At 38.5% G+C, this 69,804-nt stretch overlaps 1 protein-coding gene across 1 annotated transcript; it reads right to left on the bottom strand.

Moving 5' to 3' along the window:
• Positions 1-26,269: 26,269 nt before the first annotated feature.
• Positions 26,270-57,699, bottom strand: pecam1a (platelet and endothelial cell adhesion molecule 1a). The gene is made up of 15 exons (XM_056452831.1): positions 57,573-57,699; positions 57,466-57,489; positions 50,640-50,933; positions 49,824-50,105; positions 48,220-48,480; positions 46,052-46,321; positions 41,919-42,200; positions 40,865-41,140; positions 38,308-38,446; positions 38,137-38,216; positions 34,614-34,667; positions 34,463-34,528; positions 29,508-29,579; positions 28,952-28,974; positions 26,270-26,450 (listed from the first exon to the last, which is right to left on the bottom strand). Exons 1-15 carry the CDS (start codon positions 57,697-57,699, stop codon positions 26,394-26,396), a joined length of 2,307 nt encoding a protein of 768 aa, XP_056308806.1. The 3' UTR covers positions 26,270-26,393.
• Between the last annotated feature and the right edge of the window lie 12,105 nt (positions 57,700-69,804).

Here is a 69,804-nt window from a genome sequence, read left to right as displayed (position 1 = left end):
TTCTTCAAGACACTTTTATACAGCTTAAAGTGACATTTAAAGGCTTAACTAGGTTAATTTGGATAACTACGAAATATAGGGTATATAGGCAAGTTACTGTTCTGTAGACTATCAAAAAAAAAAGTTGAAGTTTAGGTTAAAGGGGCCAATAATTTTGACCTTAAAATGGTTTTAAAAAAATTACAAACTGCTTTTGTTCTAGCCGAAATAAAGCAAATAAGACTTTCTCCAGAAGAGAAAATATTATCAGACATACTGTGAAAATTTCCTTGCTCTGTTAAACATCATTTGGGAAATATTTAATAAATAAAAAAATATGGGTTGAATAATTTTGATATATATATATATATATATATATATATATATATATATATATATATATATATATATATATATATATATATATATATATATATATATATATATTTACTTTGGTATCAATCAGTACGTAAATTCTAAAAATATCCATTTCCCGTTAACATTTGAGCGCTATTTTGCACGTTCTTAACCCTTGTGTGCTGTTGGGGGTGTTTTCATCCACTCTCTGCTTATTTTGAGGCTTGATTTGGCCACAATTTTCTCTGTGTTTCAGCAAATGGAATGATTTTTGGTGACTAATCTTATCTTTACACTTATTTTGGGAAATGTTTTGGAATTTTACCAAAAAGTCAACAATACACACTCTCTGAGCAAATTTACTACCCTTTTGTTATGTTCGGGGCTGATTTGACCCCATTGACTTCCATTATAATGACATTTTGTGATTGGTTCAATAAGGTTTAAACATGTTAAAGTTGACATGAAACATCACTCGCATTTTATTCCTGCATGATATTCATTTAGAAACAAACCAGAGGTGAAAGCAGAGATATTCATAAGATTAGAAAAGATGCAACACTTTACTTGAAGGGGTGTCATGAATGTGAATGAGATTCTATATATATTTCTAACAAGTGTTTCATTCGCTGCGTTATGACATTTCAAATGCAAATATGACATTGTTTGTTATGACAACTTGACATAAATAAATACACAGCCTGTTTTTGGTCTTTGTCATGGCAACTTGACATTACCAAGGCAACAAAACTTGTCATAAATCTGTCATAAACATGAAGCCATAATAAATGTGTCACAAATTTTACAACAGCGTCACTACTGTTTATTGAATATTCCAACAAGCAATATAATCTGCCAATGGGATGAGTAAAATATTCTTATTTTAAAGCGGAATAATAATAATAATAATAATAATAATAATAATAATAATAATAATAATAATAATAATAATAATTATTATTATTTATTTATTTTTTTTAACAGAAAACTCACTTAATTTAGATTTTTTTCTGAAAACAAGACATATTTGGACTAGAAAATGAATAAATAATTAAATAAAAAAGACTAGAAAAGCATTTTTTGCAGTGTAAATATAGAGCTGCTAATTTATTGTCAATAAAACAACTAATAAAATACCAGCTTATAGCATTTGCTGCAGTAAACGGTTGTTTATGTGTTATTTACCATGTGTGTAATCTACGGTGGGCTCTCGCTGCGTGTTTATGAGAGGTCTGTTATGTGACCTGCGGTGTCAGTCCCGGCAGTAACTCTTCTAGGTTTGCAACAGGCTCAATGCTTTACCCTAGAAGGCCTGATGATGCAGTGGTCAGGTAATGAAGTATTAGGTGTACTGCTGCTGCTGACCGACAGACCAATCCAGGGTTCAAGCACAGATTACAGGCATTCGGTCTGCATGCAACATGTCAAATCAGCTCATCTGCATTCAGGAGTTCAACCCTTGTTTATCATTCAAATTGACTACCTTTTCGTTATGTTGGGGGCTCTTTTTGCCCCATTGACTTCCATTATAACCACATTTTGGGATTGCAAATCCATAGCAGCATATGATCATGCGTTGATTGTTGGTGGTTTTCCCTGTAGGGAAGAGGTCAAAGGTGTCATTTTTAATGTTGGTCAACTCTTTGAATAGGACTGTGCAATAAAGTTTCTGGCTTTTATATAGAGTTCAGTGGAGTAAAACTGAAGATAATAGTGTGTGTGCAGAAATACACTTACTATGTTTACTATGTTCTGAAAGCTGAGGGGCTTACACTTTCTCTCTCACACTTTAACACACTCACACACAAATACGCACACACACATACACATACACACTATACTCCTTATAGAAGCCAGAAGCTTTGTTGATTATATGCTGTCATTATAATGGAAGTCAATGGGGCAAAAACAGCCCCAAACATAATGAAAGGGTAGTCAATTTGCTAAAAGTGTATTGTTGATTTTTTTTGGCAAATTTCATAGCATTTTCGCAAAATATGTGTCAAAATCAGATTTGTGACCAAAAATCATCCCATTTGCTGAAACACAGAGAAAGCTGTGGCCAGATTAAGACTCAAAATCAGCCCAGAGTGGATGAAAACACCCCCAACAGCACACACGGGTTAATAGTGCAAATGTTCTGATGTTTCACAGAGAGCCGAGCCTTGCTGCTGGCTCCCTCTGGTTTTTCTCCACCGGTGGGTTTTTATAATGGGCTTTTTTAAAAATAAATTAAAGTCTGTGTTAAAGCTAACTTAATCATGCTTGGATGCTGTAGGACATAAATTACACACACTCACTCTGAAAATGTGAGCAGTTATTTCATTTGATTAAACAAGTATCTAGTAATTACATTAGACTGGTGTGGGTGTGTACAAAATGTACAATTATTATCAAGTATGTGTAACTTATTTTACTACTGTAAAAAAAAAAAATAAAAAAAAAAATAAAAAAATAAAAAAATTAAAAAAATAAATAAATAAATAATAAAAATAAACAAATAAATAAAATAATAATAAAAAATAATAATAAATAAATAAATAAAATAAAATAGAATAAAAATAATAATAATAATAAAATAAATAAATAAATAAATAAATAAATAAATAATAATAATAATAATTAAAAAAAAATAATAAATAAAAAAAATAAAAAAAAAATAAATAAAAATAAAAATAAAATAAAATAAATAAATAAATAAATTAAAAATAATAAAAAAATAAATAAAATAAATAAATAAAATAAACTAAAATAAACTAAAAAATAAAAATAAAAAAATAAAATAAATAAATAAATAAAAAAAATAAATAAAATAAAATAAAAAAAATAATAAAAAAATAAATAAACTAAAATAAAATAAAAAATAAATATTATTAATGTTAAATATATATATATATATATATATATATATATATATATATATATATATATATATATATATATATATATATATATATATATATATATATATATATACATATATACCATCAGACTAACTATCTACCTATCCAATAAATTCTAACTTTTAAAGAAAACCTATTATGCAAAAATCACTTTTATAAGTAATAAAAGTGACTAAATTATATTTATTTACATTGCAATATATTATGTGGGTAATATTGTCATAATTGTTGCTTTAACGATATGCCAAATTGAATTTGTCACTCATTTTTTGAAACACTCTGCATTTTAAGATATATATGCATACCTCTTCTAGCTCAAGAGCGTATAGAATTGCTCTAGGTGTTGAGTTGCAGTCTAATTTAGCTGCGGCACACTAAATACTGTGGCTACTATAGAAACCGTCATAATCAAAACATGGTACACTTTGTCTAAAAGAAGTATTTTGAAATACCCAACAAAATGTCCTGATATTAATTTAATTTTCAAACTAATGAATGCTTAACTTTGAAATCAGCATCATAAACTTTTTATGCCTTTTACAACGAAAACTTAGACTCAAAATACAACAAATCACAATTTTAAATATCATTAATAATTGAACTGTTGAATTGAATTGTTACTGATTTATGAAAAAAGAACATATATTCATAAGGTAGATGTAAACAAAATCTTAATAGGTCAATATAATTCTTACTTAATTATATATTGTGGAGTCTCGATAGTGTCAGTTTTGAAGTGAAGAAATGCATTTCAAAACTCACTGAAGACACAATATAAGAATTAATTGCATACTTAGAAACGTGTATACTGAATGCTATTCTTTACCGCCTTTAATTGAGAAGAGATATGCGTATAGACTTTACAATGCAGACTGTTTCGGAATATTAGACGACATACTCAATAAAAGAAATGATCAGATGTGCTCCAACAGTAGGCACATTCAAATCAAGACTGGAAACACATCTGTTTAGCTGTGCCTTTATTGAATATGCACTGTGCTACGTCCGACAGATCGCACTATTATGCCTTTCTCTTCATTTTCATTCTTTTATAACCTGTTTTAACACATTTGATCTGTTTTTTATTCATTTTTTATTAATTTTTTTCTTTTTCTATTACTTGTCTCTTTTATTCCTGTTTATGTAAAGCACTTTGAATTGCCACTGTGTATGAAATGTGCTATATAAATAAACTTGCCTTGCCATATTCGGTTATTTGATTTGGCATATCAATGAAAAAAACTAATATCATAATAGTTCTCACAATATATATCACATAACACCCCTAGACCCCTCCATATAAAGGATTAAGTGTGCACTTTTGTCCACTACCGAAGCAATTATGCCATCACCACACGTTTTGTTGTGATGGTTTCGGTAGTCACAATTTGTAGACGTTTGAGGCTACACCTAATCAGCACATGGTTAGCAAGCATTTAAACAAATAAACACAAATAAAAACAAAAAACCTTGTAATAACACACAAAACTAATTTCTTATTTCCTGAAAAATGTGTTAATTAAACAATTAATTCCTGTCTGTGTTTTGATATATATTAAAGATTTACAAGCTTTACATGTCTGTCTCTTTTGTCGGGTTTAAATATAATTTTATATATATATATATATATATATATATATATATATATATATATATATATATATATATATATATATATATATATATATATATATATATATATATATATATAAGCAATATCACTGGTGGGAGGCGTGCATTGGCTTAGTGTCCCACCAGTGACGATATACAGCCATATCGCACTGCTACTCGTGTGATATTGTGTTTATACAACAGTTCGACGGCACAATCATGTATATAAAAAAGAAAATCAAACACGAGAGTCTAAAAACCCTTTTGTAAGAGGAACTACTTTCTTCCGCCATTCGTTCACATCTGCAGCTGACGTCAGAACAGCAGCGCTACTTCACTAACGTCACTTTAGAGCTAGTGTTTCAATGATTCTCTAGCGTAATGTCTAAAGTAACATTAAAAACTGACATTTTTAGATTATAAGGCGAAACAGCATGAAATGCCATCAGTCTACAGAGATTTCCCAGTATTTCTCTGTTGCAATCAGGAGATCACAATAATTAACCCTGAAAAAGCCAAAGTAGCGCAATCACTACCAGATTACTTGTGTCTGCGATAAGAAAAGTGCTACACACATTCGGGCATTTCTTCTTTCATTCTTTTTACTGAACTAGTCCACAGTAACGAAAACCGGAGACTCATTAGAAACAAACAGATAGAACAACCAAAAAGTAACTCAGGGTTACAAAAAGAGTGACCAACACAAAATACACACATTCCTGATATGCGAGTCCCATCTCACACTCAACACACTACAGTTATATGGTGTAAATACAGCACTACAACATACAAATGAGAATGATCGACTTAGAAAGTAACTTACAAGTTTAATAATGTTTTGATCAGCTGTAGTTAGAAATAACGCTATTTTTCCTCCTCTAAAAGGCTTATTATGTAGTCTCTGTCACCAGCTTGTGGTATAACAACAGCAGCCATCTTTGCTCCACTCAATTAAAGGCTAATGGCAGCCGATGCGCTGTCTCTCAGAAGTTATAAATATTTAAAATAGGCACTATCCTTATAAATAAACTGCAGAATTGCAATCTAAACAACTACAAAAAAGCCCTAAAAGTACATTATGTTGTCCAACTGCTGCAATATTTGTCAAACTGTAGAGTGTCCTCTGCTTGTTGCTGTATGTGAGCAGAGTAATACACAAGGGTGAAGGGTTAAGAGGCTGGACGAGTGCTGTTATATGCAGAATATCACACGGCTATCAGCCAATCAGATTTAAGAACCATATATATATATATATATATATATATATATATATATATATATATATATATATATATATATATATATATATATACATATATATATTTGTATATATATATCGATTGTGTGAAACCCAGCATGTTTTTACAGTGTATATTGCACTATATTGTAATGACGCTGTTGAGTTTAATTTAGCTTAGCACCATACTGACACCAAAATGGCTGGTCTGCATGCGTGTGAAGAGCTTTACTTCTGTCACGCTGTCTATGAAGAGCACTTCACTCGTGCCCTCATTCCAGATAGGATGATGCCTTTAAATACAGCTTTTGGAACGGATCCGTTTCACTTTGATCCTGCACCGTAAACACTACCGAGAACTGAAGAGGGCTTTAGATCATGACCTCTCGAAACAGAACCAACAATATAAAACAGTATATAGCTCCAAGTCTATATCTGTATTTAGTAATCCGCTGCCTAAAAGGAGCGGCTAATCGCTATGCTGCTAGCGCTGAATGCTGTAAAGACACTGGAGACACACTGCTAGCATGTGGTCTTTAGCGAAATCTTTGTCTACTTTGCCAACATTCAGCACACGACACGTGATGGGTATTATTTTTATGGCTGTTTATAGCAGCTGCTTTATGAATGCACACTGCTCGTGATGCTAGCATCAGGGGCTGCCAAGTTTAGCAACAAAACCAGCCCAAATCAATCTCAAAATAGCAAACAATTCTAAATATGTGACCCTGGGTCACAAAACCATTCATATACGGGTTTTGATTTCTGCATCAAAAGCTGAAAGCTGCATAAATAGGCTTTTTATTGATGCTTTGTTAGGATGCGCTCTCAGAAATTAAGGTACAAAACCTGTCACTTGGGCAGTACCTTTTAAAAGTACATTTTCAACACAGGCTCACTCTGAAAACGTAACCCTATATACATTTCTGAAGATCGCGAATTATGTAGCCAGAGGACTGTATGGCTGCTATTCGTCTTGAAACATTTCAATAATTTTCTCATGTATCTGTTGGCAAACTGGCAATCCTCAGCCCATCTTTGCTCCTAAAGGACTGGACCTTTCTTAGATGTTGCTTTTGTACCATAATTACAATCACCTGTTGACATCACCTCATTATTTAACCAATTTACCCGATTACTAGCCCTAAACTGCTCCTGTCTCCTGATTTTTTTTTGGAATATGTTGCAGGTCTGAATGACCTGGATGTATATTTACAAATGAAATGAAGTTGACCAGACAAAACATTAAATATTTGGAGTTCATATTGTCTGCAATTAAATACAAGTCAAAGTAAATTCAGAATTCAAGACTTTCTTTTTTTATTTCCATACTGTCCCAATCAGAGGTGTAGTCCTTGCTATTCGCAAGTTTACTCAGTATGCTTACCACCAGCTTTGGATATTACTACTTCTGAGGATCAATAATTGCATATACCCTCGGTATACTCACTTATTTTTCTGATTAAACTTCCCTAATTTTAGTGTATTTTATATATATATATATATATATATATTCATAAAACACATTTTTCTTTGTTTACCCCCCAAAAGTATCTGTTCCTGATCTGCCCTAAAATGAAAATCCTAAAATCGCCCCTGTAAAACATTTGTCTTAATCGTGTCTACTGCTACAGGGAATGAATGACACTATATAAAACACTAAAAACCATGAGGCAAAGACTACTCATAAATCGCGTAACAATATGCGATTTAAAAGGGTAACTACTAGTATAAAATTGCGACAACAGAAGACAGACTCCTAATAGTTTGGTTTAAAACAAGCATGCATGAATGTGATAATCAAAATGGCTTTAAACTATTGATGTTGAAAGCTATTAGCATAACATAATTCATTAAATAGGATTAGACTATTGGCATCTCCCTTTAAAACGAATAAATTTGTTTAATCTTTTTTCTTTTTAAATGGGTAGTTTTCCCAAAAAATTGTAATTATCATTTACTCAACCTTTACTTGTTCCAAACCGGTTTGTTGAACCCGGTCTGTTGAACCAGCCTGATCTCACAAGAAAACATAAGTATTTTACGTTTTGTCGGTTTAGTGGCTAATTCGTACGAGTTCAGTTGTACAAAATTGTACGATTTTACAAATGAGGCGTGGCACCTAACCCCACCCCTAAACCCAACCGTCATTGGTTGAGTAAATTGTACGAATTAGATCGTACGAATTCGTACAAATTAGCCACTAAATCAAAAAGTTTTGCTGAAACGAATTCGAAACGAAAACGAATTGCCGTGAGATTGTGTTGGTTGAACACAAAAGAAAATATTTTGAAGAAAGCTGGAAACCTGTAATCACTGACTTACATTGACAACATTGACATATGTTTTTTTCCTTTCGTCATGGAAGTTAATAGTTACCGGTAACTGATGAAAAAAAAATATAGCTAATGAATTAAAGAAACGTTGACTTTCGTCATTTCTTTGCTTTCTTTCATTTAAAAATTTGGTCGGGTGTAATAGTACACCACCTTTTTTTTTAGGGCTACACCACTGGTCCCAACTTATTATGATTTAGGTTTGTACTATTACCATAGATAATCTTTACTCAGCTGGTGTGCTGAATGTAAGACTATAAAGCCTTTAGCAGGTTGGACAGCTGACAGATTTGAATGGCCTGGCGCTGCCCGCTGTGGCCTGTTATCTGTGAGAAGTTTCCAGGCTTTGCGCTCAGCGAAACAAGCCTTTTCCACACCTAACTTTGCTTTGCAGGGCGTAGACTGGCAGATGCCATTCCACACGCCGAATAAAGCCACAAGCACGTGTTTTCCATTGAGTTTGCTGATGCATGTCAGAGCATAGGTTTTTTGATTATTAATATATTTGAAACAAAACGCTTTGATCGCATGTGGTTAAGGCGATAGTTCACCGGAAATTAATATTCCGTCATTAATAACTCACCCTTCACCTGAGTTTCTTTCTTCTGTTGAACACAAATGAAGATATACTGAAGAACGCTGGAAACAGAATTTTTTTTGTTCCTATATGAAAGTCAATGTCTGCTTTTTCCCCAACATTCTTCAGAATATCTTGTTTACCGTTCCACTGATGAAAGAAACTCCTAAAAGTTTTAAACCACTTGAGCGCAAGTAAATGGTAAGGAAATGTACAATTTTTTGGATCAACTATCCATTTAATTACTTGTTTTTTCCCCGGAAGACCCACATTTAAACATCAAAATCATTAACAACTCTTAAGACAGGCCAGTCAAGTATCTCTATCCCTTTTCCTCCGCAGCCAGGGCTTTGTAATGTGTGCAGAATGTGGTTTTGCATTGTCTTGTTGAAATATGAATGGGAGTCCTTGGAAAAGAAGGCAGCATGTTGTGCTCCAAAATCTCGATGTACTTTTCAGCATAATGGTGTCATCACAGAAGTGCAAGTTACCTTCACTGACAGAACCCCATACCATGACGGACCCTGGCTTTTAGACTTGTTGCTGGTAACTGTCTGGATGATCCTTTTCTTCTTTGGTCCTGAGCACACGGTGTCCATTTTTCCCAAAAAATACCAGAAATAGATTAATCTGACCACAGTACATGTTTCCACTGTGTGATAGTCCATCCTTAGAGTCTAGAGAAGTCAATGGCAATTCTGGACACTGTTAACATAGGGCTTCCACACTGCAAAAAATGCTTTTCCTACTTAGAGGTCTTGTTTCTAGTCCAAATATCTACAAATTCTTAAATCAAGAAGCATTTTCTAGATAAATAATAAACATTGTCTTTAAAAACTTAATTGTTAATTGATTTGTAATTGTTTTGGTAATCGGGTAAAGATTAATATAATGACATTAACAATGATGGGCGGATTTAAAATGAGCAAAAAAGTTGGTTCGTTCTACTTCCCACCCTGATGTCAAAAGGACATCCAAAACGCAAAGTGATTTTAAGTTAAAACCTGGACATCTGTTTGACATCCACACATTGATGGTTTTTTGACCATCAAAATAAAGACTGAAAACATTTTAATATGAGAAAAGTTTTAATTATCTGAATACTTTGATTATAAATGACCAACTTACACTGGATTCTGTATTCTTACAACGTAAGTAAGCAACCTTGATGTCAAAACGACATCAAATTGACATCTAACATTGGCATCAAATGACATTAAAAATCGATGATGGGACTGTCCTGTAATACATTATCATATGTTTTTTGATACCAAGGTATCAAGGTAGACAACTGACAGCAAATCAATTAGCATTTTGACATTTTTATGTCATTTTGACACCAAGGTGCCCGCTGGCTAATATTTACTATGTTGAAAAGACATTTTTTATAATCAACAATTTTTCATTTTTCATTTCTTTTATGTATAGCCTGTCTCATGTGTATTGTTTTGTATCTATATATTAGTTATATATAGTATATATATGTAAATATATATATATATATATATATATATGTATTCATTAATTTTCCTTTGGCTCAATCCCTTTATACATCAGGGGTCGCCACAGCGGAATGAACCGCTAACTATTCCAGCATATGTTTTACACAGCGGATGCCCTTGCAGCTGCAACCCAGTACTGGGAAACACCCATACACAATCACATTCACACACATACACTACGGTCAATTCAGTTTATTCATTTCCCATATACCGCATGTGTTTGGACTGTGGGGGAAACCGGAGCACCTGGTGGAACACCAACATGAAGAGAACATGCAAACTGCACACAGAAATGCCAACATGCTGCCCGTTCTGATTTTATATTCATATTTAAGTATAATAATATTTTGAATTTGTGTCTGAAGATGAACGAAGGTCTAGGGGGATTGAAACGACATGAGGAGGAGTAATTAATGACAGAAGTTGAATTTTTGGGTGAACTAATATTTTAAATCATACTGTTAGCAGTTGCACTAATGATTGAACAAAGGTTAATTAAAGGGGACCTATTATGCAAAATTAATTTTTTTTAAGGGGTTTAAACACAGTTGAGTGTCAACAGTGCATGAATATAAGCAGCTTCTAATGGGAAAAATTGACTAATTTAATGTTTTATAATCACACTTGATAAAAACACTTTGATTGACATTCTCCCTATGTATGATGTCATCAGAGGGGAAAAACCCCGCCCACTAGTGACAATCTCTCCATCATTAGCATAGGACGTCAGTTTTGCTTTTGAATCTGCCACTATGCTGACACATCTGTAGCTCCGCCCAGTTTCTGAAAAGAGCACAATCTCATTTGAATTTAAAGCGACAGTCACCAAAACGCCACCATTAGGATCAAAGCCTAAAAGGCTCAGTTTCAGAGATCTATAAAACGTTATTTGTGTGATATTTTGAGCTGAAACACTCTAGGGACGTCAGAGACTTATTTTACATCTTGTAAAAAGACATTCTGCAACTTTCTCTGCCTTGATATTAAGATAATTTTAGGTCCAGCTCTCTCTTTTAAAACAGCACAGGTCATACTCAAAGCATGCGGCGTGTAACTCATCAGGCATTTAAAGCAGTGTTAACAGATGATCCCCTGGAAACAAAACTCAAGGTTCTCAAGGGGATATCTCAATAATGGAGAGCAGTTTTGGTCGGATGGCAAGTGTGAAGCTTAATTGTGGAGTGTAGCAAAAAATAGACCTCAAGATTTACCCACGATCCTCTCTGCCTCCTTGCTCTGTGTCTGACAAGACATTTTAGGCTATTTGTTGTACTGCTTAAACACACATATTCTGGGTTTCTCAGTACCAACTAGGGCAGCACGGTGGCTCAGTGGTTAGCACTGTCGCCTCACAGCAAGAAGGTCACTGGTTCGAGTACCAGCTGGGTCAGTTGGCATTTCTGTGTGGAGTTTGAATGTTCTCCTCATGTTGGTGTGGGCTTCCTCCAGGTGCTCCGGTTTCCCCTACAGTCCAAACACATGCGCTATAGGGCAATTGAATAAACTAAATTGGCCGTAGTGTATGTGTGTGAATGTGAGAGCGTATGGGTATTTCCCAGTTCTGGGTTGCAGCTGGAAGGGCATCCGCTGTGTAAAACATATGCTGGATGAGTTGGCGGTACATTCTGCAGTGGTGACCCCTGATTAATAAAGGGACTAGGCCGGAGTTAAAGTCATCCATATATAACATGTTCAGTGACCTGTGCTCGGAAATGAGACCTCACAGCAAATATAAACAATCTCTAGCATTCATCTGGCCATAAAATAACTTCATAATAAAACCAGCAAAAAAAGTTTGTACATTTCCCTGCGTTGGTTCGACGTTGTTGCACTGATTGGTGCTGATTAAGCAGCTCCTAAACCTCCAGCTGTTGCCACGATTTCAAAGTGCAGATGTGGTGTAAACATCACTTTAATATCATTCAGTTCAGTTTAATTTAAACAATTAAAAGAATATTAGGCATCAAACAACATCACAATCACTTTAAGAGTAGTCCGCTTAAGTCTTCTCGTAGGCTTCAGTTCTTGGCACCAGGTAAATAGGGACGCTTCCCTGCTTCAGCCTATGTAACCCGGTGAGCGATAAAACAATGCAGTCCTCTGTAGCACACCCTCATGTTGTCTGTAATAGTGTTGTCCCGGTACTGACTTTTAAACAACGTCCATTTCCTGCTAACATTTAAGCGCCATTGAGTGTGTTCTTAAACACCGCTGATTTGCTGGTATTCACCAGTGCATAACAGAAATGACCATGAAGGTCATCAGTTCACCACTCTGCACCAAGTGCAAACACAAATACAGAGACACTGGAGCGTTTTAAAGCCGTGAAGATCAGTCGATTGTTCGTCTGTGTTTGCACTCGGATAACAGTGTTGAAGTACGGTGAACTGATTACCTTCATAGCTCATCACAGTTATTTCTGTTGTGCACTGGTGAATACCAGCAAATCAGCGGTGTCTAAGAATGCACTCAACAGTGCCTAAATATTAGTCTATATATTAGTAAATATTAATAGCATCGTGACAACTCTAATATAGTGAAAGAATCAGTTCATTAACATGGGTTTGATAAATGGCATCTAAAACGTGTGTTTGGGAAAGATAACATTAGCTAACTAGAGCCATTTCCCTTAGCTTAAAATGAGCTCTGATATCCCTTTTTATTTTCACTGTGTAATGTTTTATAAACAAATTTCAGGAGGAGCACGAGCAGTCTTTGATGAGGCTAATTCATCACAGACAACCATTCTATTATCCAATCAGCTCAAGACCAAACCCCTATAAATAGTCAAACACGTCATACCTCCGTTTTCTCTTGACTTCAGCGTCCCTCCACCACCCCAACTACACACTATTAAACCAGGCATCTATTTAAATCTGATGGGGGAGCATTCTGGAGCCGGGCTAGACACTGCGCTCAGATCCTATCTCTGTCTATCCTAATAAGGTGAATGACACGAGTTAGGGTGTCTTTCCGAGCTCAGAGCCCTCTCCCCGGACAGCACGCCAAATACGCATATTCTATTCAGTCAAATATCTGTGAGTGTGAACTCGTGAACTCCTCAGAACGGACCCTCGGGTCACTCGGAAGGTGATGAAATGATAAATTTGTGTGCCGCTCTCTTCGCTGATAAGCCAGGTACACAACATTCCAGTGTGACTCAGGCGATACATCTGGGTTTCTTCCCACCGCAGCCTCAATTTTGCTTTTAAAATGGCAGCCGTGTGAAATCTGCAATTGCAATGGCCATTAATAAGCTGTGAACATGTCAAACCAATGATCAAACACCAAAGAGATTTTAGCTTAGTGTAACCCCTGCCGGTCCTACACCACCCAACCCGCTCCGAGCTGGGATCGAACCGTCGACCTTCCGCATGGGAGTCAGTTGCCCTAACAAGGAGGCTAAAGTCCATGGCCTCAAGCGCCTGTCTCTAAAGCACCTTTTAGAGGTCAGAGGAGTGAAGTGTACCTGCACAGCACTTACTAGCTGGCCTCCATTACACTAGCAATATAGCAATAATTTAAGACAGGGGTCACCAAACTTGTTCCTGGAGGGCCGGTGTCCTGCAGATTTTAGCTCCAACCCTAATCAAACACACCTGAATGAGCTAATCAAGGTCTTACTAGGTATACTTGAAACACCCAGCCAGGTGTGTTGAGGCAAGTTGGAGCTAAACCCTGCAGGGACACCGGCCCTCCAGGACCGAGATTGGTGACCCCTGATTTAAGATTTCAAAAGCTTGTCATAGGTGACCCAATCATGGCTGAAATTGCACAGAGAGAGTTGGTCTTAAAACATAGTTAAGATGATCTGCTGAAGTGCAAACTTATCCTCAGAATGGGGGAAAGTGCTCAAAATTTTAAGATCATTAGCGATTAGATTTCACATCGGGAAAAGAGGCATACACATACTATACAGGCATATACGTTAAAACTGATTATTTTTTCTGGATTTCAACATTCTTCGAAACATCACAGAAAATGTGAGTAGATAAAGTAAGCAAAAGGCAAGCTTCTGAAGGTAAAAGCGGACTTGGTACTGTGACAGAACTTAGCTTTGGTAAACTACATGGCTATGATAGAAGTGGAAATTCAGGGTGGTCTTGTAACAGGGTTAACGCTCTTAGCTCAGGCTAATATTTTGAATGAAAGAACATCCCTGATTCTTTCCCTTAGATCCAAACAAAACCAACCACAAATACATGACATGCACCTTACAGATCTTCAGCCTATGATTCCTTCAAATCCTTTTATGATGTGTTTAATGATTCGACTCTTTGTCCCTCGCCAGGCTCTTGTGCTTTATTTTGTGCAAATGTGAGCTCGCTGACATTGAGCAGGCATGAAGAACGCTAGCTTGCGATAGAGCTGCACAGCTGTTTAGAGGTTTGCAGGGCCATATGTGCGTGGCTGACTTCATAGATGGGCTTCGGAGAGCTTTCATGGTATGATTGTTTGTGTGGGGATTGGGTTCCCAGCTCTAAAAAAAAGTTGGAGATTTGAAGGGTCACTGTGTTGCTTACACAATGGGGGCGTGAGGTTTACCGTTTGCCATCGGCAGCCAATGAGCTCGTGCCTTGCAAGGAAACGGGAAGTGGAAAGGACACTAGACAAGGTAAGCTAATTTAGCCCTGGGGAAAATACATCAGAGTAACACTCAGCAAAACAGGTGCCATGTTTCAGTATACACATGTTAGTGCTTTACACCACACCACAGGGATAAAGGGGCATCTGAAACAGTGATCAGCACTGTATCCCTCACACGCAATATTCACACACTCAATCTATTCAGGTTTTATAATGACTGACTCTTATATTTTTAGGATTTGTGCCCCAGATTTGAAGTATTGAGATGAAGAGTTTAAAATACACTCACCAGCCACTTTAGGTTCAACTTTTTGACTTCATTTTTCAGGCATCAATGCAACAAGGTGCTGGAAACCTCCTATAGAGCAGTTTGTTCATATTGAAATGACTGCTTCATGGACTTGCTGCACATCCATAATGGGAAGCTCCTGTTCCAGTATATTGCAAAGGTGGTCTTCTGCAGTGGTTCCCAACCCCGTTCCTGGAGGACCACCAGTTCTACACATTTTTTCTTTTTCTTTTTATAATTTTTGGCTCAAGGGTTAGCACTGTGGCCTCACAGCAAGAAGGTTGCTGGATCAGTTGGCATTTCTGAGTTTCCATGTTCTTCCTGTGTTTGTGCGGGTTTTCTCCGTGTGCTCCAGTTTCCCCCACAGTCCAAAGACATGAACAAAATTGGCCTTAGCGAATGAGTGTGTGTGAATATGAGAGTGTATGGGTGTTTCCCAGTACTGGGTTGCAGCTAGAAGGGCATCCACTGCATATGCTGGAATAGTTGGCAGTGTATTCTGCTGTGGAAACTCCTTATAAAAAGGGACTAAGCCGAAGGAAATTAATTAATTTTATTGGGGGGATTCATCTTAAATTGATAGGACTGTAGAGAGTATGGACAAGGGGAGAAGAAAGAGGGGAAGGATTGGCATAGGACATTGAGGTGGGAATTGAACTGTGGTCACAGTGAGCCCCGGAGTGTGATGTGTTGACGCACTAACCACTAGAAAATTGGCACCAAAAGCTCTGCACATTTTGCACGTCTCCTTAACCAAGTGGTTCTCAATTTCAGGCTTCACCAATTGCGGACCAGAATTGAGATCCACTGCCTTAAACAATCACAAATGGTTCAGATCCTCAGCCTATTAGCAGAGGCTGCAAGACTTCAAAAAGGTGTGGCACATAAAGAAGACATGCAAAAGGTGCAGTGCTGGTGGTCCTTCAGGAATGTGTTTGAGAACTACTGTTCTACTGGATTGACATCTGGGGACTGTGAAAGACATTTGAGTTTAGTGAAGTCACTGACATGTTTAAGAAGTAACATCACAACATGGCTTTATAAAGGGCAGAAAGAATTCACAGGCATACTATTGCATTTAAGGAATGCTCTGTTGGCTCTAAAGGATGTAATAGATGGGGCAACCTTTAGGGCAATGTTCCTGAGCAACTTTGGCAATCAATCCAATGGGGAACCATGTTAGGTACAGAGTAACTTATTAAGGCAACTGGATCCACAAACAATTTTGTCATTCTCTATAAGAAAGTAGCTGTGCAATGTTGCAAGAAGAAAGGCTTTCTACATGTATCATCGCATCTTAAGATCCATCTTAAGAACAACCTATCAGTTGGAGAATAGGAATTGTGATCCAAAAAAGTTCAAGTTCGAGACCAGACACCGGCGGGGAATGTAGGTAGGGGAGTGAATAGCTAGCACTCCCTTCCACCCTTAATACCATTGGCTGAGGTGAGTCGATTGAGCAATGCTCCAAACCTCCAACTGCTACCTCCAACTGTGAGTGTTTGCTAAATGTAAATGTAAGGGTGCACTCAAACCCAGGCTCATTCTGAGAACGTAGTCCCGGGGACGTTTCTGGAGACCGCGAAATATGTCCCGGGAGGTACGTATTTTTGCAGTTTTTGTTTTCGCGAGTCCGTGAGAGGCCGCTGTGCGCGCTTTTTCCCGCGCCATTCTCGCGTAAACCCGCTAGAGGCCGCTGTCGAACGACCTTCCGGCTGTCTGCCTGGATGACAGAATGATTGACCGTGCGACCGGCCAATCGGCTAACCCACCCTCCTCCGTCCCTAAACCCAACCAACGACGATTCACAAAAGCCGTCCAGAAAAAGAAAAGCCCTCGTCTGATTTTTACCACGTTTTCGGATTTTGACCACATTCTCACCCTGTGATGAACTTGTTCACTTCATTTTTTGGATTTTGTTTTTGTTTTCTTACCTGATTTCTGGAACCGCTCTTCCCCGGACTCGAACCCGGTCGTCGTCGTCGTCAGCCCCTCTCTGCGCCTCGAGTCCGCCAGAGTACACGAAGAGATAACTGGACAAACTGCTTGCAGCGGGAAAGCCCTCCACACGGAGGCGAGCAGCTGGCTGGCCGGCCGGCAAGCGCTGAAGGGAACGGCGTCACACCACCCCGCAGCGTTCGCTTAAAAAAAATGAAATGCAGCCGTACGTACCCCCGGCTACGTATTTCGCAGTCTCCAGAAACGTCCCCGGGACTACGTTCTCAGAATCGACATTTCCCGGATCGTTTGAGCAGAGTGAGTGCTCTGAATCTGGCTCAGGCATGGTTCACCTGGCTGGCCCTGGCCTGGTTGGAGGAGGTTTCACTTGGATGCGGTGCGCTTGCAGTGTGAGTGCAAATCGCACCTGAGCCCTGAAACTGAAGACGAGATGTGACTTTTAAGGGACTGTTTCATATGTTTGTTAATCATTCTTACTGTTCAATGAACGCAAACTTTCGTAGATTATTAAAGACGCAAACCCATCTCTGCACGACAGCTGCACCTTTACCAAACCTCAATTCCTCCAGCACGAGGACTTTATGGTTGTTTATGAATATCAAAAGTGGCTGATCTGTTCTGCGAAATATTTGACCGCGTGTCACCGCATCCCAAACGACTAAAATGATATAACTAAAGAAATCTCCACTGTGCTGAGCGAGAGCGCTTCTTAAACTGAGCAGCGCATCATCGATGATGTAAGTGTACCCAGGCCTGAATGTAATGTGAGTGCGGGCCGTCGGGGGAGATAGGAGGGGGAACAAGCGCGGTTCTGCCAGGTTCAAGGCAACTGTACATAGTGTGAGTACGCACTAAGAGGCCTTAAGCCCAAATTACACTTCTGCATCAGTTGATTTCTGTATCTCTCAGCAAATCACCTGTATGTAGCTTGTGCCGTTGTGAGAATTTATACTTCCGTGCTATGCGTTCTGTCAATGTTGACTTGCAAAAACCTTCCGAAACACTAGCAGGCAGTGGGATTTCTATGTTCCACTGTGTCAGGTTTCTTTGCCGTCCTTTGAGTTAATGCCAGATATGTGTGCAACCGTACTGTAACAGTGGTTCAAACTCAGTTATTTCAGAGAACAACTTTAATCATGAAACAAAAAATATCCATCTGGAGCTCCTTTGTGTGACTCAGGACTTACTAAATACTCTCTCCACCGGCCTCTCTTCCCTCCCACATACTCAGCTCCGCCTACACTTGTCCACTACCAAGCCGACCAGTCAGAGATTTTGGTTATGTGTAGTTAAACTGTTTGAGAGGTACATGTCAGGGTACGACAAGGGGCATGCTACTCCGCAAAAGCTATGCAGGACCTACCGCTTGCACTTGATGCAGAAGTATAAACTGACCTTAAAGTGTGCCAAGAAAATGTTCCAGACACCATTACACCAAAAATAGCTTGAACCATTAATACAAGGCAGGATGTTCAGGTTGTTAGCACCAAATTCTGACCCTACCATTGAATGTTGCAGCCAAAATGAAGACTCATCAGACCAAGCAACAACCTTTCCCGATCTTATGATTTGTTGAGATTGTGTAGCCTCAACTTTCAGTTTTTAATTGAGAGAAGTGTCACCAATTGCTCTTCTTCCTTTTCTTCTGTTTTTGTAGCTCACCTGCTTCAAGGTTTCTTGCATTGATGTTTTTCTGCAGACATTTGTTTATCGAGTGTTCTGTTTGTATTCTGGTCATTCTTGGCCTCTTGGAACTCAGACATCAGCAAGGTATTTTCACCCATAGAAACTGTCTCTCACTGAATATTTATTACATTTCTGACCATTCTCTGGGATCCTAGACATGCTTGCATGCGAAAATCCTAGTACATCAGCAGCTTTTAAAATACTCAGACAGAACTGACAAACCTTGTGAGTAATGGGTATGACCTGTTACTCTTCACACATACAAAATGTCCTTCAGAATGAATATTATGCACACATAATGATATATTGTCAGGTATTACAACCCTAATCAACAACTGGACTGAAAATCTGGGTATGTAATATGAGTTTTACATTCATCTACAACTATACATGTCATCCATTTGGAAGACGAATTTGATATTCAGCCTGGGTGAAGGTTAGACGAGTCAACTACCCACATGAGCTCATTGCGTAACACAGATATCATCTTCAGATGGATGATCGCCTGTTCCAGACGCCTCCCTCTCTCACCGGGTTGTCCCATCCAGGGTTTTTCGAGGAACATGGAAGGTTATTAAAGAAGAGAGAATGGTAGAAACCGGTCAGGTCTCTTGGTCTCTTGCTTAGAAGACAATTGACCAAATTTGAAAATGACCTTTTTTTAAAGTGAGAATTATGTCATATCCCTGAACCAATCTTAAATATACAACAGTTCACACAAAATTAATTTTTATAATTAAATAAGTCAGATATGTTAAAGTCAAATTGAACTAATTAGCCCCCTTGTATAACAGTGGTTTATGCTGTAGACAATCAAAAACAAATATTGTTTAAGGGGGCTAATAATATTGACCTTAAATGGTTTAAAAAAAATTAAAAACTGCTTTCATTCTAGCCAAAATAAATTAAATAATTCTTTCTTCAGAAGAAAAAATATTATAGGAAATACTGTGAAAAATTCCTGAATCTGTTAAACACCATTTGGGAAATATTTAGAAAAAGAAAGAACAAGAAGGCAAATAATTGTGTCTTAAACTTTATAAGTCCTACATTTTCTGTTAATATATTGAACGTATAATACTATCTGAGAGAAATTTCCATTAGCGTCTGCAATATGTAGCTAGGATAAAATAATACAGATCACCAAGCTGCAGCCCTGATTTGCACGACAGTAAATCTAAGTCATCTGAGAGAAACATTTGGCAAGGTTGTTGCACAGCTGTTGCATAAGTGTATTAGTCTGCTTACCATATAAATTACATGCTAACTAGATTACACATCTATGATGTAATATAAAAAGTACATAATTAGTAATTATAATAAAAATAAAAAATGAATAAAACATGTTGGATGACGCAGTGGCGCAGTAGGTAGTGCTGTCGCCTCATAGCATGAAGGTCGCTGGTTTGAGCCTCGGCTGGGTCAGTTTTGTGGCGTTTCTGTGTGGAGTTTGCATGTTCTCCCTGCGTTCGCGTGGATTTGCGGGTGCTCCGATTTCCCCCACAGTCCAAAGACATGCAGTACAGGTCAATTTGGGTAAGCTAAATTGTCCTGTAGTGTGTGAATGAGTGTGTGGATGTTTCCCAGAGATGGGTTGTGGCTGGAAGGGCATCCACTGTGTAAAACGTGCTGGAGAAGTTAGTGGTTCATTTCGCTGTTTAATAAAGGGACTAAGCTGAAAAGAAAATTAATAAATAAATGAATAAAACATATCTACAGTCAAAATTGTTGTCAATTTTTTGTTGTTCTTCAAATATTTCCCAAACGATGTTTCAAGAGTTCACATTTAGCTGATGATTGAAAATAAAGCTTGTTTGGCATGCTGTTCCGGGAGAGAGCCCTGAGCTTATGAGATCCTCGAGCCCGGGGCTCCCTCCCGAGAGGGGAGTTTGAGCTCAGGTAGATCTCAACTTATTTCTGGCTAATGACAGGTAAAGGATAGGAGAGCTGTACGCTCGCTAAGAGCTTGGCATTGGTCTCAATTTGGTACGATCAATTTACTTAGGTTGCGTGTTTTTGGACTGTGGGATAAAACTGGAGAACCTGGGGAAAACACACAGAATTGTCAACTGGATTAGACAGGACTTTAACCAGAGACATTCTTGCTGTGAGGCAACAGGGCTAATTACTGGGCCACCGTGTCGCCCATCTAGAAAGGAAGGGGTGTAGGGGGGGTAGCGAAGTATTCTTCAAGACGAAGATACTGAAATAAGAAACTCTGGTTATTTATAGTGAGTTAGGAACCCTCTGATTGGTGAATTGATCATGAGCTGATGCAGCACCAGCTGTGGTCAATCATAATCACGTGCACCTCCTAAAATTAGTTTATAAAAAACTTCAATTAATAGAGCAAGGAATTTTTCACAGTATGTCTGATAATATTTTTTCTTCTGGAGAAATTCTTATGTGTTTTATTTCAGCTAAATTAAAAGCAGTTTTACATTTTTTTTTTAATTTTAAGGTCAATATTATTACGCCTGATTCACACAGGGTTTTAGAGTCAAAGCTTGATGGAGAGCGTGTCTGAAGTTGGGGTTGATGCGATCATCACAGCAGTATCAGCCAATCAAATTGGTCCGCAATCAGCTACTGTCTGAGCTGGGGTATTTGCATCGGCTGATGCTTGAAAAGTTGAGAAATTTCCAACTTCTACAGCAAGCAACACCACTGAAGCGGCGCTGACGGATCCACAATTCAGTTTGGCAACGCTTCAAAGTGAATGGGAAGCGTTGACGCCCCCTTAAACAATATTTTGATTTGGATTGTCTACAGAACAAACCACTGTTATACAATCACTTGCCTAATTATCAACATAGGCTCATTCTGAAAACAGCCCTATATACATTTCTGGAGATGGCAAATTATGTAGCCAGAGGAACGTATGGCTGCATTTCGTCTTTAAAACGAATGCTATGGCATGACACCGTTCCTTTTTACGCTTACCAGCTGACCACTTAACTCCATGTGGATGGCTTTTCCGCTGTTACCAGTTTGTCCACTGGCTCATTGCATACATTGGAGGATTTGAGACGCGGAGAGGAGTTGACTGTGATGACGAGATTTGAGTCCGGCAGAGAACGGTTCCATAAAGCAGGTAAGAAAAACAACAGCAGAAGAATAAAAATAAACAAGTAAATAACAGGGTGAGAATGTATTAAAATCTGAAAACGTGGTAAAAATGACACTGGTGCATTAGAAGACACTGTCGTTTAGCTTTAGTGAAGGAGGAGGGTGCGTCAGTCAATCAGTTGACAGCAGCCTCTGGTGGATTTATGTGAGTACTGCAGGCATGGACGCCACTCACGAGAGAAATTTGAGGTCTCAAAAAGCATACACAGCGACCTCTGGTGGATTCGCGAAAACAAAAACGGCAAAAAACATAGCTCCTGGGACGTATTTGGTGCTCTCCAGAAATGTATATAGGGGTACGTAATCAGAATGAGCCGGGGTTGCTAATTACCCTACCTTTAACCTAATCAACCTAGTTTAAATGGCATTTTAAGCTAAATGCTAGTGCGGTGAAAAATATCTAGTAAAATACTATGTCCTGTCATTATGGCACAGATAAAAGAATCTTAATTCACTTTTAATTGTTTTTAAAGTACCTAAACGTGTTTCTTTTTAAGCAAAGTAATGATAAAGTATGTGTAAAATAGACTCAAGTTCGTAATATCTAATGTCTTTACCCAACATCAGCTATTATTTGAGCTTCAGATTGAATGTATTAGAGAGCTCAACGTTGCGTATGACAGAAAGAGGAGCTTCTTGTCACAAGTGTAAGATATTCATAAAGTAGTGTTCTGCGCTTGCCCCATAAGGCAAAGTGAAAGACAACATATTCCCAGAATACATTTCACAGGGGTCAGCGTGCCAATTTTAGCATCGCAGCTAACGGAAGGCCTGGAATTCAGTGCTACGTCGAGTCGGGGCTCATGTTATGACCGGGTGAGAGCATGAGAGGGACGCTTAAAGGCAGTAAAACTGAGGTACATGACGTTCCCCCTCCCTAAAATAAGCTCATGTCTGAAGCATGCTGAAAAACCCAGTGTCCACACCTTCACCATGCCCTTCGACATTCACTTTTGAAGATCTGCTCAGCTAAAATGGCTCCTCATTCCCCCGGATTGCTCTATGGCGCTCACTGTGGGTGGCATTGCTAGTGAAAGCACACAATGTCATATGATTGATGGGGAGTCGTACTGAAAAGGTTGAGCGTCACATTGAATCCCTCAAGCAACCTGGCACCATGCAAGGACACCAGAAGTGTCATCATTTTATGAGATGACCTGCAAAGCAACCTTATATTGATCTACGGTCAATTAAATGAAAAAAATTAAATATTATAATCCAAAATATGTTAAAGTCTACCCCCAAAAATCCAGAGAAGCACCCCAGGGACAAAGTATATGCAATGTTTTTGGAAAATTAAATATTAAATACATTAAATATTAAAATATCGCCGAATTAAACAGAACTAAAACAAATAGAGAAGTAAAATATTAATGACAAAACTAACATTTATCAGGCAAACTGAGCTTAAGTCTTAAAAAAAAAAGATATTTAAGCAAAAATAGCTGAGGTCCTAAATCAGAACCATGGTGTATACCAAGTAGGAAACAAAATCACGATCTATTATTCTGACACAGAAAGGAGTGGATTTGGTATCATGGTGGCGCAGTGGGTAGCACGATCGCCTCACAGCAAGAAGGTCGCTGCTTCGAGCGCTGGCTGGGTCAAGTTTCTGTTTGGAGTTTGCATGTTCTCCTTGTGTTCGCGTGGGTTTCCTCCGGGTGCTCCGGTTTCCCCCACAGTCAAAACACTTGCTCTATAAACCATTGTCATCGGCCCATGAACATTTCCTGCTCGTTGTCAAACTATTTCACAACTGTAACAAGAGTTAATACAATCATAACTTAATGTTAAAACAGCTATCATAACATTATCTGTCAATATGTGTCTCTTTTTGGATTCTCGGAAGCTCTAGAAATTAAAAATGTAAAGTAGGAAATACGCTGGGACTGTTGTTTTCCTTTACATCCCTCAAAATTGTGTATAGGTGAATTGAATAAGCTAAATACGCCGTAGTGTATGTGTGTGAGAGTTTGGGTGTTTCCCAGAGTTGGGTTGCAGTCGGAAGGACATCCGCTGCGTACACCATATACTTGATAAGTTGGCGGTTCATTCCACTGTGGCTGATTAATAAACAGGATTGAGAAGAAGCCTGAAACTGAAAAGATTTGTTATTCATTCATTCATTTTCTTTTTAGCTTAGCCCCTTTATTAATCAGGGGTCGCCACAGCGGAATGAACCGCCAACTTATCCAGCACATGTTTTACACAGCGGATGCCCTTCCTGCTGCAACCCAGTACTGGGAAACATGAAACAGGTTATTAAAAAATGAAATATATTAAATGTGAAATATTTTATCTGTGTATATATGTTTATATAGTCAGTGAAACATTTTTCAGTGTTTATTAAACTCATTTGCTCATTGTCTGATTTCTTTTAAAGCCTTTACAATTGATATTAAGCCTTGAAGGGCTAATAAATCTATTTCATTGGACATATAATTTAATAAATATAATTCAATAGTTCATATAAAGCATATAATTCAATAAATATTTCCATATACATAAAATTAACAGCTGCACTGAATACAATATTAACACAGCCCTGTGTGCTTAATTTAAACAAGAAACAAATGTTCATCCTAAAGCATCAAGTGAAGTTTTATAAACTAATTTCAAGAGGAGCACGTGATATGATTGAGCACGTCTGGCCGCTCATCTGTAATCAGTAATAATCCAATCAGAGTGATCCTAGTTTACTCTTAATTATCGATATTCTCTTACATTTGCAAATTGAAAAAAAAAACAGAGCAAATGCAGACTGAAGCTTCTAATTGTAAAAAGTCATTTTCTGCTTGGAATTATAAGCTTCTATCTGGCAGATCATTCATTGAGGCATTATTATTAAGAAATACAATAAAAAAATTGGTCTTGTAACATGTTGATGCTTGAGAAAGTTACATTTTTGCTTTCTATAAACATTTATTTTAAGAGCTCCCACTTAGATATGCTTAGCGTTAACAGCAGGTTTGGCATGCTGTGCCGGGAGACAACCCTGAGCTCGGAAATACTTGAGCCCAAGGCTCCCGCCCAGTCAATAAGCATATAAGGGGATCCAAGATCAGGTAGGTCTCGAGAGCTCCCCCCTATTAGAAAAGGGAGGAAAAGGAGGAGATGGGGTGGAAGGGGGGATTCTTTCAAAACGAAGATAGAGCAGTAGGAAGAAAACGATCCATTTATAGTAAGCTTGGGTCACTCGGATTCTTACTGATTACAGATGAGAAGCCAGTCATGCTCAATCACATATGCTCCTCTCAAAATTAGTTTGTGAAACTTCACTTAATACTGTCATGCAAAAAGGTTAATACATCCTACTTTGAAATGCTTGATTTCTTTCCAGCGAGCGGGTGATTCTTTTGCTTTATAAATAAATGCTTTATTCTCTTCAGTGGGTGATTCTTAAACTTAAAACTTCCTTTGTTTAACTTGTTGTTTGTGACAGTGTTTCCCAACCCTGTTCCTGGAGGCACACCAACAGTACATATTTTGGATGTCTTCCTTTTCTGACCCATTAACTTCAGGTGTTGGAGTCTCTTCTGATGTTATGATGAGTTGATTCAGGTGTGTTTGATTAGGGAGAGGTTGAAAATGTGTACTGTTGGTGTGCCTTCAGGAACAGGGTTGGGAAACACTGGTTTGTAGGATCTGCAGAGACGGTTGATATGTGTTGGCTGATTAAACACTAGTTCAAACAGCCTAATGGTAACCTTTATAGTAGAATTAAAACAGCAGAGGTCCTAAAACAGAACCTTGGGGTATACCACAAACAAAATCTCACGTCTTTTAATGACAGCATTAGGATTTGAGTCTTAGATTGTTTACAACATAAATCAGTATAGTTCAACAACCTTTAAAATTAAATATAAAGGCTTTAAAACCAACTAGAAATTCTCGCAATTATGTTACAGCAGCTTTTCTTAAATACAGAGTCATTTCACACAGCTTTGCAGAGGCTTTAGACCCTAAAAGGACATTTTTGAACGCCTTCAGTTTTAAAGACTTCCTTTTTCCAGTGGCTAAGTGACTCCCTGAAAGAAAAGATGCCTTTCCTGTTCCTCGCAGTCCTTGAATGACGCCAATGGGGAAAAAACAAAGCAAAACCACAAAACACTTGATCTGATAGCTCAGATTTTAATCTCTGACACACAATCATCACAAAACATAACAATCCAATATTAAAAATGTTCAGCGTGAGCTTGGGAAGTGAAAATCAGCTCCTGTCGGTGGGAAAGCTGAATAAATTATGTGTCATGTGTCTCCTGTTCACTGTTGTTGAGATGCACGTACTCCAGAGCCGCCTGCTGAGAAAGACAAAAATAAGCTTCACTCAGTAGTTTGCAGAATCATGGTCAAAACAATATTTTAAATGATAATTACCAGGATGTACAAGCTGATCAAGAAATTGCGGACAAAAAAAATGATATAGTAATATAATATAGTTTGAAATAACTTTTTTTTTACTTTCTTTAAAAGTGCTCTCCGAGGAACACGTAGTTGCAGTTATAAAACGATGAAAACAATAATATAGGTAAATATTATTTAAATAAATAAAAAAATGGTATTTGTATTTTTAATATTTATGTGGAAACTAAACATTTATTTTTATTTTTTTATTTAAAATATGAAATAATAAACTTTTGAGCAAAGTTCAATTAAAAGGCTAACCAAAAGTGATACATAAATATAATGTAACATTTAAAAATATACACTCACCGGCCACTTTATTAGGTACACCTTTCCAACTGCTCGTTAACGCAAATTTCTAATCAGCCAATCACATGGCTGCAACTCTATGGATTTAGGCATGTAGACATGGTCAAGACGATCTGCTGCAGTTCAAACAGAGCATCAGAATGGGGAAGAAAGGTGATTTAAGTGACTTTGAAGGTGGCATGGTTGTTGGTGCCAGATGGGCTGGTCTGAGTATTTCAGAAACTGCTGATCTACTGGGATTTTCACGCACAACCATCTCTAGGGTTTACAGAGAATGGTCTGAAAAAGAGGAAATATCCAGTGAGCGGCAGTTCTGTGGGCAAAAATGCCTTGTTGATGCTAGAGGTCAGAGGAGAATGGCCAGACTGGTTCCAGCTGATAGAACGGCAACAGTAACTCAACCACTTTTTACAACCGAGGTCTGCAGAAGAGCATCTCTGAACACACAACATGTCCAACCTTGAGGCAGATGGGCTACAGCAGCAGAAGACTACACCTGGTGCCACTCCTGTCAGCTAAAAACAGGAAACTGAGGCTACAATTTGCACAGGCTCAGCAAAATTGGACAATAGAAGATTGGAGAAATGTTACCTGGTCTAATGAGTCTCCATTTCTGCTGCCACATTCGGATGGTCGGGTCAGAATTTGGCATCAACAAAATGGATCCATCCTGCTTTGTATCAATGGTTCAGGCTGGTGGTGGTTGGTGTAATGGTGTGGGGGATATTTTCTTGGCACACTTTGGGTTCATAAGTACCAATTGAGCATCGTGTCAACGCCACAGCCTACCTGAGTATTGTTGCTGACCATGTCCATCCCTTTATGACCTAAGTGTACCCATCTTCCAGCATGATAACACGCCATGTCATGAAGAGGGAATCATCTCAGACTGGTTTCTTGAACATGACAATGAGTTCACTGTACTCAAATGGCCTCCACAATCACCACATCTCAATCCAATAGAGCACCTTTGGGATGTGGTGGAACGGGAGATTGGCATCATGGCTGTGCAGCCGACAAAACTGCAGCAACTGCGTGATGCTATCATGTCAATATGGAGCAAAATCTCTGAGGAATATTTCCAGTACCTTGTTGAATCTCCGCCACGAAGGATTAAGGCGGTGCTGAAGGCAAAAGGGGTCCAACCTGGTACTAGTAAGGTGTACCTAATAAAGTGGCCAACATTGTCAACATGGATACTAATGAGGAAAATTATTGAAAAATGATAATAGCTAAATGATAATAAGTGATAAGAACTGCACTTTTTACATTTACATTGTCATTTCATAATTAGGCTTGGAAAGTCCAAATCTGTTTCTGAATTTTAAAGTGATTTAGAGCAACATTTTAATGTAATAGAGTAATGCAAAGTTAGTGGGAATAGTACATTTTTTTACACATCTTTTTAGGATCTTTAATGGATTTATAAACATTCTTTATAAGATTGTCAAGTTAAATGAGGAAAGATACAGTATGAGCAATACTATATACACTCAAAACAATATATTTACTGCTTGTTCCGACTCCTTATTTAAAATGAGCTGAATCAACACAATTCTTGAGTTATTTCTTTGTCAACTTAATTGTTTTATGTTCTATCCACCTTAAAACAATTACATTAACTTAATAGAATTGTGTTTGGGCAGCATGAAGGAATTGTGTGGAACCCATTATTATAGATGTATGATTATAGACCAAATTATAGATGTATGATTTAGTGTCATTTTACAATAAGGCTTATACAGTAATGCAAAATTAGTGGGAATAGTAAAAGTTTAGCAAAGTCTGCTTAAAATGTCTTGGAAAAAAATCAAAAGTTAAGTTTTTTTAAAATCTTTAATGGATTAATTTTGAATATTTTGAATATATAACTTTATAACATTGACTAAATTCAATGAGATAAGACACAGTATGAGATACACTGATCTATATAAGACTATAGATGTACAATTTAACATACAAAACAGTGCAATTTCTTCTGTGGTACCAATTATCTCCACAAGAGGGCCTACTTGTGTCAAAACTATGTCTTTGTGTACAAACAGTACCTACATGTGGACTTGTGTGTGTCTGTGCGTAAACTTACGCCCTCGGCCTGCTCCGGAACTCCTACACAAAGGATCCAGCATCAAAACAGATCCATGGTTAAAAAAATAATAATAAAAATGGATGAATATTTAACAACAACAGCTCATATTTCCTGAACCAACTCCATTCAGCAAGCAGTGCAGTGCCCGCCTCGGGCTTATCGCGTCAGTGCCATGCTAATGCGCTAGTAATCTGTTTCCCTCCAGATGCTGCTATTGTTTTGCCAATACGTGGGCACGCCAAAACCCATTCCTGCGTGACCTCTGCATTGTTTCGCCCGCATACCTCAATGATTAGCAAGAGCCCTCGCTATTAATCAACTGGGGAACAGAGGCTGCTGGGTGTTTATTCACCCTGAGGAAACAATAGCCAAAGTTTCTGTGAGGAACACGAGGCTCCAGGGCCCATTGTGAAAACAGGAAAGTCTTTCCTACCCGAACAGGAAATTTCCACCTCGCATCTCATGCTGGATGAAAAACACTTTACGCTTATGAACAATGCCTGCGCGTCTCTTTGAGTGTTGTCATGCTGTGTTTGTGTATATCTGAACTCACCTGGTGTCGACACCTGGACTTCTGTGTGCTGGATGATGTATTCAGCCTCTGTGCTTTTCGGCATGGGAATTTCTAATGAAAGAAAAAAATATATAGACAAATATAATGTTTCTCGTTTTTAAATGTAACCATATATATTACAAAGCAAATTGAATTTGAGCCTTCGCTAAGGCACAACCTGAAAACCACCACGGACCAATCGTGACTTAGCGACTGTAGTGTAAATCTGATACTCAGCATAGGCAAATGCAGTGTTTATATATAGACAAATACAACGTTTTTCATTTTTAAAATGTAACAATATTTTTAGCATGCAAATTAGCTTCTCGCTGTCACACACCAAAAACTGCCACAGACCAATTGTGGCTTAGTGACTGTAGTGCAAATCTAAAACTCGGTATAGACAAATATGTTTATATATATAGGCAAATATAGACAAATACACTGTTTTTCATTTTTTGAAATGTAACTATTATTTAGAATGCAAATTGAAATTAGACCCTTCGCTTAGCCACTCCTGAAAACTGCCACAGACCAATCGTAGCTTAGCGACTGTGGCTATATGGATTGTGCAAATCGGATATATAGACAAATATAGCCAAATACAGTGTTTTTCATTTGTAAATTTAACACTGTTTTTTAGAATGCAAATTGAAATTAGACATTTGTAAATCTAATTTACATTTGTAAAATTAGACATTTGTAAATCTAATACTCGGTATAGACAGATGCAGTGTTTATATATAGACATATATAGGCAAATACAATGTTTTTCATTTTTAAATGTTTACAATATTTTTTAGAATGCAAATTGAAACTGAGCCTTCGCTAAGTCACATCCTAAACTGCCACTGACCAATTGTGGCTTAGTGGCTGTAGCTATATGGATTGTACAAATCTGATACTCGGTATAGACAAATGCAATGTTCATATATAGGCGAATATAGACAAATACAATGTTTTTAAATTTTAAATGTAACAATATTTTTTTTGCATGTAAATTAATCTCTCGCTAAGTCACACAGCAAAAACTGCCACAGAGCAATCGTTCCTTACTGACTATAGTGCAAATCTAATACTCGGTATAGACAAATGCAATGTTTATATATAGACAAATACAATGTTTTTCATTTTTGAATGCAACAATATTTTTAGAATGCAAATTGAAATTAGACCCTTTGCTAAGCCACACCCGAAAACTGCCACAGACCAATGGTTTTTAGGCTTAGCGATTTTAGCTATATGGATTGTGCAAATCTGATACTCGGTATAGACAAAAACAATGTTTTTATATAGACAAATATAGACAAACACGATATTTTTAATTTTTAAAATGTATCAATATATTTAAAAAGCATTTTTAGAAATTTAGCCTTCGCTAAGTCACATCAGAAAACTGCCACAGACCAATTGTGGCTTAGTGGCTGTAGCTATATGGATTGTGCAAATCTAATACACGGTATAGACAAATGCAATGTTCATATATAGGGAAATATAAACAAAAACAATGTTTTTAATTTTTAAACGAAACAATATTTTTTAGCATACAAATTGACCTCTTGCTGTCACACACCAAAAACTACCACAGACCAATCGTGGCTTAGTGTCGGTATAGACAAATGCAATATATATATATATTATGACAAATACAAATTAATTTTTTTTTTAGTGGCTGTAGCTATATAGATTGTACAAATCTGATACTCGGCATAGAAAAATACAATCTCTATATATAGACAAACAATATTGTGATTGTGTTGGGTCGTCACACTGTGCTTAGTTTGTAAATTTCAAGAACAAATTTGGGGTGTTAAAATGTGGCCTAATGGTTAGGGAGTTGGATTTGTAACTGAAAAATTGCAGGTTTAATTCCCGGTTCTGGCAGGAATTGAAGATGGGGGCAGTAAATGGTTTATTTTACAACCCCAAATCAAAAAAAGTTGGGACAGTATAGAAAACGCAAATAAAATAAGAAAATAGGGATTTCTAAATTTGCTTTGACTTGTGTTTCATTGCAGACAATACAACAAACATTATTAAGGATACAGGTAATTGACTGGCCTGTCTGCAGTCCTGACCTGTTTCCAATAGAGAATATGTGGCGCATTTTGAAGCACAAAAAGACTGTGTACTGTCACCCGCCTTGAGACTTGTTTGCAGGAAGAATAGGACAAATAACTCTTGAAACGCTTTATCAATTGGTGTCTTCAGTCCCAGCTAAGCTGAATATTGAACAGTCTTTGTAAAGTGCATCTCATATGGCATCTTTTATGTGCACAAGTTCATTATTTCAAATGCAGACCAATAGAGAGCAACACGCTCGCTTTTTCCATGCACGCCCAGAGCAAGAGAACAGGAATGCCGCAAGCGCATGTGACAAGAAAACAATCAGCTTCACATTTTGAATTCATTATACACATTTCGGCAGAATAGTAATCACCTCGGAGAAGCGCAGAGCACACAAGCACTGTGGCGCTTTGTAGATAAACTGTATCAGAGCTCAAGCAAGTGTGCAAAAACTCAAGAGCACATTGAAATTGGTGGAAGAAGTGGCGCACCATCATTTGATGCAATGCAAAACACAGGGAATCCACCTACGTGAATGGTGAATAAACTGTAATACAATGTAGGCTATTATGAACTCTATTCAACAGAAATTAAGCCAATTATACAAAACTTTTTTAGTGGGTCAAATTAAAAACAATAAAAATGTATTCAAGACTGCAATGCCACAGAAAATCAAGATAATGCCATTCTCACTATCAAGCCCAGGGTTTAAAATGGACCATAAACCAGTCAAATCACACACAAAGCCATGAATCCATTAATGACAGAAGTTGTTTGCTACTTTGGAAATAAACCTTAGAAAACCTGGCATGGATTTAAAAAATATTACATAATATATATATTTTTATTTTAAAGGGGGCACTGTCGCTATAATACAAGCTTTTTATGAAATATATGCAAACTGCAGGGCAGGAAGAATGTCTTTCATTGGTGCAGGAAAGTCTTCCGGCACAAATGAAGCCCTGTGCATTTGTTTATTTTCATTTCCGCTATCAGATGTACAAACAATAACTAACCATACTGTGACACTTTTTGGGACTGAAAGTGTGATATGGAGCCAAAAGGGGTGGAGCTAGACTCGCTGCTGTACGCTGATTGGTTTACAGGAAATTGGTACTATTATATGCTACAAGTCTTGAGAACAACAACACACGAAGCAGCATTTTTAAATACACAGCCAAAACATGACACAGAAGAAGAAGAACAGGATCTGCTTTATGTCCTCCATTGTTGTTTACGGGATCGTTCGCACGTCTAAATGTGTCAAAAGTTTCTCTCATTTACAATTGAAATAATGAACTTGAGTGAGCAAAACCTATGATTTTTGTCACTCATTTATATTCCTTTGGCTTTATCAGGGGTCTCCACAGAGGGATGAACCACCAATTACTCTGGAGTATGTTTTAGGCCTTCCAGTCGCAAGCAAGAACTGAGAGTACACCAAATACACTCTGAATACACATACACGCTTTCATTCACACACACACTCATACACTACAGCCAGTTTAGTTTACCCAATTCGACTATTGACCTTGTTCTTTGCGTACAAGCGGTCACAGTCATTGGAATTTTTTGGGCTGGAAACTTCCGGTCTTCTTCTTTTGGGAACACTTTATTTTGATGGTCCATTTGAGTATTAGTAGACTGTCTGCTTAACTGATTATAAGAAACTTGGCAAATACACGTAATCTTACACTAACCCTAACCCCAACCTAACAGTCTACTTATAATCTAATGAGAATTAATTGGCATGTAACGTAAATTCAACAAACGGACCATCAAAGTAGTGCGACCATTCATTTCTATTGATTTTTAGACGTTAAAAACAGCTCATTAAGCTTACAAACTGATGTTTTCAACCCAGGCTCATTCTGAAAACGTACCTCCACGGATGTTTCTGGAGACCACGAAATACGTCCCGGCGGCACGTTTTTCTGCAGTTTTTGTTTTCGCGAATCCGCCAGAGGTCACCGTGTACGCTTTTCGAGATCTGAAATTTCCCTCGCGACTGCCATTAGCGCCTGCTGTTCTCGCGTAAACCCACCAGAGGCCGCTGTCGACTCACTTTTGGACAGACTTTCTGACTGACTGAGCGAACGATCGTCTGACCCACCCTCCTCCTTCCCTAAACCCAACCAATTTTATTGATTGACCTGCGCCCACCCACTTCCCTGAACCCAACCAACACGTTTCAAAAGCAATCCAAAAAAATAAAAGCCCTCGTCTGATTTTTTTTTTTAGCACATCCTCACCCTGCTGTTCACTTGTTTGCTTTTTGGATTCTGTTTTTGTCTTGCCTGCTTTCTGGAACCGCTCTTCACCGGACTCGAACCCCCGTCTTTGTGGTCAACTCCTCTTTGCATCTCAAATCCGCCGACGGAAGTGGGGCGCTAACGGGACAAACTGGTTGCGGCCGGAATGTCGTCCATACAAAGGTAAGCAGTGAGCTGGTAAGCGTGAAAAGGAATGGCGTCACACCGCCCTGTAGCGTTCGTTTAAAGAAATTAAATGCAGCCATACGTACCTCCGCCTACGTAATTCGCTGTCTCCAGAAACGTCCGCAGGGCTACGTTTTCGCAAATGAGCCTGTTTTGGATGTTTTCTTATTATATTATTCAACTTTTTATGTTTAATTATGAGCACACTAGTCATTTCTCCCATAGGCGACTCAATTGGAAGTTCTAAAACAATTACAAAAACAAGCGCCCTTCCACAGAATGAGGTCAGTACCGCATGTCTTTGGACTGTGAGGGAAACCAGCGCACCCAAGGAAACATATGCGAACACGGGGAGAACATGCAAGTAGTACCAAGTGTGTCTACTTTTGGCAGTTGAATTACAAGCATTTGAGGGATTTATTGATCATTAACAATCTGTGAAGCTCTAACCTCTGCTGGGATCTGCTTGCTCTGGTTGAACCAGCTCGGACTCCTCATCAGTGTGATCGTCAGAATCTAGTGTGATTTAAAGCAGACGCTATCATCAGAATAACTCACTTCACACAGACATCATCCTGTTGTTCATCATCATGATCTCTACCTGAACCAGATGCATTTTCACTCCACACATTTCTGCCCATCACACAGGGAGTTCCTGTAAGGCACGAACAAAACCAGTATTATAAGATACATTTTTGTAGTATGATTTAAAGGGGACCTATTCTGCCCCCTATGTAAAATAAGACTGATTTCCTTAGAGTGTGAAGTTTAAACTCAAAATACCAAACAAATAATGGTTCATAAGTCTTTGAAACTGACCCTTTATAGGCTTTGATCTATATTGTGCAATTTTGGTGACTGTCGCTTTAAATTCAAATGAGATTGTGCTCTTTTCAAAAGAGGGCGGAGCTAGAAATGTCGTGTGAGCAGAGTGGCAGATTCAAAAAAAGACTAACGTCCTATGCTAATGAGGGAGAGATGGTGAGTAGTGGGCGGGGCTTTTCCCTTCTGATGACATCAAACAAAGGGAGAATGTAAATCAAAGTGTTTCTGCAGACTGTTTCTATCAAGTGTGATTATAAAAAATAAAATTAATACATTTTTACCATTAGATGCTGGTTATTTTCACAGACTGTTGCTGCACACTTGTGTTTAAACCCCTTATGAAAGTCATTTTTGCATAATAGGTGCTCTTTAACATAAATTAACATAAGATGCTACTTTGGAGAAGTCAATTTACATATTGTTATGATTATCAGCGATCTAGCGGCGGCAGATCGCCAACGGATTTGTAGATCCGCCATTTATGGAATACAAGATCCAGTCATGCACCACACACAACCGGTTCCTGATCCTGACTGATTACATTCACATAGCCAGAGGATTGTCAAAGACTGATTACATGAACTATTTATACAGCGCACACACACATAGATCAGGGCTGAGTCTTGTTAAACTGTTAACATTATGGTGCGTTTTCTCTTGCCTTGTCCTGCCATGTTTTAGACCCTTGTCTTGTTTGTTTTACGTTGTCTGCTTCCTGCCTATTGACCATCTGCCTGTTTATCGACCGCGATTGCCTGTATACACCTGTTTGCCCCTGTGTTGACCATTGCTTGCCTGACTATTTCTGCTAATAAAACCTACGTTTGGATCCTCACTCCCTTGTCAGCATCCACTCAACGTTACACTTATGGTGTATGTCTTTAGACAGTGGAAGCGGAAGGGGGGATTCTTCCAGACGAAGATGATTGGAGCGGAAAAGTCTGGTTATTTATAGTGTGTCAGTAATCGTCTGATTGGTGCAATATACAAGCTGATGTGGTACCAGCCTTGTTCAACCATAAGCACGTGATCCTCCAACACAATCTCACGGCAATTCGTAACTTTTTGATTTAGTGGCTAATTCTTACGGTCTAATTCGTACAATTTAGTACGATTTGCCCATCCGCCAATGACGGTTGGGTTTAGGGGTGGGGTTAGGTGCCACGCCTCCTTTTTAAAATCGTACAATTTCGTACGACTGAATTCGTACAAATTAGCCACTAAACGGTCAAAACGTAAAATACTTCCGTTTTCTCGTGAGATCAGGCTGGATCCTCTCGAAATTAGTTCATAAATAAACGGCACTCTTAATAACAGGTCACGCAGTGGAAAAATCTTCAAATGCTACCTCATAGCCAGTTGACGGCAATGTTGTTCGCCCTCCTGTGAAATATTTATTCTTGTTCAGATATTTCCCAAATGGTGTTTAACAGATTCAGGAATTTTTCACAGTATTTCCTATAATATTTTTTCTTCTAGAGAAAGTCCGTCTTGTTTTATTTCGGCTAGAATAAAAGCAGTTTTAAAAGGTCAACATTATTAGCCCTCTTAAGCAATGTATTTTTGATTGTCTACAGAACAAACCTCACACTGTGCTAGATGATACAGCAGTACCTGGTTTTGTTGTGCTTGCAGTACAAGCACAGCTCTGTAATCTGCCATTTTTGTTGGTACCAGTTGTTGGTATCATCTAGTACAGGGGTACCAACAACTGGTACCAACAAAAATGGCAGATTACAGAGCTGTGTTTGTACTGCAGGCACAACAAAACCTGGTACTGCTTTATCATCTAGCATGTTTGTGTAGTTCTTTCTTTTCTTATTTGCATATTTAAGCATAACATGTCAGACATTTTGTCCTTCAGTTGTGCATCTATCTTAATTTACTGCAAAATAATGATTCATTGGGTGTACTAAATTTAAGATATGTGGTAGCAAACAATTGATATGGGCTGAATTTAAACAAGGGCATCACGGTGGTGCAGAGGGTAGCACTATCGCCTCACTGGTCACTAGTTCAAGCCTCGGCTGGGTCAGTTGGCGTTTCTGTATGGAGCTTGCAAGTTCTCCGCCTGTGTGTGCGTGGGTTTCCTCCGGGGGCTCCGGTTTACCTCACAAGTCCAAACACATGTGGTATAGGTGAATTGAGTAATCTAAGGCCGCTAACACTGCACTGTTCAAGTGACCCAATTCCGATTTGTTTCTCCCATGTGTCACAGATCGGATATGGCCCATGTAAGTGTAAGCAAATCACATGGATTCCGATTTAGTCAAATCAGATTCAGGCCTTGTTCATATGTGAAAACTTATCCGATATGAATCGGATCTGTGCCCTCGTGTCTACAGTGTACATCGGATCGGACCTGTCAATACGAGTCGCGCATCATTAAAAATCATAGCGAAAGAAGTCAAGTCTGACACTTTCATTTCAGAACAGACTTCAGCAGAGTTGCAAACCGTAAATCTCATACACGAGGACTTAAACAGCTTTCATATTATCATATAGCACAGGTATTTAAGCATGTTAACGAGAGCGAGAGAGCGCAATGTCCGCCACTAACCAATATAAAGTAGCTAATATAAAACTAGTGCATTCATCAAGTGCATAAATCACGCCATGGACATTAGATTAAGATGCCTACTGGTTTAAAAAAGCCTATATATCAACAGAAGATGGACAAATGCGAATCTTTCTGTCATAAACTATAGTAAAACAGCTTGATAAAAGCTGCGAACAGATTAGAGAAAAAAGCACTGTTTTATTATCAGCTGTTAGTCAGCGCCCGCTCTTTTTTCCTGGTCATTGAGCCTTTGCCGTGTGCTGTGTAAATGCAGACGATCGGATACAGGTCACAAATTGACCATCAAGTTCTGCAGTGTAAATGCAGCCTAAATTGTCCGTAGTGTATGAGTGTGAATGACTGTGTATGGATGTTTCCCAGTGATGGGTTGCAGCTAGAAGGGCATCCGTTGCGTAAAACATATGCTGGATAAGTTGGCGGTTCATTCCGCTGTGGCCACCCCCAGAATAATAAATGGACTAAGCCGAAAAGAAAATGAATAAATGAATTTAAACAAACAACTTATGTTAAACATTGCTAAATTGAATTTGTTTCTTTAAATTCAGCCCATATCAATCGTTTAATCACTGTTTAATCCAATTAATCATTTTTTCAGTGTAGAAAAGTATGGTGTTATCTGTTATTGAGCTTTTTTTGTAGCGTCTTTCCTAATACACACAACAGGTTCAAAATGAGCCCTATGGACTGTATTAATATTAATGTGATGATGAAGAGTTACCATTGAGAACAGTGTTGTCTTCAATATCTAGTGTGAGGCTCATTCTCATGGGGTCTCCTGATTTGGGTCTTGAAGGTTTGCTGAAAATAAAAAGTATTAATGCAACAGAACTGATACACAATCAAATGTGAATGGACGTAGATGTTAAACAGAAATGGAGGGCTCTCTTACACTGATAACTCAGTCGCTTGCTTTTTTCTGCGCGGATGTGACGTTTTCTTTAAAAAGACTGTCAGGACTATGACAATCGCCACCAACAGCAGGATACAGAGGACCCCGATAAGAGCTTTCTTCCACAGCGCTAAACTGACTGTAAGAACACACAAAATAATCAACATTTATTAGCAGTTTGATGACAGGAATATACTCATGCTTGTAGCTAAACATGTTTAATGCTTTGATTTAATGCACTGTTGTTTGCAGGTTATTTGTAATGAAACGTTTAATGCTAATTTGACCAGAATAAAATATGATCATGGCTTGATTTTTAATGATTTAATTAGGCCAGTAAGGTCTGACTTTGCTTAGACAAAAGTCTTGTCACTTAACAGAAACAAGGTATCATGTTAAATCTGTCCCTGCTGAAAAATCCAGCTTAAACCAGCCTAAGCTGGTTGGCTGGTTTTAGACGGGTTTCCAGCCATTTCCAGCCTGGTCTTAGCTGGTCAGGCTAGAAAATGACCAGCTAAAACCAGCTTGACCAGCATGGTTTAAGCTGGACATAGCTGGGCTCCCAGCCTGGCTAGGCTGGTCAAGCTGGTCATCTCCCAGCCTGACCAGCTAAGACCAGGCTGGAAATAGCTGGACACCAGCCTGGAAATGGCCAAAACCCCTCTAAAACTAGGCTGGTCAACCAGCTAAAATCAGCCAACCAGCCTAGGCTGGTTTAAGCTGTTTTTTTTCAGTATCTTTTCCAACTCATTCAACTTTCAGTTTTCCGAAAAACAACCCAGAAAATTTTGAAAAATCCCATAGACTTCATATTGGGTCACAATTTGTGAGCTCATAGCCACTAGCCACTCTCTAGCAGCCAAATTTAACACCTTAGCAACTGTCCTATAGACTTCCATTGTAAAAGACTGTCATTGATTTAACATTGGATCAACCTTTTTGAGCTCATAACTCTGCATCAGGCTGTCTTACAGACTAGAGCAGGCATGTCCAAGCTCGGTCCTGGAGGGCCGGTGTCCTGCAAAGTTTAGTTCCAACCCCAATCAGACACACCTGGGCTAGCTAATCAAGCACTTACTAGGCTTTCTAGAAACATCCGTGCAGGTGTGTTGAGGCAAGTTGGAGCTAAAATCTGCAGGACACCGGCCCTCCAGGGCCGAGTTTGGACACCCCTGGACTAGAGTCTGGCATCATTCAACTCAGTCTAGCCAGCAGCCAATCACTGATGACCTTTAAACTTACTAGCCATGCCCAACAACCACTTATAACACCCTAGCAACTGTCCCATAGACTGTGACTAGCTGTTCTAACACATGCTAATAGTTAACAACCTACTGACAGGCTATTCTTGATAGAAACATGCTAGCAACATGCTAGTCATGCTACCACATGCTAACAACATGCTAATTTATGCTAGAAACAAGCTGACTCATGCTAAAATCATGATAACAACATGTTAAAATCATGCTAGGTACATGCTAAAACATGCTAACAACATGCTAATTCATGTTAGAAACATGCTAACAGCATGCTAATTTATGCTAAAAACATGTTAACAACATGCTAATTCATGTTGGAGTCATGCCAATAACATGGTGATTTGTACTAGACTCATGGTAACAACATGCTAATTTATATTAGAATCATGCTAACAACATGTTAATTCATGTAGGAATCATTCTAACAACGTGCTAATTTATACTGGAATCATGCTAACAACATGCTAATTCATTCTAGAATCATGCTAGTTACATGCTAATCAATGTTACAAACATGCTAACAACATGCTAATTCATGCTAGAATGTTTGTTATATGCTAATTCATGTTATAGTCATGCTAACAACATGCTAATTCATGCTAGAAACATGTTATCAACATGCTGATTCATGTTGGAATCATGCTAACAACATGTTAATTCATGTAGGAATCATGCCAACAATGCGCTTATTCATACTGGAATCATGATAACAACATGCTAATTCATTCTAGAATCATGCTAGTTACGTGCTTATCAATGTTACAAACATGCTAACAACATGCTAATTCATGCTAGAATCATACTTGTTACATGCTAATTCATGCTATAGTCATGCTAACAACATGATAATTCATTCTAGAATCATGCTAGTTACATGCTAATCAATGTTACAAACATGCTAACAACATGCTAATTCATGCTAGAATCATACTTGTTACATGCTAATTCATGCTATAGTCATGCTAACAACATGCTAATTCATGCTAGAATCATGCTAGTATCGTGCTATTACCAACCACAGACCACAGGATCAACTTTAAAGCTTTTTACTGGCTTGGATCAGTCTTTAAAGTGGTTACACTGTTGACTGCAGGGATCTTAAATATGTTTGCCAACTTGATAGTTTTTCAAGCTAAAGTTTTAGGATAAACCATATTAGTTGTATTAAAATGCATAAGCAAAATGTGCATATATAATAATTATGGATATCTCTGTTATGGATATCTCTCTGTGACGGGGTTGATATTATTAAAAAATTTTCAGTCTATGTTATTGGTGGTGCGCTAATTCAAATATACCTCCAACTCTAGCTGGTTTACTCTGTTTGGTTTCGAGGGCTTGATTGGACGCCTCACAGTGGTAGTCTCCTCTTTGGTCTCGCGCGATCATTTTGACGATGTGACTTCCTTTTGAGGATTGGACCTCTTGTCTGGAGTAAGGCAGAAGAAGCTTGTTATGGTACCAGGTAAAGGTGATTGGGTAAGAGCCCTCCTGGACACTGCAGGTGAGGACCAGATCCGAGCCCTCGGTCACCGTTATCTCCTGGGGCTTCAGCAATGGCTCCGAGACTGGAACTGACCAACATACAGAGATATTGTAGGTATATTAGCCAAGTTTGTGTTTGAAATCGAACATATCGGGAGTTAGGTAGAGTGATTTTAATAAATGATGTTAAAACTGTGTGGTTGGCTTATTGCTTTGTATATATATATATATATATATATATATATATATATATATATATATACCCTGCTGAAAAATCAAGCTTAAACCAGCCTGGGCTGGTTGGCTGGTTTTAGCTGGTTGACCAGCCTCGTTTTAGATGGGTTTTGGCCATTTACAGGCTGGTTTCCAGTCATTTCCAGCCTGGTCCTAACTGGTCAGGCTGGAAAATGACCAGCTAAATCCAGCTAAAACCAGCTTGACCAGCCTGGTTTAAGCTGGACATAGCTGGTTTTGGCTGGGCTCCCAGCCTGGCTAGGCTGGTCAAGCTGGTTTTAGCTGGTCATTTTCCACCCTGACCAGCTAAGACCAGGCTGGAAACCATCCTGGAAATGGCCAAAACCCCTCTAAAACCAGACTGGTTGACCAGCTAAAACCAGCCAACCAGCCTAGGCTGGTTTGAGCTGTTTTTTCAGTAGGGTATATATATATATTTATTTATTTATTTATCTTGTAGGCTTTGATGAACAGGAATAAAATCGGTCACCAAGAATGGGACCTGGCTCAAAAGTCTATCAGTGATAAGAGCATTTAATTAAGATCATGTAAAAACAGCAACATGCATCTCTAAACTTTTAAAAATAACAGCATTAGGCAAACAAATGATAAAGTAGGAAGTATTTCTCTCACCTATGACTGGTGCTGTTAGAGTGTCGCTGGTCCTAATGAACCTTGGGCCGCGGTTATAAGCCAAACATGTGAAGCTGTCAATCTCCCCTGGAAAACTAATGGAGGTGATGGTAAAGATTGCTCTTTCAGTTCCATTGACAACTCTGTTATCCACTGGAGTACGGCCCTTCAGTAAGGTGTAGGTTATTGGAAGCGTTCCGTTCTTAGCCTCACACAAAACCTTAAAAGGTCGACCAACAACCACTTTACCAACAGCACTCAAGACTGGCACTGAAACAGGTACTGGAAAAGAAGGACAGAAAATTAAATGCATGATAAAACTATTATAGAAATCCCAATTTTTTGGGAAAAGAGACTCTTTATCACGTCCTCTAACCCACCAGGGGGCGCAGATATTGCCCTATACTCCTCAACATTAGATGGCGGTAGTGAGTCTTGTTCCTCTAAACTCCCCTGTAATCAGCCTATTCACCACCACCTGTTCTTTGCTCTATACAAGAATGCTTCGTATCCTGCTCTGTGTTCAGTCCTGAACTCTATCTCTTGCTGCCTCGTCCAGTTAAGTTATTCTCAAGCCTTTTTGCTTGCTATATTCCTATTTGATTGTTCTGAGACCCTCGTGTCTATTTTATTTTCTATGTATTTTAGGAAGCTCGGCTTTCCTATTTTTGTTGTACTTTTTCAACCCTGGCTGTAGAGAGATATATTGTCTCATTTTTGTAAAGTTCTCTTCAGTAAAGATTGTATTTTTTTTGGGGAATTTATACGTTGTGGACTAACTTTGTTCCTCCTCTCCTCTGCTCTTGGTTAGAACTACTGCTAACCACACCTGGGTTCGATTCCCACTCAGATCATTACAGACTCATTTTACAACAGTTGGGTTTTACCATTTTTTTTTTTTTAAATCCCTTCAGCTGATCTCCAGGGATTACTTTTAGCTTAGAATAGACCATTGAATCAGGTTACAGCATTAGCTTATTCAATTACCAAAGAGTTTTCCTATCTAAAAGTACAACCAAAATTAACTTTGACATGTATTTTATTGCAGACAATACAGCAAACATTATTTAAGGTGTTCCTCATGATTTATTATTTTTTAACATATATTTCAACTTTGTTTCTTGCAACATATTTTAAAAAAAGATCAAACCGTAGAGAATTTACCACTTTGTAATGTTACCATTCCTTTTCACAACGCTTAAAAGACATTGAGGGACTGGAAACATGAAGTGATGAAGTGTTTCAGGTGTAATTTTGTTCCATTCTTCCTGCAAACATGTCTTAAGGTGGGCAACAGTAAGGGGTCACCGGGGCCACATATTCTCTGTTGGAGACAGGTCAGGACTGCAGGCAGACCAGTCAAGTACCTGAATCCTCTTCCTCTGCAGCCAGGACTTTGTAATGTGTGCAGAATGTGGTTTTGCATTGTCTTGTTGGAATATGCATGGGCGTACCTGGAAAAAAAGGCAGCATATTGTGCTCCAAAATCTCTCTGTACTTTGCAGCATTAATGGTGCATCACAGAAGTGCAAATTACCTTGGCCAAGGGCACTGACACAACCCAATACCATGACAGACCTTGACTTTTGGACTTGTTGCTGGTAACAGTCTGGATGATCCGTTTTTTCTTTGGTGCGCAGACACTGAGTCCATTTCTCCAACAAATTGCCTGACCACAGTACATGTTTCCACTGTGTGATGATCCATCCCAAATGCCTCCGAGCCCAGAGAAGTCAATGGCGCTTCTGGACACTGTTACCATAGGGCTTCCTTTTGGCACAGTAGAGTTTTAACTGGCAGTTGTGGATGTAACTACGTATTGTGGTACTTGACAAAAGTTTGTCAAAGTAGTTTTAAGCCCATGTGGTGATAGCACTTATAAATGAAGGATTCTTGATGCAGTGCCGCCTGAGGTATTGGAGATCACGGTAGTTTAGCTTACGCTTGCGTCCTTGTCCTTTACGCACTGAAATTCCTCCAGATTCCTTGAATCTTTTACATATGTTATGCATTGTTGTTGAAGGTGAAATATCCAAATGTCTTCCCCTCTTTCTTAGAGGAACATTGCTTTTCTTACATATTTGTAGGCCAGATCATTATTACAATCACCTGTTGTCATCACCTGTTTCAAATCACATCATTTAACCAATTTACCTGATTACTAGCCCTAAACTGCTCCTGTCCACACTTTTATTGGAACGTGTTGCAGGTCTGAATGACAGGAATATATGAATATTTACACATGAAATGAAGTTGACCATACAAAAATATTTTGAGTTCATATTGTCTGCAATGAAATAAAAGTCAAAGTAAATTTGGAAATCACTACTTTCTTTTTTACTTGCGTTTTCCATTCTGTTCCACCTTTTTTGATTTGGGTTTGTAAGTGTATAGTTTTATGAAGAACGATGAATGAAAATTCTGTAATTAATTACTCACCCTCATGTCAGTCCAAACTCCTGAAACCTTTGATCCTCTTCAGAACACAAATGAACATATATTACTCAACCCTCTGACCCTCCAAAGACAACTAAAGTTAAGGAATGTTCAGAAAGGTACCAAAAACATCCCCCCAAAATTCCGTGAGTTATCAGTGGTTCATTCATAAGTTATGAGACTATGAGAATACTTTTGTCTGCACAAACATTTATTTTTCTCAACTGATGGACACTTGCCTGAAGTGATCTCTATAATCCTTTGAGTAGTCGAGTTGAACCTTGAGTGTCGAACAGCGCATTTTAAATGGAAGGGCTCGTATCTATGCCTTAATCCTTACAAAGCTGTCACTTTCAAAGGTAAACCATTCAAAGGGAAGAGAACAGGGGCGTTGCTAGACATAAAGCTCTACTGAGGCACCCCCCCCCCCATATATATATATATATTTTAATAAATATATATTATAAATAAAAGTATTCTTGTTATTATACAATTATTATTTAAATAATCTTAAATGTAACTGAAAAACAATGTTTAGACACAACTGGAGTGATATGCTAAGATCATTTAAGAAATATTTTGCATAAATATTAATTTCATTTGAATGAAATTCTATAGACAATTCAATAAAATACAAAAAAAGATGTTTTATAAAATTATCTGTTGTCTTAGACTAGACACATGGCAGATAATTAGGTTTATTAAGTCTTTACCTCCCTGACTCCTCATCTCCTCATCCCTCCTTTTTGCTTCATACAAAAACATCTATCAGGAGGCATGCTTAGCAAGATCACCGTCATATTGTTTAAACTTTAGTTTCGTCTACTAGGTAAACAAAAAAGGTCGTTACGCCGGTTTTAAGACGCATGAGCGGCGCGTGACAAGCAAGTCACCTACTTTTTTGGCGCGCATGTTAACTACCGGAACTCGCACCGGCAGAAGAGCAGCGCGTGCGAGAGGCACGCGGGTTCTCTGTGCAGACGTGGAGATGCGTCAGTTTGCTTTTTGATTAAACACATTGCTTTCACCAGCGTTGGTTCGGTTGCACACAGAGAATAACGACTCTATTTCGGGATTACCACTCTTAATAAATACACTTGCATACGAAGTAAATCATATCTCAATGCATTTACTGGGGCACTGGAGATTGTTACTGGGGCACGTGCCCCAGTAAATTAGGTCTAGCGACGCCCCTGGGAGAGAAGAATTTACTAAATAAAGTTGAATAAGGTTGTTGGCACAAAAGTATTCTCATAGCTTCATGACATTACGATTGAACCACTGAAGACACGTAGACTATTTTGATAATGTTTTTGGTCCCTTTTTAGACTTTGAAAACCTTGTGACTCTTGATGTCTATGGAGGGCAATTTAGTCCACGTTTTTGTTCAGAAGATGAATGAAGGTGTCAGGGGTTTTGGAATGACAAGAGGGTGTGTAATTAATTACCAAATTAATTTTTTTGGTGAACTGTCTCTTTAACATCCAATGAATCCATTCATTCCACAATCCCTACAGTTTCTTCAGATTCTTTAAATGTCTTACACGTTATTACAACATGCTCTTTTAAGGAACTCTTGGCGCCCTTGGGTATGCTTGTATTTAACAACTGTTTGTACTGCTGTGCTAATACATAGCATTTCAATAATATGAACATGTTCCCTAATGACAGATGTGACAAAAGCATAAACTCATCACCTTTAGCTTTTAAATGGTGTGGTAGGCTGGTCCGGTTAACACCTCTAGCCTTGGCCATACAAGAGTATTTGCCATTGGTGACCAGGCTGGCAGAGTTTCGAAAGATGGGATTTGTAGAAATGCGTTGACCATCTTTCAGCAAAGCATACTTGATGTCTTCTTTTCTGATCTTGTTTGAGGAGATCACAGCACTGCTGCAGTTCAGGTTGAAGTATTCTCCTTCAAAAACCTCATATGGGCTCATTGTCAAGATTGGCCTTGTAAACAGTGCTGAAGAAGAAAGATGGATTTAATTAACATGCAGTTCATTACTACAGCTCATAAAACTAAATATGAAATCGTAAAATAACTTTTGATATTTGGAAAGAAATTAGTACCCTTGCTGGAAAATCCAGCTTAAACCAGCCTAGGCTGGTTGGCTGGTTTTAGCTGGTTGACCAGCCTGGTTTTAGAGGGGTTTTGGCCACTTTCAGGCTGGTTTCCAGCCATTTCCAGCCTGGTCTTAGCTGGTCAGGCTGGAAAATGACCAGCTAAATCCAGCTAAAACCAGCTTGACCAGCCTGGTTTAAGCTGGACATAGCTGGTTTTGGCTGGGCTTCCCACCTGGCAAGGCTGGTCAAGCTGGTTTTAGCTGGTCATTTTCCAGCCTGACCAGCTAAGACCAGGCTGGAAATGGCTGGAAACCAGCCTGAAAGTGGCCAAAACCCCTCTAAAACCAGGCTGGTCAACCAGCTAAAACCAGCCAACCAGCCTAGGCTGGTTTAAGCTGTTTTTTTCAGTAGGGACAGCAATAATTAACACACTATTATAACATTATAATAGCAATAATGAGTGTTAAGCGAAAGTAATTTACATGTTAAGTCAATGCAAAGATGTAAATAGACATCCTGTGGTGCGAATTGAGCATTGCTTAATGTGCGAATCACTCAAGATGGAAAATCTGAACTTTGGCAGGCATTTGTGCCATGTTAATCAGGGGCTTGCTCTTGTATTCGGATGAGGAGCCAATCATCAATCGCTTTAGACTGATGATTCTCTGAAGGAGGACTAGACGTGAGTTTGTCAATTTTGGAGAATTTGATGTTTCTGTCAAGGTTCGTAGAGGGGAAAAAGGGAGCGAGGACTCAAATGCAAAAAACAAGATGATTTATTAATTAAAATAAAACAAAACAACAACAAAAACCACCCCGAGGGGGAAAACACTAAACTATAACACAAACAGAGAAACAAACTTGGTTGGGCTGACAAGACAAGGCTGGAGCTGGAACACGGGGGAAGTATAGACGACATACGATGACGAACTGGCACAGGACAGCAGACATCAGGAGAATATAAGCAGGAGAAATGAAATACACAAACAGATGAACATAATTAACTAATAATGGGTTAACAAGGAGGGTGGGACTAGACGATAGACGGGAGAGCACCTGACACAAAGAGACAACACAAGCCAGGTGCTCACATTAAACAAGACTAGAACACGCAGCCAATGAGAGAACTCATTAACCGCGTGTTCGTATGACAAGACAACAACACTGAAGCACACAACAGAAGCACGCGACCAATGTAAACAGAGCCGCGTGCTTTGACAGACGCAAGACACGAGCACACGATAAGTGAACACTTTACCGTGCGCTCACATAAATGCAACGCGCATGTTTCATCTCAGCGCCAACCAAAACCGAAACCAACTAGACGGAGACGCTGATAATGTAACAGCGCGATGCTGACGAAACAAAACACAAACACGAGTACAAGAGCGCGCGTCCCAAGGACGCACAGACGCCGCACGCCCGCATCAAGTGGGAGCGCGCACGGTCCACGCGCACCTCTGATGACGCGCACCCAGACAATGACAAAACAAGTGCTCGACCCAAGGAAACTCGAGCCGAGCACTAACAGGACAGGACAAGACAGAGCTAGTGTCCGGATTCTGCCACAAAACAAGAATTAACAAGACCAGAGTGGCAGAACCCTGACAGTTTCCCCATTCAAACAGAATGCCTGAGCGGGGTTTCAAAAATGGCTGACGAGTGACATGACTTGCCTTAAAGAAGAGGTCTCAAACTCAAATTGGCTGGGGGCCATATCAGTGACTGAAAATTCATAGCAATGCTAAAATTTTAGCATTCAAGCCTTTTGTAGAATGCATATTGGTTTTTAGTTACCTGTTACGGTCAGTTGATATTCTACCTTCTTTTGCACGCTCCCTCTCTCGGTTTTGCACACATAAACTCCAGAATCTTCCGCTCTTACTGTGAGGCTGTATGTGAAGGATGTGTGAAATCTGTGAAGTATGGTGCTGTCTTTGGTGAGAAACATCTCCAGAGCTGAGCGATCCTGAACCTCACATTTGATCTCCACCCGGTCACCCTCGACCACATTCACGCTGGGTGAAATGCTTATCTGTGGGATGAGCTCTTTAAGATCTATAAAATAAAATGTGAGGTTAATGCAAAGTATGAGCAGCTGTGGGTGTACTCTATAAAGACACAATGAAATGGCTTGATTAAGGCCCGATCCCAATTCTAACCCTTAGCCCTTCCCCTTACTCCTACCCCTCGTTTTGCGCATTCCCGTGAAGGGGTAGGGGTTTCCCAATTCTCTTTAGCTTGAGGGCGTAGGGTTAAGGGGAAGGGGTGAATAGCCTTTCGAACGAAGATTTTTCAGGACCACACTTGAAACCAAGGGGTAAGAAAATTTCCCAGAATACTCCAGCCACAACGGCAGGATCGCAGCACCCGGAAGTAAGGAGATCCACAAGTTAGTTACGAATTTTAACAACAAACAAGTGCAAGTTTTAATATATTCATAACCGCGTTTGTGTTTTGCCGTCATACTTTAACGCTAAAATAAAACGCTAAATTTCGCCATCTATAATCCATCATAATAACTCCTGTATAGCAGTCTAACAATATTCTGACACTCGATGACACTCGAATACCCTGTCAGTAATGTCTAGTGGCTGGGAATTAGCTTTTCACAGTGCCTGCTATAATGGTAATGTTATTTTCGTGTGTTTACATAGATGAATATGGCCACTGCGCAGTAAAGTTATGATCTTATTAGCTCATTGAATCATTGTGATAACATAATATATGCCTTCAGTGATTTCCTCAAGATAAATATCAAAAAATAACACAACTGGATTAACTCCAGCAGTCGCCATCGTCTGATCTCATATGAAGCAAGAGATCGCGATGACATATGATGACGTGTGCAGGTGCTGTAGTGCTGTCCCAATTCTTAGGGGTAAATTTCGAAGCCCTTCCCCTTAACCCTCGGTTGTAAGGGCCTAGGGGAAGGGGTAGGGGTACAAAAATAGAATTGGGATTGGGCCTTAGTCCAGTCATGTACCGTAATTCACTGTGGGCCAAGCAAAAGCTGATTGTGTGGGCGAGAGAAATTTTGCTATGTGGGAAAATACCCCTGGACATAATCTCAAAATATGAAACCTTAAAAAGCACGAAAAGCTTGGGTCATGTTTGTGATGTTGGCCATTACAGTTCAGTACAAATATGAGAAATGTTTTTCCTTATCTCCCATCGTGGGATGGAGGAATTGGCCATTGCAGAGCATTGTGTGTTACCAAATGTGTCTTTTTATTGGTTTCTTTTTTTGGGCTCTTTTAAATTTAGTGTCATAAATGACACATAAACGTGCGCATTTCTTTCCTCGTCAACACAATATCAACCAAGACCACCAAACCACAAGTGTGAACACATGCTAAATGCCATTAACAATTGTCTTTGGGCAAGCAATATTACGTTACCTCGTACAAACACTTTGACTGTGTTGCTGTTGTTGGAGAAGCCTGCAGTGGGGTTCCTCACGACCATGTAGGCGCAGTGCAGATAGATATCAGTGAGTTTCTTCATGGTCAGAGTGATCGAAATGGTGTTGGTGTTACTAACTTCACTCTTGACCTCCTGATTGTCCTCGTAGAAGAAAAACATCAGAGTGCCCGTCTCCTCGGTTGCGCTGCATGTGGCAATGATGTCCTCCCCCTCAGACACGATGTCAGACTTCACCTTCATCATGGGTGTCTGAAGGCCTGCAGGGGGTTCAACACACTTTTTAACCACTTACCGTTCCATAATAAGTCACATAAGCTACAGTTTCAGGGTAATACCCAAAATACTATTTGCATTTGTTGATTCTGAGCTAACCATTCATTCAATTTACTTCAGCTTAGAGGGGTCACAACAGCGGAATGAACCAACAATTATTCCAGCATATGTTTTATGCAGCAGATACCCTTACATCTGCAACCCAGTACCGGGAAACACCCATACACTTTTCTCATTCACACACTCATACACTACGGCTAATTTAGTTTACCCAATTCCACTATAGCTCATGTGTTTGGACTGTGGGGGAAACCGGAGCACCAGGATGAAACCCACACCAACATGGGGAGAACATGCAAACGTCACACAGAAGTGCCGACTTTTCCAGCCGGGGCTCGAACCAGTGACCTTCTTGCTGTGAGGCAACAGTGCTAACCACTGAGCCACCCTGTGCAAATGTTATATCCAAATTTGATTTCAAGTCAGTTTTTATCCATAAACCTGGTGTTTTCGCTCACCTGTGATGCGCAGTGCCTGTCTGTTACTTGTCTTGGCCTTGTCTTGTATGCGGACAGTGCATTCATACTGGCCCGAGTTGGAGACGCGGGCCGGAGAGAAGGTGCGCTCCACCACAGAGGCGCTGATGTTTTTGGAGTAAACCACCTGTCCGTTATGCAGGAAGCTGAAGGAGTGTGTGGGCGGACTAAGTAGGCTGTGACTGACATCAGCCTCACAGCGCAGGACCACAATAGTGCCACTGACCACTTCATTACCTGGACGAACAGTCAGCCTCACCTGATCGATGGTGATCGCTGATCAGACAGAGAAACAGATATATAAAAACACACTCATGCTTTAAGAGTTCACACTTAGCTGGTAACTGATTATGAAGGGTGATGCTGTTCCAGGAGAGAGCCCTGAGCTCTTAAGAACCTCGAGCCCGGGGCTCCCTCCCGTTTGCACAGCGAGAGGGGAGTTTGAGCTCTGGTAGGTCTCGAGAACTCCCCTGCTTATTTATGCCTAATGTAACTCTATGGAGAGATATACAACTGACTAAGAGCTCATCTGTGGTGCCAAGCTTGTTTTTGGGCCGTGGGAGGAAACCGGGTAAACCCACGTGAGCATGGGGAGAACATGTAAACTCCACACAGAAACGTTGACTGGCCTGGTAAGGACTTGAATTAGTGACATTCTTGCTATGAGGCAACAGTGCTAACTACAGGGCTGCCCTATCTAGGAAAAGGGAGGAGGAGTAGGGGTGGAAGGGGGTATTCTTCAAGACGAAGATGACTAAGGTAAGTAACTCTGGTTATTTACGGTGAATTTGGAGTCATCTGATTGGTGAATCATGTTTTAGCTGATGCAGGACCAGCTGTGGTCAATCATAAGCACGTGATCCTCTCGAGATTTCTCTATAAATAAACTTCACATAAGAGAAAACAGCTGTTTTAAACATTCCTTGTATACAGGGTGCAAATTACAGGGGGGTTTGAAGGGGATTGACTCCCCTAATTAATGCTTGGAGGACGTCAGAACATGTATGGAGGCGGTCAACACTCCCGTTGAAGGTCTCGTGAAATAAATAAAAAAAATTGTTGATTTTAGTTTCAGCCTGTTAGTTTTAAGGATATCTATAGCTAGTGTGCTCCAAAACAGTGACAAAATTCTCGTTTAGAAAATATACAACTGATGTGTACATCCAAAGCTTGATCGACGATTTTTTTCACGTCTTCACGTTTCTTGTCAAATCTGACCAATCAAATGCTCTCTAGTGTCTGACATGCCCCGCCCCCTTCTTCTCATTTGCTTTTTATTTGATGCGCTTGAGCTCAACTTTCACAGACAGAGCTGTGATGAATACTAAACGCTGTTTTTTTAAAAGGGGAGGAGCTACTGTATGCCCCACCCTCTCTTCAGCTTCAATTGATACTATGTAAAACATAAAAAAAGCTTGATCGACGATTTTTTCATATCTTCACGTTTCTTGTCAAATCTGAGCAATCAAATGCTCTCTAGTGTCTGACATGCCCCGCCCCCTTCTTCTTATTTGCTTTTTATTTGATGCGCTTGAGCTCAACTCTCACTGGCAGAGCTGTGATGAATACTAAACGCTGTTTTTTTTAAAGGGGAGAAGCTACTGTATGCCCCACCCTCTCTTCAGCTTCAATTGATACTACGTAAAACATCCAAAGCTTGATCGACGATTTTTTCATATCTTCACGTTTCTTGTCAAATCTGACCAATCAAATGCTCTCTAGTGTCTGACATGCCCCGCCCCCTTCTTCTCATTTGCTTTTTATTTGATGCGCTTGAGCTCAACTCTCACTGGCAGAGCTGTGATGAATACTAAACGCTGTTTTTTTTAAAAGAGGAGGAGCTACTGTATGCCCCACCCTCTCTTCAGCTTCAATTGATACTACGTTAAACATCAAATAAAGAAATTCACATTTCAAAGCACTTCACGGGACCTTTTAGTGCAGTTTATTGCATTAATATGGAATGATATGCTTTAAAAATATATATTTTAAGTTCACTCCAAGTGCATATTCGGTTCAATCAAGTGCACTTCTTAATCTCAAGCTAAATGACAGAACCTGAAACATTTGCTGCAGTTCACAGAAAAGTCATCCTTTCTGGCACTTCTGAAGAGTGATGGTCTCTGTATGTTGACTTTAAACGACATATAGTTGAATTATTAGACCTCCTGAATTATTAGCCCCCTGTATTTACCCCCAGTTTCTGTTTATCGGAAAGAAGATTTTTTTTCAACACAAATATTGCTTAAAGGGATAATAATATTGACCTTAAAATAGTTTTTTTAAAAATTAAAAACTGCTTTTAATCTAGCCAAAATAAAACAAGTAAGACTTTCTCCAGAAGAAAAAATATTATAGGAAATACTGTGAAAATTCCTTGCTGTTAAACATTATTTGGGACATTTAAAAAAAAGGAAAATTCAGAGGACCGGTGCAAATAATATTGACTTCAACTCGTAATTCTTTTCCAAATGACTTAAAGCAGGCCACAGTGAGCGGCGCTCAGAACAGAAGGAAGCGGAAGGAAGGAAATCACATAAACAAACACAAAACACGATTCCCTCAGGAGCCCGTACACAGTGTACAGCCCGACAAACAGGAGCAACTAGACATGACATACTTCGCCCAAACTGTTGAGACAGCGAAGTGTTTGCGGGCTGAATTCCACATCCCTGATCTTGTTTGAGCCTCCAATTAAACGCAGACTAAACATCTTCTGCTAGCTTCCTTTGAGCGGCTAAACTGTGCATGGCAAAGATCAAAGCACGAAAGTGCATCTCAGATTCAGAAGAGCTGCACGATTTCTGCATGAAATGAGAATCCAGATTTTTTTTTTTAATAGAGATCACGATTCTGGAAAAAAAAAGGTCGAGAGAGAGAGAAAGAACTGATTTAACCCTTGTGTGCTGTTGGGGATGTTTTCATCCATTTTGAGTCTTAATTTGGCCACAACTTTCTCTGTGTTTCAGCAAATGGAGTGGTTTTTGGTGACGAATATTTTGGGAAAATGCTTTGAAAATTTGCCAAAATTCAACAATACACTTTGGGCAAATTGACTACGCTTTCATTATGTTGGTGGCTGTTTTTACCCCATTGACTTTCATTATAACGCTATTTTTTGCACCGCTATTACACCATATAATCATGCATTCTTGGTTGTTGGTAGTTTTCCCTGTTGGGAAAAGGTACAATTAGTTTTTTTTTATTGTTGATCATCAGTTGCAGTTAAAAAAGCTTAGTTTTACTGCATAGAACTCCATAGTTCGGACTGCTGAGCAAATCACTGGTACAACCCTTCCTACTCCCCAAGAACTGTACTTATCCAGAGCGAGCAGGAGGGCTGTCAACATCCCTCTGGACCCCTCACACCCAGCACACTGCCTTTTTGAACTTTTACCTTCTGGTCGACGCTACAGAGCACTGCGCACCAGAACAGCCCGACACAGAAACAGTTTCTTCCCTCAGGCAATCCATCTCATGAACACTTGATGAGAATAATTGTGGAACCAACATCACTACTTGCTGTACACTTTTATACACATATACACTTATTTAGCAACACACTTTACATGCCAATTTGCACATAACAGCTGCACATATAACGTTGTATATAGTAATAAACATGTACATACACTTGTCAATCTGTATATTTGCACTCACTACTTCTATTTTTATTTAAATATATTTATGATCTGTTTTTTGTCCTGTCTCTGTAATCCTGTTGCACTGTAGAAGCTCTGTCACCAAAACAAATTCCTCGTATGTGTGAACATATCTGGCAATAAAGCTCTTTCTGATTCTGATAAAAGCCAGAAACTTTTTTTGCTCAGGCCTTTCTAAAGGGTTAATGCTGCCAACTAATGATCAACATTAAAAATAACACATTTGACCTCTTCCCAACGGGGAAAAGCACCAACAATTAAGAATGCACAATTATATGCTGTAATGGTTGTGCAATCAAAAAATGGAGTTATAATGGAAGTCAATGGGGCAAGAACAGCCACCAACATAACAAAAGGGTAGTCAATTTGAACAGTGCACAAGGGTTAATAAAATAAAAAGTACTGGAAATGTTGACGCTGATCTGGAAAATGATCAGCTAAATCCAGCTAAAACCAGCTTGACCAGCCTGGTTTAAGTTGGACATAGCTGGTTTTGACTGGGGTCCCAGCCTGGCTAGGCTGGTCAAGCTGGTTTTAGCTAAGACCAGGCTGGAAATGGCTGGAAACCAGCCTGGAAGTGGCCAAAACCCCTCTAAAATCAGGCTGGCCGACCAGCTAAAACCAGCCTAGGCTGGTTTAAGCTGTTTTTTCAGTAGGGCTCTCTAACATTTATTCACACACACTCATCCACTACGGCCAGAGAGCAAGCCAGCAGCTGGCTCTCTGCAACTCTCACATGGTCGCCCACAGAAGCTAAGCAGGGCTGCACCCGGTCAGTACCCGGATGGGAGACCACATGGGAAAGCTAGGTTGCTGCCGGAAGTGGTGTTAGTGAGGCCAGCAGGGGGCGCTCAATCTGAGGTCTGTGTGGATCCTAACGCTCCAGTATAATGAAGCGGACTGACTCTCTGTTGTCGTTAAAAACCGAAAAGAGTACAGGCATCCTGGCCAAATTTGCCCTCTGTCCATCATGGCCTCTTAACCCTCCCCACATCATAATTGGCATCATCTCTCTTTCTCCTCCCCCCAATCAGCTGTGTGGTGTGCAGTCTACCGCAATATGGCTGCCGTCGCGTCATCCAGATGGATGCTGCACACTGGTGGTGGATGAGGAGATTCCCCCCAATGTGTAAGGCGCTTTGAATATCCACACAGAAATGCCAACTGGCCCAGCCTGGACTCAAACAAGCAACCTTCTTGCTGTGAGGTGACAGTGCTCACCTGTCAGTCACCGTGTCGCCACCATAATTATTTCTTAATAATTCAACAACTCGTTGTCAACTATTCCTCACAAACCAACCAGACCTCACTCATTTACAAACCCAAGATATGAACATGCTCAGAAAAGTCCTCCTCAAGTCTTAACCCTCCTCAAAAAGGATCCAGACACCATTTTAACAGCAGACTTTTTTTTGACAATGTTTTGTTTTTATCTTGAAGTTTGGTGACTTCCTAAAATGAGCTCAACATTAGAAAGAATGAATCATTTCAAGAGTTCACACTCAGCTCACGATTTATATGTAGCTTGTTTGGCGTGCTGTCCCGGGAGAGAGCCCTGAGCTCAAGGTATCCTCGAGCCCAGGGCTACCTCCTTTCACAGGGCGAGGGGAGACTGAGCTCAGGTCGATCTGAAACTCCCCCGCTGCTGAGGCCAAGGTGAACTTCCTGAGAGTAAGACATTAGGAAAAAGATTTAGGCTTATTTTATTTATAATGTAGAGCACATTTGGATGATAGGAGGAAAAAGGGAACCCGGGGGAAACCCACGCGGACACGGGGAGAACATGCAAACGCCGCACAGGAACACCAGATGGCCCAGTGAAGACCCAACGCCATTGGTATTCTTGCTGTGAGGCAACAGTGCTAGTCACTGGGCCACCGTGCCGCCCATTCTGGATAAAGGTGGAAGAAGGGGAGGAGGGGGGTTTCTTCCAGACTAAAGCTGCGGTCACACTTGACTTTTCCTCCCATAGACTTCCATTCATACGCACGCGAATGCGTCAGACCGGAAACGCGGGGTCATGCGTTAAGTTTCGCAGGTTGCTGCGGTGCAAAGTTCAAGCTTGGTGAACTCTGACCTGCGAAATCGCATCACTTGACTGCGTGAGACCAATTGAGGATCAAAACACGACATCTCTGAGCAGAAATTTAAAACATGGAGCAATCGCTCGCTTTTTTAAATGTCTAATTAGCTTGTTTAATCCCGCCCCTTTTCGCAGCGCCGCACGACAGAATTTCGCACAAACAAAGCCCAGTGTGACTGTAGCTTAAGATAGTTGTAGAGAGGAAATGAGGATATATATATATATATATATATATATATGTATATGTATAGTGACTTGGGATCCTTTGATTAGAGGATCATGATTAGCTAATGTGGACCAGCTCATGAGCACATGCTCCTCTCGAAATTAGTTAATTTAAACTTCACTTCCTTTTTTCATGAACACATTTAGGACATAACGCTTGTCCTTCAGGCCAGTTTTGACCTGCCAGCCATTTTTACGATCCAAAAACACTCCAACACATACACACAATAGAAATCTGCAGCTTTAGCCTTTTTGAATGAGGTTGTTTTTTATAATGAGGATCAAAATAGATTTAGGATTGAAATTGTATTTAGCTTCTTTATTTTAGAGGCTTTGTGACATTTTTTACCCAAAGGGGGAGTAAATATTTCCCAAACAATGTTTAACAGATTCAGGAATTTATCACAGTGTTTCCTACAATATTTTTTCTTCTGGGGAAAGTCTTACTTGTTTTATTTCAGCTAGAATAAAAGCATTTAAGGTCAATATTATTAGCCCCCTTAAGTAATGTTTTTCAATTGTCTACTGAACAAACCACTGTTATACAATGACTTGACCCTAACTTTACCCTAATTACCCTATTTAAGCCTTTGAATGTCACTTTAAGCTGAATACTAGTATCTTGAACAATATCTAGTCAAAATATGCACTGTCATCAAGGCAAAGATCATATAAATCAGTTATTAGAGATGAGTTATAACACACACAAGGGTTAAAATCTCAACTCTCCCTTTTCCCAGCTTCATAAATCAAGCGTTCAGGTGTTAGTCTGCGAGAAGTAAAAATAACCTTCATGTCCCGAAACTGTCCAGCTAAAGCAATTTAACGGTGGTCTTACCTGCTCGCGTGCCGAGCGCTTGCCCTGCAGGAGAGAAAGCAGAAAACAGAGGGATGAAGACATCGAAGAGATACTAAATGGTGTGAATGTAAAAAGTGTGTCCTTACACAGTCCGGCCAGGCCGAGCCACAGCAGACCCGCTCTCATCCTCACAGGTGAACGTGGAGCAGATTCTGAACGCTCGCTAAACACACACACACACACGGATACGCCTTTCTTTGTTGGAAGGGGCATCAGGAAACGCGTTTCTTCCTCAGGATGTGTGCGTTTTTGAAAAGCCAGGCCCTTGGTAAAAATCTCTGCTGTGTTAAATAAATAAGGGCTCTTCTTTTAATGCGGTGATAGAAAAATCATGAGTAGGCCCACCCGAAATCTTTGTGCACTGACTTTTTAGCCTATCATTGAATCTGTTTTCATTGAATCCATCATTGAATCTTTTAATTGACTTATGTTGTGAAAAAAGGATTTGTTCTTGCAGCTTTTATGTCTCTTTGACTTTTAGTAATTGTACAGTTGAAGTCAGAATTATTAGACCCCCTGAATTATTATCCCCCTGTTTATTTCCCCCCATTTTTTGTTTAACGGAGGGAAGATAAACAATAATAAACGATGAAATATGATTAATATGATTAAATGATAAACATGCTAATTTATGCTAGTAACATGCTAATTCATGATAGAATCATGCTAGTAACATGCTAATTCATGATAGAATCATGCTAGTAACATGCTAATTCATGCTAAATTCATGCTAATAACATGCTAATTCATGCTAGAATCAGGCTAATACCATGCTAATTCATCTATCTAAGCTTTTTCAAACTATTTTATCTATCTATCTATCTATCTATCTATCTATCTATCTATCTATCTATCTATCTATCTATCTATCTATCTATCTATCTATCTATCTATCTATCTATCTATCTATCTATCTATCTATCTATCTATCTATCTATCTTAAATATATACTCCTCAAACTTTAATAGTCTAGTTGAATCTGTTTTCATTGAATCTTTTAATTGACTTATGTTGTGAAAAAAGGATTTTCTTGCAGCTTTTATGTCTCTTTGACTTTTAGTAATTGTACAGTTGAAGTCAGAATTATTAGACCCCCTGAATTATTATCCCCCTGTTTATTTCCCCCCATTTTTTGTTTAACGGAGGGAAGATAAACAATAATAAACGATGAAATATGATTAAATGATAAACATGCTAATTTATGCTAGTAACATGCTAATTCATGATAGAATCATGCTAGTAACATGCTAATTTATGCTAAATTCATGCTAATAACATGCTAATTCAGGCTAGAATCAGGCTAATACCATGCTAATTCATCTATCTAAGCTTTTTCAAACTATTTTATCTATCTATCTATCTATCTATCTATCTATCTATCTATCTATCTATCTATCTATCTATCTATCTATCTATCTATCTATCTATCTATCTTAAATATATGCATTTTAAAACTGTTTAAACTAAGTAAACTATTACCAAGGCTTTGTCAAGCCAGCCTCAAAGTTTGTCCTCAAACTTTAATAGTCTAGTTGAATCTGTTTTCATTGAATCTTTTAATTGACTTATGTTGTGAAAAAAGGATTTTCTTGCAGCTTTTATGTCTCTTTGACTTTTAGTAATTGTACAGTTGAAGTCAGAATTATTAGACCCCCCTGAATTATTATCCCCCTGTTTATTTCCCCCCATTTTTTGTTTAACGGAGGGAAGATAAAAAATAATAAACGATGAAATATGATTAATATGATTAAATGATAAACATGCTAATTTATGCTAGTAACATGCTAATTCATGATAGAATCATGCTAGTAACATGCTAATTTGTGATAGAATCATGCTAGTAACATGCTAATTTATGCTAAATTCATGCTAATAACATGCTAATTTATGCTAGAATCAGGCTAATACCATGCTAATTCATCTATCTAACCTTTTTCAAACTATTTTATCTATCTATCTATCTATCTATCTATCTATCTATCTATCTATCTAAAATATATACTCCTCAAACTTTAATAGTCTAGTTGAATCTGTTTTCATTGAATCTTTTAATTGACTTATGTTGTGAAAAAAGGATTTTCTTGCAGCTTTTATGTCTCTTTGACTTTTAGTAATTGTACAGTTGAAGTCAGAATTATTAGACCCCCTGAATTATTATCCCCCTGTTTATTTCCCCCCATTTTTTGTTCAACGGAGGGAAGATAAAAAATAATAAACGATGAAATATGATTAATATGATTAAATGATAAACAAATCACACATCAGCTGAAAGATAATTTACTCACACAGTATATATCTCAGTTTTAAAATAAAATGACAAAAACATGTACACTTATGACTGGTTTTGATGTCAAGGGTCGCATATATCCATTGTACCATCAGTAAAACAACAGATGTAATGTTGGCCTAAGACCTTTGTACTGTATAATAGGACAAACAGAGAAGTTCCAATAGTGTCTGGCTGCAGAATTGCGCTTTCAGACATGCCTTTTCTCTGTAAGTGACATCACTGTGTGGGGTAGAAGTAAAGGTAGAGTTGGTGTAGACATTAAAAGAGCATGAGCCTGAGTGCATATCTGAGAGTGCATATGCATGGACAGTTGAAGTCAGAATTGTTAGCCCCCCCTAAATTATTAGCCCCCTGTTTACTTTTTTCCCCCCAATTTCTGTTTAATGGAGAGATTTTTTTCAACACATTTCTAAACTTAATATTTTTAATAACTCATTTCTAATAACTGATTTATTTTATGTTTGCCATGATGACAGTACATAATATTAGACTAGATATTCTTCAAGACACTTCTATACAGCTTAAAGTGACATTTAAAGGCTTAACTAGGTTAATTAGGTTAACTTAGCAGGTTAGGGTAATTAGAAAAGTTATTGTATAACGATGGTTTGTTCTGTAGACTATTGAAATAAAATTAGCTTAAAGAGGCTAATAATATTGACCTTAAAATGGTTCATAAAAAATTAAAAACTGCTTTTATTCTAGCCGAAATAAAACAAATGAGACTTTCTCCAGAAGAAAAAATATTATCAGACACACTGTGAAAATTTCCTTGCTCTGTTAAACATCATTTGGGAAATATTTAATAAAGAAAAAAACAAATCAAAGGGGGGCTAATAATTCTGACTTCAACTGTGTATTGCTTAATGATATATTAACCAAACTTCTCTTCTGGCTGTGGTGTGTTGGCAAACCAATGAAGCATTTTGCAGAAGTATGTAGATGCAGCTGACTGGAAAGACAGTCAGCGAGATCTGAAAATAACTTTACTTTCTCCTTTGCACCAAAATGTGAGATGTGCTCGAAGTCTTAAGAGGGAATGTTTGCAGAGCATGCTTTATTTGGTAATGAAGTGAGTTTGTGTGCAGAGAAGCTTGCAAAAAGAGGAAACATACAGTTGAAGTCAGAATTATTAGCCCCCCTTGAATTATTATTAGCCCCCCTGTTTATTATTTTCCCTAATTTCTGTTTAATGGAGAGCAGATTTCTAATCATAATAGTTTTAATAACTGATTTATTTTATCTTTGCCATAATGACAGTAAATAATATTAGACTAGATATTCTTCAAGACACTTCTATACAGCTTAAAGAGACATTTAAAGGCTTAACTAGGGTAATTAGGTTAACTAGGCAGGTTAGGGTAATAATTAGGCAAGTCATTATCTAATGATGGTTTGTTCTGTAGACTATTGAAAACAAATATAGCTTAAAGGAGTAATAATTTTGACCTTAAAATGGTGTTTAAAAAATTAAAAACTGCTTTTATTCTAGCCGAAATAAAACAAAAAAGACTTTCTCCAGAAGAAAAAATATTATCAGACATACTGTGAAAATTTTCTTGCTCTCTTAAACATTGTTTGGCAAATATTTAATAAAGAAGAAAAAATTCAAAGGGGGGCTAATAATTCTGACTTCAACTGTACATGATGCCCCATCATCAGCAAATGTGCAAAGAAATCTGCCCCTCCCTTCAACATCTCTCTGTTTGTGTCTGTATAAAGTTTAGCCTATCTGCGGCCCGCAATCAGTTTTGTGGCGGCCCGCGAGGCTTTTTATAAATATTAATAGAATCTGGCCCGCTATACAAAAATGAACGTGATTCAATAAATGACCACCGGGTGTCGCTATGACATGCCTTCAATTAGAATCAGAATCAGAATCAGAATCAGAATCAGAAAGAGCTTTATTGCCAGGTATGTTCACACATACGAGGAATTTGTTTTGGTGACAGAGCTTCTACAGTGCAACAGGACAACAGAGACAGGACTAAAAACAGATCATAAATATATATAAAAAAAAAAAAAAAAAATATATATATATATATGTATATATATATATGTATATATATATATATATATATATATATATATATATATATATATATATATATATATAAAAGAAAAAAAAAGAAAAAAATAGAAAAATAGAAAAAAAATAGAAAAAAAGAAAAAAAAGAAAAATAGAAAAAAGAAAAATAGAAAAAAATAGAAATAAAAAATAGAAAAATAGAAAAAAATAGAAAAAAAGAAAAAAAAGAAAAATAGAAAAAAGAAAAATAGAAAAAAATAGAAATAAAAAATAGAAAAATAGAAAAAAAAGAAAAATAGAAAAATAGAAAAAAATTGAAATAAAAAAATAGAAAAAATAGAAAAATAGAAAAAAAATAGAAATCAAAAAATAGAAAATAGAAAAAATAGAAAGAAAATAGAAAAAAATAGAAAAATCGAAAAAAATAGAAAGAAAATAGAAAAAAATAGAAAAATAGAAAAAAATAGAAAAATAGAAAAAAATAGAAAAATAGAAAAAAATAGAAAAATAGAAAAAAATAGAAAAATAGAAAAAAATTTGAAAAATAGAAAAAATTAAAAAATAGAAAAAAATAGAAAAATAGAAAAAAATAGAAAAAAATAGAAAAATAGAAAAAAATAGAAATAAAAAAATAGAAAATAGAAAAAATAGAAAGAAAATAGAAAAAAATAGAAAAATCGAAAAAAATAGAAAGAAAATAGAAAAAAATAGAAAGAAAATAGAAAAAAATAGAAAAATAGAAAAAAATAGAAAAATAGAAAAAAATTTGAAAAATAGAAAAAATTAAAAAATAGAAAAAAATAGAAAAATCGAAAAAAATAGAAAGAAAATAGAAAAAAAATTAAAAATAGAAAAAAATAGAAAAATAGAAAAAAATAGAAAAAATAGAAAATAGAAAAAAATAGAAATAAAAAAATAGAAAATAGAAAAAATAGAAAGAAAATAGAAAAAATAGAAAGAAAATAGAAAAAAATAGAATAGAAAAAAATTGAAAAGTAAAAAAAAATAGAAAAAAATTGAAATAAAAAAATAGAAAATAGAAAAAATAGAAAGAAAATAGAAAAAAATAGAAAGAAAATAGAAAAAAATAGAAAAATAGAAAAAAATTTGAAAAATAGAAAAAAAAAAATTAGAAAAAAATTGAAAAATAGAAAAAAAATTGAAATAAAAAAATAGAAAAAAAATAGAAAAATAGAAAAAAAAATTGAAAAAAAAAATAGGCAGAAGTTCCTGTTATGAAGTAAAACGAACCAAACAAACTGAAGGAAACATAATTGATAATCAAATTTTGGCGAGCCATGGCACAACCAAGAAAAAGGAAAAACAACAGTGAGTGCAGAAAATTTCAGTATTTGCTAAAACATTTCATATATATATATATATATATATATATATATATATATATGCGTGTCTGTGTGATATGTAAAATTTGGCCCAGTTTGGACACCCCTGGTTTAGCCCCTTCCGACCCTCTGTCCTCTGCAAGACTGACCAAGACAATACAAGCACATTGAACACATGACAAAGTCCACGAGTAAAAAAGTATATCATTTTTTCATGTTGCAGTATCTATCTTCGACCACTGGATGTCGCTGCAGCTTAACAAAGAGAATATAGACTACAGAGAAAACCCGAACACACAGCTCTTGCAGAGACAAGGTCTGTGCTTATTTTAAATAAGTATACCACCTAATTTCTTCATTACCATAACCACAAATGAGAAAAAAAGTAGTTTCTGTCACTAAACTCAAACAAACCCAGCAACCCGTCAAAACAAGCTGTGCTGCTTCAGATGAGAGAATTAATTGCGGCTGTCAGATTCAGTGTATCGTTGTAAAAAGCCTCTGTTTATGGCGGTTTTCCCTCTCTCTGGCCTGAGGGAAGTCTTGAATTAACAGTGCTCAATGATTCATGCTGTGTGTTTGAGCCTAATGGAGCGTCTACCTTGCTAGCAGCGCACGGATGAGAGAATTAGCAACGCGCTAGCACACAGTGTTCAACACAGGACGTCCTGCTGCCCTCAGTGAGCATTATAATGTTATAACAAAGTCACCCCTCGTACCCCCTTATGAAAATCAACCATGGTTTTGTTGCAGTAACAAGTAAAACCACAGTAACTACGAAATTAACTATAGTTTTACTATGGGATTTGAAGTAAAAACCATATAGCCTACTACAAAATGAAGCATAGGTTTAATATGGCGTTTTGAAGTTAAACCGCAACTACAAAATTTTGCAGTTTTACTGTGGCATTTGAAATAAAACCATAGTAACTATTAAAGTTAAGCATGGTTTTACTTTAAGTAAAACAGTAAAACCATAGTAATTATAAAATAAACCATGGTTTTATCATTGGGAAATTTCACAAAATTGTAAGTTTATTCATCACACACACACACACGCATGCACGCACACACGCACACCCACGCACGCACGCGCGCCTGCTGGTTTAAGAGGGGTTTTGGCCACTTGCAGGCTGATTTCCAGCCATTTCCAGCCTGGTCTTAGCTGGTCAGGCTGGGAGATGACCAGCCAAAACCAGCTATGTCCAGCTTAAACCAGGCTGGTCAAGCTGGTTTTAGCTGGTCATTTTCCAGCCTGACTAGCTAAGACCAGGCTGGAAATGGCTGGACACCAGGCTGGAAACCAGCCCGGAAGTGGCCAAAACCCCTCTAAAACCAGCCTGGTTGACCAGCTAAAACCACCAACCAGCCTAGGCTGGTTTAGGCTGGTTTTTTTCAGTAGGGTGAACACAATACTTTCTGTGTAAAACAAGGTGATGTTGTGCACTTGTGTATTACATGTTCAATCTGCGCACGTTTTTTTGCTATTTCTGCGGAGAATTTTGGTAAGTATCATAACTAAAACCTTAATATGTGAAATAAAAATAATATCTTTTAAACTTTTAATTAATGTTTAAAATGCAAATTTAATAAGATTCACATTACTTGGTAAACAAAGCAAGTCTCTCATATAATATCTCTACTAAAAGACAGAAAATATTACTGTACAAACTGCATTATACATAAATCAGATGAACATTTTCATATTAGTCAATAATATTACTGTAATTAATTTAAGAACTGAATAAATATAGAGTTACACACATTTACACAAGTAAATAAACAGAATTAACGATGGGCTAAAAATCTTGCGACAGAGCTCCTCACCCTATCTATAAAGGTGCGCCCTGCCACTCTGTGAAGGAAACTTCACTTGTATCCGAAATCTTGTCCTTTCGGTCATGACCAAAAGCTCATGACTATAGGTGAGAGTAGGAACGTAGATTGACCGGTAAATCGAGAGCTTTGCCTTTCGGCTCAGCTCTTTCTTTACCACAACGGTCCGATTCATCGACCGAATTACTGGTGCCGCTGCACCAATTCGCCTGTCAATCTCATGTTCCATTCTTCCCTCACTCGTGAACAAAACCCCAAGATACTTGAACTCCTCCACCTGGGGCAAGGATTTTCCTCCAACCTGGAGATGGCAAACCATCCTAGTGCATGCTGAAGTTCCATGTTCGATGAAGCCAACAGAACAACATCGTCTGCAAATAACAAGCGGGAGGGGGTCCGGTTGGGGGAACCACAGAATGTACTGTTTGGGTTTTTACCAAAACCTGGTTCAATTCCAGGTTAACAGCTCCTTTAGCAATATTCTTCCCTTAAAAACTGATGTGTTGAATACTTATTTCCCCCACTGTATTAAATGTCAAATAATTTTCATAATTAGTGTCTTATATAATTCAGCATTGGTGGATGATGCCAAGTGTACTGAATTGACAAAGTTCGCATTATTACTCTCTCTGTCTCTCTGAGCTTTGTTCAGTAGATAGATAAACACACTCAAGCAAACATATGAACCCGTTGACACTCTCACGCTGAGAATAACACTCCACGGACACCCTTACAAATGGGAAGCAAATAGAAAGGCCCGTGATCAAAGAAGCCTGCCGGAATAAAGCTGGAAGAGAGGAGGAATCTGCGGAGAGATGAGGAGGGAGAATAATTGGCTGCTTATTTCCAAGCAGTCTGCTGTATCTCGGTCTTCCTCTCTGCGTGAGTCTGTGGCAGATTCAAGAGCTGAAACAGAGACGGCTCAGTCTAAAGCGTTCCCACAATCCTCTGCACTGAACTCTTGGTGATCAGACTTGTTATTAATTATTAAAATAATTAATGCTTCTGACTTCAACTGTATATATAAGAAAATACAGCAAAGCGGTAGTATTGTTACTAATTCATAGGTTTCTATCAGAATATACTGTAGCATGTGGAGGATGAAGGGTGAAAGATGGGCCATAAGTAGGTTTGGGTGACCTCCAAGTGGGAGGGACTTACACAACAATTAGGTTTGGGTGACCTACGAGTGGGAGGGACTTACACAACAATTAGGTTTGGGTGACCTACAAGTAGGAGGGACTTACACAACAATTAGGTTTGGGTGACCTCCAAGTGGGAGGGACTTACACAACAATTAGGTTTGGGTGACCTACAAGTGGGAGGGACTTACACAACAATTAGGTTTGGGTGACCTACAAGTAGAAGGGACTTACACAACAATTAGGTTTGGGTGACCTACAAGTAGGAGGGACTTACACAACAATTAGGTTTGGGTGACCTACAAGTAGGAGGGACTTACACAACAATTAGGTTTGGGTGACCTACAAGTGGGAGGGACTTACACAACAATTAGGTTTGGGTGATCTACAAGTGGGAGGGACTTACACAACAATTAGGTTTGGGTGACCTACAAGTAGGAGGGACTTACACAACAATTAGGTTTGGGTGACCTCCAAGTGGGAGGGACTTACACAACAATTAGGTTTGGGTGACCTACAAGTGGGAGGGACTTACACAACAATTAGGTTTGGGTGACCTCCAAGTGGGAGGGACTTACACAACAATTAGGTTTGGGTGACCTACAAGTAGGAGGGACTTACACAACAATTAGGTTTGGGTGACCTACAAGTGGGAGGGACTTACACAACAATTAGGTTTGGGTGACCTACAAGTAGGAGGGACTTACACAACAATTAGGTTTGGGTGACCTACAAGTGGGAGGGACTTACACAACAACAATTAGGTTTGGGTGACCTACAAGTAGGAGGGACTTACACAACAATTAGGTTTGGGTGACCTACAAGTAGAAGGAACTTACACAACAATTAGGTTTGGGTGACCTACAAGTGGGAGGGACTTACACAACAACAATTAGGTTTGGGTGACCTACAAGTAGGAGGGACTTACACAACAATTAGGTTTGGGTGACCTACAAGTAGAAGGGACTTACACAACAATTAGGTTTGGGTGACCTACAAGTGGGAGGGACTTACACAACAATTAGGTTTGGGTGACCTACAAGTGGGAGGGACTTACACAATCAGTAGTTTGGGTTTAGGGTTGCTGTAAAACACAACAGGATACTGTGAGGTTGGGTTCAGTGTTGTGGTAGGTGTATACGTTAATTAAAACACAATAGGTTATGTACAAGACATTAAATAAATCAATGAAAACTCCGGAAGGTTTGTACAGCCCACTTGGAGCACAAGCACCACCCACCTGGAACTGGCCAGTTCTTTTGGAGCTAGCTTCAACCTCCATTTATTCCCTTTTCGAGCACTGGGCCAATGAGAATATCTTGGAGGTGGGGCAATTGTTGTCTGTTTACAGACGCTCAGTGGCTGTGTCTGGAGACCCTCATGGTCTACAATTATTTTTTTTGAATAAGCAGTGTGAATGAGCCCTAAGGCAAGAGCACACCAGGGCACACTCAAATCCAAATTCTGTTTTGCTTGCCATCTCGAGAGTTTCCTTCTTCTGAAGAAATTTAGAAGGCAGCTTCATTGCAGACAGCTAGATGTGACCTTCATTGCCTTTGATAAAAACAAACAAACATGACATCTAGAAGTGCCCCTTAGGTGTCATTTTTTGTATAAATGTTTTTATTAATATTTTACCATTTTGATGCAATTTCTTCTGAGAATTTATAACTGTAGTAAGCAAATATTCCCTTAGTTATTAACAAAGCTCTCTCTGCTTTGTTATACATGATTAAATGTGACTCAGAAGTCTGTCTGAAATCAGTTTTATGAGGTGCCTTCCATAAATGCTGCATGAGCTTTCAGACACAGACAATGAAACTTCTTCTCCTCTCTTCACCAATTCCCCAGAGATTGGTGTAACTTTTTAGAAACTTTAAAAGTTGTCTGTCGCACCCCCGGTCAGTTCAGTTGTCTTCTTGGGTCACATATCTACGCTCTCCCCCATGGGAACAGCCGGATTCTGGTCTTTCTATCCTGACAATCACAGCTCAGCACTTCACCAACCATACCCTCAAACGATCTCAGTGAAACATGCTCACATCCGACACATCATCATCAAGAATCTCTGATGCTTACATATATTAGGACTCTTGCTTAAATGACAGAGATAAGAAGAGACCCATCTATTTGACGATGTTGGTTTTGTTACTGATGTAGAAGTATTGCCAATCTGCACTCTTCTCTCTCTCTCTCTTTGCATCATGTACTTTAATATACACACCAAGAAATATAGGTACATAATCTGTCATTAGGGGCGACGCAGTGGCCAGTAGGTAGTGCTGTCGCCTCACAGCAAGAAGGTCGCTGGTTCGAGCCTCGGATGGGTCAGTTGGCGTTTCTGTGTGGAGTTTGCATGTTCTCCCTGCGTTCGCGTGGGTTTCCTCTGGGTGCTCCGGTTTCCCCCACAGTCCAAAGACATGCGGTACAGGTGAATTGGGTAGGCTAAATTGTCCATAGTGTAGGTATGTGTATGAATGAGAGTTTATGGGTGTTTAGGAAGGACATCCGCTGCATAAAACATATGATGGATAAGTTGCCGGTTAATTCCGCTCTAGCGACCCCAGATTAATAAAGGGACTAAGCCGAAAAGAAAATGAATGAATGAATGAATGAATCTGTCATTAGGGCGGTACCTTTTCAAAAGCCCTTGTCCCTTTACGGTATGGTACTCATTTGTACTTTTTGGGTATTAATAGTGTTGGGGGAAGTTACTTTTGAAAGTAATGCATTACAATATTGAGTTACTCTCCAAAAAAGTAACTAGTTGTGCTACTTAGTTACTTTTTATAAGAAGTAATGCATTACACTACCTTTGAGTTACATTTGCATTACTTTTTCTTACCTGACTGAGGCTTGATCTCTTTCAAAACTTGCAGGTTTTTTTTAAGTGCCTTCATTATGATTCTTTTCTACGTTCTGTATAACTGTTATACTGTTAACAGTGAAAAAATCAGGCTGGTTCTAGAGAGAGGTTTACCTTTTCCAGGCCAATCTTAGCTGTTCAGGCTAGCCGGAACAACCAGCGTGGAATTTGGCCTAAATTTGACCAGTTATACCAGGGATGGGCAAACTCGATCCTGGAGGGCCGGTGTCCTGCATAGTTTTGCTCCAACCCTAATCAAACACACCTGCTTGTAGCTTTCTAGTGATCTTGAAGACACTAATTAGGGTGTTCAGGTGTGTTTGATTAGTGTTGGAGCAAAACTCTGCAGGGACACCAGCCCTCAAGGATCGAATTTGCCCATGCCTGAGTCAAACCAACCGACCAACTTAGGCTGGTTTAAGCTGGAGATTTACTTCTCAATTTCCCCTCATTACCATCTAGAAGAGACAGCTGAGATAGTAATGAGATGCTCTTCATGCTTCTCTCACTCTTCTTTCTCTCCAGCTCATGTTCTATCAATCATGCATGTCAACTGGTCCTTACCTGTTCCCAACAGGCAGCTTTCCACCATTCCTGCCAATTGAGTCTTTTCCAATTAATAGTTTTACCATTGACAATGCATTAGACTGGAATGAGGCTGTCCCCGAAAATATATGGGTTGCCATGACAACAAGCCTTGTTATCTTCTGATTAAATTTCCGTAATATGTCATAAATTGAGCGGAGTGGCAGCCTTACGAGCACAACGGCAGGCGTTTTCATTGTGGCACAGCCATCCAAGGCTACTCTTGT

The sequence above is a fragment of the Danio aesculapii genome, chromosome 3 (genome assembly GCF_903798145.1).
Source record: "Danio aesculapii chromosome 3, fDanAes4.1, whole genome shotgun sequence".
Lineage (NCBI taxonomy): Eukaryota > Metazoa > Chordata > Actinopteri > Cypriniformes > Danionidae > Danio > Danio aesculapii.
This window is presented reverse-complemented; position numbering and strand designations above follow the sequence as displayed.

Bases quoted from the DNA above. Each gene is read 5' to 3' on its own strand.
- pecam1a (XM_056452831.1), bottom strand. From the start codon at position 57,699: ATGCCCCTTCCAACAAAGAAAGGCGTATCCGTGTGTGTGTGTGTGTTT. The intron at 42,201-46,051 runs GTGATGAGTTTA...CTTCTTTTCCAG, and splicing joins ACACCATTTAAAAGCTAAAG to TACCTGTTTCAGTGCCAGTC. The intron at 29,580-34,462 runs GTTAGAGCTTCA...TTCTTTCATTAG, and splicing joins GCAAGCAGATCCCAGCAGAG to AAATTCCCATGCCGAAAAGC.